The sequence below is a fragment of the Hakea prostrata genome, chromosome 5 (genome assembly GCF_041222555.1).
Source record: "Hakea prostrata isolate BN-2017 chromosome 5, UWA_Hpros_2, whole genome shotgun sequence".
In the NCBI taxonomy this organism is placed as follows: domain Eukaryota; kingdom Viridiplantae; phylum Streptophyta; class Magnoliopsida; order Proteales; family Proteaceae; genus Hakea; species Hakea prostrata.
This window is the reverse complement of record NC_142604.1, coordinates 11627792-11680693: the sequence shown is the minus strand read 5'-3', so window position 1 is coordinate 11680693 and position 52902 is coordinate 11627792. Positions and strand designations below refer to the sequence as shown.

Below are 52902 nucleotides of genomic sequence, written 5' to 3'. Positions count from 1 at the left end.
ATGTAGCTGACACCATTTAATTAAGACTAGGCTTGTTATTTTTTTTCTTCCCCCCCCCCCCTTTAGAATTTTGCTATTATACCTATGTGGATAAGATCTATATCAGCATAAGAGTCGTAGATTTGAATTCGATAACTTATGCAAAGATATAAGATCAATCGAGGATAGAGTTAGTTACGGTGGATTTGAATTTGAATTTGAATTTAGAGACTCATCCTTTTACAGGTGTCAATTTGATACTGAAACCAACCGAATAAAACCATATTGTCCTAAATTATTTAAGAAAACAATTAATGTTTTGGTATGGTTTGGTGCCGGATTGAGGTGTCATGCCAATGGTACGTTATGAACCATATATTTTTCTGTACCCAACCCATACCGTACCATTTACTATAAACTGTTCTATAGTCATATTGTTTCTATACCATTTTCTCCCAAAAAATGTACCATATCGTATCCATAGATAAATTATACAATAGCAATACAATATTGGTATACAGATGTGGATACCAAAATAAACAATGGTTTGGATTCTAGGTGTCACACCCCACCCAGCCGGATCCAAACGCACCCAAATACCGGTGAGGGTGAAAACTCTATAGGATTTAGGTTCATAGTCAATCCATAACAATAATACAATATAGCATAATACAATAACGAAAAAGGGAAATAAAGTATCAAATGTTTAAATAATACATGTTATTACAGTCATCCCGAAGTCAATATTCAAAGTCAGTAAAATTAAACATCATAGTTTAAAATAAATAATTGTTCACAGTGAAAGTCTAAATGTTATCGAAGAGAAGTTAGGAATCTGAGTAGTGTCCATACCTAATAAAATGATAAATAATAAAAGTGATGGCCACTAAGGCGACTACTTTCTCCATCGATATCTCCATGATCTCCAAAGGACTACACTCCATAGGCAATCCGCACAGGGACATGACTCGCCATATAACTTGGTGTCCTCTGTTGTGGGTCCCTCATAGGACTCAATCGACGATAGAATCTATAGGATATAGTAAAGTCTAAGATAAAATACACATATAAAAGGAGTCAACATGCAATGAGGTTAACACAATCACACATTGCACAACAGTCACACACATTTATATGTATACAATATGATTAAAATGAAATAATGATTGACGACTGTAACAAATGTTGTCTATATGGTAGAAACACATTAAGCTGCAACACAAGCCTTCTATGGGTAGTCTAGTCACTCTCCATCATGGCACTTGAACATGTTTTTTGGGTTCTCCACGACAATTGGGTCAAGTCACATCATATTGTGGTTGAGGTTTATGTCACCACTCTCTCTTACCAACCATTAGTCTGAGAACTAGTGTGTGTCAAGGATAAGCTTAGCCCAATGCAAAGTCATTTATGTCTCGTACTACATGTGATCCGGATACCTTCCCTCATGCCTAATTCCATTTTGATCCATATATCTTTCACATATGGGAATGTTGTTCCTCACGTCACTCAAACTATCTTTTGGACTAACATTCCTTAACCCTATGGTCATCCACATATGCTGGGCGAGGATGCTTCTCATGTCTCCTCATATCACTCAAGCTGCCTTTTGGACTCTCCATGGGCCAAATCCTAACATATGCAACTTGACCACTATATGATAACAGTGGGCTTGCATGATGCTCACATGGCCCAGCCACTGTCATCACAGGTCATTGACTTCAATACCCTACCAAAAGGTTAGTAACACACAAATGGGTTCTTAGCCAAACACATCTAAACACGTAGCCTCTATGCACCTAATAAATATATATTACAAATGCATAGACACCACAGGTAATGGGTGGTCCCAAAACCTTGTGTTGGTATAAGTATATATACATGTAGCAACTACCACCCATTTCCAACACATCACCATTACCACATCATTTGTATGTAGAGAAACAATAACATGGACATAGAATCCATGGAATAACAACATAAACACGAATATTAATTTACCTTCCATCCATGCAAAGTCTCATGCAGTTCATAATAGCATATTTGACAATTGCATTAATAAAAAATACATTCAAATTTAGCACATAATGTGTGATAATGTTTCCTTCACCTATAAATGACAATAATTTATCTCCAAGGTGCACAAGTTCCACAATTCGAGAGTGCGAATGACCTAAATAACCCTATAAATATGAAGATTAAAATGGGTATCAATCGAGCTTTAAATGAGCCAAAACACGCACTCGAACTAGGGGGTGATTGGATAGGCCTACTCGGGCCGGGTCGACATACCGGGCCGGTCGACTGGCCATTGGTTGACCGCCCACCTTAAGGTTGTGACCAAGTTTGTTCGATTTCGAACTCTTCTCAAAATCCAATCATCTGGGGGGGGGGGGTTTGGGACTTCAATGGGATACTAGTATTATCCCCAAAAACACCTTCCAATCATCCTAATTAGTCCCTAATCAAAAAGCCCCAATTTGACCTTCAGAGAGTCACCCACGAGCATCTCATAGAGGTTCAATCGGTCTCAAAATAGGACCATCAAACACTCAAGGAAGTTGGAGAGTACAAAGAGAAACTTAAGCAAACATTTAATACTAATCAACTGCTTCAACCACCACCATCAATGCATCCTTTTTACCTCAACATGCGATTCTCCTTGTGATTCGTGCTTCGACATCACTAGATGTGCAAGGATTCTTCAAAACTCCAAGTTTTCCCTCTCTCCCATGTTCATAGCCTCCCTCTAGCATAAAAAAAAAGCATTTATGAGGTGAGAGAGCTCTAAAGTAAGGTTTTAAACCCGAAATCTTGAATTTGAGCATTGGTGGTCGATCAAACCGTGCAACCGGTTCCAATCCAACGACCCTCTATCTCCTTCATGCAAATGCCAATTTCGACGGGCTTCGGAGAGTAGAAAGTTTTAATTATTGCCCAATCAATGATATAGTTTATCTTGACGTTTGAATCGTCTAGCATTGGTTTTTGTGCACGCCAAAATATTCTCTCTCTTTTTCAATGCCTTCCAGACTGATTTCTCTCTCCTCTTGAAATCCCATTAGGGTGGCCAAGTCTTCTTCTTGTTCATCCAACTCTATTAGGATGGCTTTTGGAGGGACAACACTAAAGGGCCAATACTTGTGCTAGTAGTTCAAAGGTTTATTTTTGAGTTGAGTTCAAAGGGTTAATGCTTGCATAGGTTGAACACTCAAACTCAAAAGTCCAAACATTGCGTAGTAGAGCTTAAGGGTGCCACTACTACATCATCTCTTTTCAATTTACCAAAAAAAATTAAAATGAATCACATTTTATTTCTCAATTAAAATTAAAATAATTTAAAAAAGCATTTTTTTTCTTCTTTTTGATGTATGAGGTTCATCCGTGTCAGTTTTGCATGCACTTCGTCTGCAAGGATTGAACCCATGATCTCTCCATTGAAAACCCCTGAATTTACATAGACATAAAAAAACACTATTGTATACTTGTAGTCGTTATTCCGCTTGCCTTGCTCAATTTAAAACATTTGGAATTGGAATTTTGAGTTTTTATCATTTCGCCCGCCCGCGCCCTTAAGCTTTCTCGTTCGGTATTCAAGTTTCTTTGTTAGGGTTTTGCTCTCATTACTAGTTAGTCCTTTATTGATTTGATTTTCGAGTTTAAATGGGGAAAAGAAACGATCCTTCCTTTTTCATCCAATATTGCTTTCTGAACTGAGCGGTAGGGTTAGGGTTTCTCTATGGTTGGATGCCATCGACGCTAGGGTTGTTTCACCCTGGAAGAATGTTACTCATGGCCGAAACACGGAATCGTAGCATGGCGTAACTCGAGGTGCAATTTTAACCCAATCAGTGCATTTAAATATTTGTGTTTGGAAAATTTTACTAGTTCTTAATTTACTGGAAAACATTTGGTCATGTTACTTGCAATTAACGGTATGCATTACTAGTTTTTGATAATTTTCTTTGTAGTCCCGAAGCCCATTCATATCATAAATTCATGGAGTTCCGGTTGCTTTGTGGTTACCTCTTCTATTTTCATTCTGAAAAATTGGTAAAAATGCATTGTGGTGTGTGGGTCGTCTGTTGTAATGTTTCCAGAACTATAGATTATTTTCTGACAAGTGAAATCAATTGGAGTTTTTTGGTTTCTGGTTGGATTATCCCACAAAATTTGAAGTTTTTTTGGGGATGTTAACCCCAAAAGATAATGTCATTACTTTTTTAACGCCTTTGGTCTTGTATTTTTTATTTTGAGTATCTTTGATTTTGTTTTGAGCCTTAGAACAAGGCAAGTTGAAGTGATTGGTAAGATTTGGTGGAGATGTGGCATGCAGCAAGGTACTTTCTGTTTTCCTTAACTGTTATAATGTAGAGGTCGACCCCTCAGAAAAACAAAAGTGGTCGATGGAGTCCACTCTTGAAAGGGTTAATGGTGAAAATACTTCAGTTTCTGTTTTCCAGTTGAACTTCCAACAACGGGGCATATGAGGTAGTTAAATAACTCCAGATTTTAAGTTTATAGTGATCATAGTGAAGAGAGCGAAGAAGTCAGAATAAAAACAATAGCCATATTAACTACATGCTTGATCTGCCCACCAAAATTTATGTACGTTCCAAAAGTTCCTTCAAGGGTCACTGAAATAGAAGAATTTCCTCTCAACAATTACTAAACTGCCTTAAACTCCTAAAATGCATAGCAACAAGTAGAAGATTCAGAGGCAGGACATGCTATTTGCCTTTGTCAACTTTATTCCAACTCCTCACTTCTTGATGTAATTCCTGCTGGATGAGTATAAACAGTTACCAATACTGTTCTATGTGGCTATTAGTCTACATCTTCTAAGATGCTCTTCTTGACATTAACTTGCTAGATTTCTCTCATCATGTCCAGCATGCTCCAAATCTATTTCAAGTTTCTCTCTTACTAATGTAGGAGGAGTTCAACTAACAAACACTCTACAGTAGGATCAATGATAGGCCAACAGCTAGTTCCATTAAGAATGATCCCTATTTGATGAACAAACTAGCAGCTATTATTCCAATGAATTAACACCAGTCAACAGGAGGATTCTCCAGTTTACAAGTTTTATAAAGTGAGGCAACTTAAACACGGATCAATTGGAAAACGTAGATGAAGATGGAAATAGAGGAATTTTGATTGGTTTCCCACCCACAGCCGCTCATTCTACCTATCTTTCATGGAGCTTGCACAAAGAAACAATTGGTTTCATCTATATAAAATCACTAGAGGTTGAGTAAGCCCCTTTATTTATTTATAATATTGCAAATACAATGAGAAGATGAATCACATGTGTGGCCTAAAGAGGCCTGCCCAAATCGTGATTAATTTCTTTCCCTTATCACTTATAAACCAGCCAAAAAAAAAAAAAAAAAAGAGGAAAAAAAACTTAAGCTTATTCAGAATTATTATAGCGAAATTAAAATTTTTTCTTAACAATATGAACTAAAATAGGAATCTTAACTTCTTTTTCTTCTCTTAGTGTTTTCTTGTAATGATAGTTTATTCATCCCAAAAAGGGGCCTCACTAAATTTGTTTAATGATTCTTATATCTAGGCTTTAATCTCTCAATCCAAGTTGTCCATGGCCCCCACATAATCTCTCGAATTCTTGTAGGAAAGAAACATTCACTTCCACAAAATCCTCCAAGTATTGTTTGTTTGCTAGATCAAAAGTGGGGTGGGAAAGAAGGGAAAGAAAAAAGTAAACTTTTTCGTGAAATCCCAAGACATGCTTTGTTTGGTTCAATGGGCTTGGAGAGTGGGCAAACAAGCTTTTTTAAATTAAAGAAACCTATCTGCCGAGGTGGCATGTCACTTTTCCCACCCCTTTCTAAAGTTACAGATATTTATTGGGACTTTGTGGGAAAGTGAGGGATATAAATGGGATCCACAATTGCTACTTTTTCACAAAATCCATTCATTTATTTTTCTATTCCCCCACTCACTACATGTGGGTCTCACATGTTTTTCCCCCGCCCATTTTTATCTAGCAAACAAACGATGCCCCAGGCATATAAAGGCTGGCCCCATGGAATTTGGTAAAAACATCTTCCATGCAGATCATTTACACCAAAAAGATCATCCATTCAATCTATTCTTGGTTCCCTTAGAATATGCTTTATCAATCCAACCAAGAACCAGACTATACTAGTACAGGCTGTCTCCCTCATCAACTGAATCCTGCAGAGCTCTGGGCTGGTTTTGAGCTCTTGTTCTTGTGCCTGCACTCAGGCTGGAACCTATGATGTACATCAGTTCTTTCCATCTAGAAAAAAGTTCGTTCATGATTTTGATAGAGTTAAAGAACTGGTGATGCGGTATCACTTAATTTGTTGGACTGGCATGCTAGGCTTTGGATGCCCAAACACAAGAATTTGTCCAACAAGGGTTGGAATAATTAATTTATTTAGTATATATTATTTCAACTTTTTTCCATCTGTTTTGGTTACCTATATAGGAGTTAGTAAAAATTAGAAGTTGAACAATTCTCAGTCTCAAAGTCCAACTAGGATATGTGTTATTTTCTCCTTCAATACGCTTGTAACTTAGCAATTGATGGAGCAAATTGAATAGGAGTTCGACTTTTATTTTTGCTAGTGTGTGATCTCTTTCCTTTTCTCTTGCAATTTACCCTTTCTTCCTACAAACATGCCATTAAACACTTCCTATAATCTTCAATTGTTTACAAGAAAAGGCATCAGTGGTAGTTGTCTTCATCATCTGATGACATAGCAGTTCAGGAACTGCGCAGAACAACTTTGATTAGTCACAGTAGCAGCAATTATGAGCAATTGAATCAGACTGGGGTTTTCAGCAGTAGGAGAAAACCCATTTCAAGCAGTTGCAAGTCGACAAATTTATCAGGTTTGATTTTCATGCAAAATATCAAGATTTGAAATCTCAGGTCTTTTATTAAGTAGGGTTTCCTTTTCTAAACCAAAAGTTGACACTCAAACCAGCTATTATGAATAGACTATTCATCGCTCTGATACCATGCAGCCTGCATGTCAAATAGAAGTGAGAGTGAAGAGAGAATGGAAGACATAAGAATGAGAGGCACTAGGAGATGATACCACAAGAAAGGTGAATCATTACTATGGCAGTCTCCCCATCCACTGTTGTAGAATAACCAATAGAATTAATTCTTAACAAGAAAGTGATACCTTGTTCATCAAGAGAGTAAATTAGATGTCTTATTACTGGGAAGCGAAAATCTAGCCTACCTAGGAAATAAGACAAGCTAAAGCTAAAAGATATATCCTGGCCACAATAAGGACACTCTCTACCACGTTAGACATCAAACACCCCATGACGTACATGTTTAAAAGTTCTTGAGGGAGTGAAATTTGTTGGGTTATTTTTAGAAAATGTGAAGTCTCTAGAATTGTATCTAGTTCTACTATTTTAGCCTTTATATAGTTCCAGATTTATATCGTTTTTGATGGTTTTGTTGGAGCATAAAGGGGAATTTCCTATGCAAGTTATTTTTTCTGTACTTGTTGAGTTTAACAATTAATGTTCTTTGGTCTGCTGTGCTTGTAAGCATTTAATAACTGCTTTAAATTACCCTATTTGAATATCTAATTCACTGACCAGGCCTGACGATTATTGGTTAGTTGAATGCATGTTTGCTAATCGATGACATGCATATGCTCAAGATGATAATGGGCTTCTCCATTTTGGTGCATTTGATGACCACTCTACTAATTGTGCTACATTTTTGAGAACTAATTTGGTCTTGTTGATTTTCACTTCTTTCTCTTCTCCTGCTTTTGTGGATCAGAGTTCTTCCGTTCTTTGACGTGACTTCGTGTTATTAGAAGATGGATCCATAAATAATATTGTATTGATAAGCTGCCCCTATGGTGCAACTGTCCTGGCTGTTTAGTTTTTACTACTAGATTTGGAGGTGCGGGGATCATTTTCCTTGTTAGTGTTTTTATAATTGCCTGTCTGCAAAAACAGGGTGAGGCTGCATCATTACCTACCCTAGACCCCACAGTAGTGGGAGCCTTGTGCTCTGTGTACGCCTCAACAAACATTTTACAGGTTAAGAGATAAGTCATTGATTGTACTGGGTGCTTATTTTTGCTGCATTCAGCAATTATTGGGTGATGAATGGCTGGCTGCCATAAGCTATTGGTTGAAGTTTTATAAAATAAGGCCTTAATGGTTTTTCCCTTGTGGCTAATGTTTAACTGTCTTTCCTAAATGCCTATTTAACTGAATGTTTTTCACTTCCTTTTTGTACAAACATTTTCATAGTCTGACCATCTAGTAGTCCAAAAGATTCAACTGTTGTACAAGATGTTTTATTGATTAGTCAACCATTTCAAGATCTTAATAGTCAGCCCTTTAGTTTGGGTACATATTCTTGATCCTTTGGCGATGGTATTTAGCTAGAGATGTGTCTTCAAATTGTAATGATATACTAAATGTAAAGGGTTTTGTGGCTAACTCTTGCATTTTAATCCAAGTACATAGCCTGTAGAATGCATGCCAACGAAAGTGTAAAATGCGGTTGAGCCATTTGTTTTGGGAATTAAGATGTGGACGTCACCAACTTACAGGAGGTGGTAGGCTAACCAAGTTATGACTAGAAGCAATACCATAGCCTTATCTATTGCTCCCCATCAGTCATTTTATGCGTAGCTGTTCTTTGTAATGGGCACACTCTGTTTCTATTGGATTTGGGTAGTGTGATTTTAGCCTAGAATCTCATGACCATGGATGCTGTATCAATCACATCTTTTTCTGCAATATTCGCTCTTGGATTGAGTGTTTATGGTCTTGATTTTGAAAGCAATTAATTTTTGTTTTATTGTGCAATTGTTTTCCAACATCCAAATTGTAGATGGATGAGCTATCAAATCAAAATCAATTTAAGCAAGACCGGTTGAGGACACGGTGGACTGCATCTCTTGATAAAATATTTGCAGACTTGGTGGTTGACCAGGTTCTACAAGGGAAAAGGTCAAACAATGTTTTCGACAAGAAAACTTGGAAGTATATACGCGATGAGTTCAACCAGCAAACAGGTCTGAACTTTGATAAGAAACAATTGAGGAAACACCTCACTGTTCTGAGGACACGGTATTATAATATGAAATCAGTTTTTGATCAAAGTGGTATTGATTTCAATGAATCTCAGCGCATGTCAACAGCTGGTTGTGAACCATGGGAAGATTTCTTTGAGGTACATATCCCCCCTTTCTTGCTTTTGTTGTGTTAATTACATTTTATCTTTCTAACAACTTCTCATTAGGTACATCCCAAGCCTGAGGCAATCAAAATCAAGGAATGCCCCATTTATGAACAGCTATGCACAATTTTCTCTGAACCCGGGGCTGATGGAATGTATGCACAATCAAGTCACTATGCTGAGTTGGACAGAGGAATGCCTGTAAAAGATCCTGGTGGCTCTACTTCATGTCCTAAAGTGACGAGTATGGCTGTTGATCAGTTAACACCATCAGTATTGGTTCAAGATGATCCATCATCACCCTCAGCTGTGGAATTGCATGCACCGAATGGACAAAAGAAGCGTCGGTGCAAGGCATCAACCATTCCATGTCATCGCAGGCAAAGTCAGGAGGCAATGAATGATGCATTAGCTGAAGCCATGCTGGAGATGGCAGCTGCTTCTAAGTTAAGGGCAGCTGCCATGTCAGAGAATAATGACCAATTTTCTATAAGCAACTGCATTAGAGTTTTGGATGAAATGCCAGGGGTTGATCACTACCTCTACTTTGCTGCTCTGGATCTTTTTGAGAAACCCAACCCGAGAGAGACTTTTTTATCTCTCAAAAGTGAGAAACGGTTGACATGGTTGCAGGGAAAGTTAAGTGCTGTTCCGGCTATTTCCATGGTTTAAGTTGTTTGGACCATTTCTATGCCAATATCTGTGTCGTGGCCTGTACAGTTACGTTTGGCTTTAGTGAACCGTCTTTTTGAAGTTCTTTTTGAATGACAAGTCGATATGGGTGAGCCAGTGTATATTCAATCGGCTTCAGTGTTGTGTTGATAAGGCTTGGAGTTGGAGATGAAACTCTCGGGTTCAACAAGTACCTCTTCTTCTACTCTCGTCTTCTTGCTTCTTTGTTTTCCCGTTTTCGTATCTTCTTTTTTTCCCCTTCTTTAATATGAGTTTTGATTGGTTACCAGAAAAGAAAAAAAATAAAGTTTTGGTTGTATATAGTTTTATTTATATATTTTTATCTTATACATAAGGTGATTTTCTTTGTTGGAAAATTTCGGCGCTGCCCAGGAGTTGCCCTCTAAAATTAGTATCACCCCCTCACCCAATTTATCAATTAAACTTCTATAAGATGAAAATCTATCAGTGATTTCTCTTGCCTTTTGGAAAAACCTTCTTCTCTCTCTTCTTGCTCTCGTTTGCCCTGTCTCTTCTTCTGCAATTCTCAACCTTGTCGATCTTGGCATATTTTTCACTTTTTTTTTTTTGGATACAAAATGGATCAGAAGATCCCAGAAAGAGCTAAATCTGTGCTATTCAGCTTGTCAGCCGGTAGGACCTCCATTAGATCATGTGGGGTCCGGAAAAAAGAGCGAATGGTTCATTCTCAGCTAATCCGGCGTTCCAATCTCATTTCCAAGGACGCTCGTTACATTCCCCATGAATCTTCGGTTCATCCACTTCCGTTTGCAGCTCAGTGCTGCCCATTAAATGCCCAGTGTTAAAGCAAAACCCTCCCAAGAGCCCGGAATCATCACTGCTGCTAAATGTTTAATGCTAAACCCTCGGTTATCAATGGGATCTGTTATCTATCGGGTGGTTCTTATTTTAGTTTCTACAGTTTTACTCCTATATTGGTCAAGTTTTTTTACCAACAAAAAAGATTTAAGTTTTTGTTTTCAATTTAGGCTCTGGAACTGAAGCTAGGTTTAGAATTAAGAGTCAGATGCTATGTTAAGGAAATTCTGGTGCTTTAGATTCAGTTGACCCGGGTTCAGTTTCAAGTAACGGTGAGAGGTAATGGATTCCGTTTATATGCTTTCGCATAAGGGACTGTCAAGGGAGTTGGCAAAGGTAGAGAAAAGGGGAAGGGGAGGAGTTGCATTGGAAAAATGAGTTTGGGTGACTTCAAACTTAAAAAGTGAACCCAGGGAATTTGTTATAAATTTTAAAAAGGAAATTAAGTGAAGTTTGGTAAAATAAAATACATTTATATAATATTTCTCTTCACCTCAATGGCAAAATGATCATTTCATTTTTAACGTTAACAAAAAAATAATTGGGGTAACAATCTATAATATTTTTCACTTAAGTAGACAATCAAAAAATCTTATATTTGATCCATTTATTCTTCTTCTTCTACCATCTACTATCCCATCTATGACTTCTTCTCATAATGGTAAATATTCCCAAAGTTTGAAAAATATGATTTATGGGCACTGTTTAAACTTAAGAATAAGGGTAATATTAAAAATGAATAAATAAAAGTTAAATGAGATTAAGGGCAAGGTTCAACATGTCGGCGAAATGTCGCGTGTTGCTGGCTGTCGACACTAGTGACACGGCGACATTTCGCCAACAAGTCGGTGACTTTTTGGCAAGGTTGATGAAAATTCTACCCCTAGTTTCGGGAGGTATTTAGGGTTGTTTTGATTTGAATTTTGTTGTGTAGCTTAATTTAAGGCCAATAAACACACTGAGAGCATTATTTTGGTCTAAAACATCATTTAATATAAAATTTTTGATTGCCACATGCCTAGCTGTATGCAGGCAAAACTTAAAGTTTGGAAAACTCATATAAACTAATGTAAACATACAAAGAAAAGACAAATATATAACTAGTGAAGAGAAGTACTGAAGTCTACAATTCATTATACAATTATATTAAGTATGATTCATGCTTCACATTTTGTAGAGGTCTTGCGTCACTTTGGCAAAAATCGAATGAAATTCTATTAAATATGTGAATTTGGCGATATATTGTCGCAAAATTGACTTTTCACTATTGTTTCATTAGGGGAGTCGTGTCGCCCCCCAAGCGACATGGTGATATATTGTCGACACATTGAACCTTGATTAAGAGTACTGATAATAGGGTTTCAATTGATAAATTGGGTAACTTAGAGGTGGCATTAATTTAAGGGAATATCTCAAAGGGGTTGAATTTAAAACTCCATTTTCATTTTATTTTGGGATGAACCAGCATGATAAGTTAATTGTGAATAATAATCAGTTAAACTGTGATTACAGAAGAATTGAAAGAATTGTTGAATGGTTCTACCCAAAAAAAAATCAATTGAACCATATTCATATTAGGAATATTATAAGGGAGAGTTTCATATGTCTCTAGTGTACTTATATTCTATTTACCCTCACTCCCTAAATATATATATATATATATATATATATATATATATATATATATATATATATATATATATATATATATATATATATATATATATATATATATATATATATATATATATATATACATACTACTATAATAAAAGCATGTACTCTACCTTTTCAAATCTTTTTCCCTTTTGTCCTTAGAATTTTCATATATACCAATAATGTTGTTTATTTGTTTGTCTTTAGTTATTTTTGCGGATATTTGGACATTGTAATCATGAATTATTATGAATTTATCCTTAATTTTAATCCTGATTTCTCTCTTGACCTCTTTGAATCTTTCTCAAACTCGTCGCTCTATCCCTCTCGCTTCTCGAACTCTCGCGAATCTCTCTCTAAATCACCACTATCTCTCACGGCTCTCTCAATCTCGGCTCTCGCTCTCTATTCCCTCTCCCTCTCGACTCGCTCTCGAATCCCTCTTGATCTCTCCGACTTCTCTCAATTTTAGTCTCTCGCTCTCCTTCAATATTTCCAAGAAATTTTAATTTTCTCAATCGTTTCTCCTCACGGTTGTTCTAATGTTCACTGTTACTTAGGTTTATTCTCACTTTTCGGCTTATTTCGGTGATAATTGATATATTTCGGTGATCTCTTTTCGTGCATTGTTTGATGACAGGGTTGTTATCGATCTCGAAGATCGAATGATCAATTTCTTAGGGATTCCAGGGTATCTTCAAGAGGTATGGGAACCAATCTCTTCTATTTATTTATCTTTGTTGTTTCTCCTCTTTTTGTCGTATAATAATGCTTGCGGTGGTTGTATCCGGATTTTTATTTGCATTTTTGGCGGTGACGGTTGAGATTCATCCATGTCATCAAACTAAAATTTAATGGTCCAGATTAAAACTGAAAAGTATTATATATAAATATAAATATTTTTTATTTTTATTTTTGTATTTTAAGGGTTTTAGAGTTTTTAAATTTACAAACTCAATCCCGTAACGCCGAATCCAAACCCGGTTAAAGATTGATTCTCGCGGTCGGAAAATCCGCCGCACTCATACCCCGCAACATTCATGGATTTTTGAGTGTTGAGCGAACTATGGGAAGCCACGGGAGAAGTTCAAATTTTATTGTTCATCGTGGATTAAAGAGTATGCTTCTTTCGTGTTGGATAAAGTTGATCCTAAGGGTTTGATCTCTTGACTCTACAAGGATTCTTGCAAGGAAGCGAGGGAAAGTTGGTGAAGGATTTGTTGAAGATGGGGAGGGATTTGAGTAGGGATGTGATTGTGGACGATAATCCATATACCTACATTTTCCAATCCGAGAATGCACTCCTGTGCATCGCTTCACCAATGATCTTCAAGCTCAAGAGCTTCAACGGGTGATCGGGTTTTTGGAATTCTCGGGATTCTTGATGGCATGATTTCTTGACGACATGAGAGTGCCATCAAGAATTCTCTCTTATGCTACGGTCAATCGGAAAAACTAGGAGAGAAATAATCTCTTATGTTACTTCTGAACTTCTCTCATCTGAGATCATCGGTCTTACCTTTAATTGTATTTTCCTTCCGAGATTCTTCCTTTAGAGATAGTTTTCTTTAACAATCTCTTATGATTATTATTTTTTTTCTTTTTAAATTTATAGTTGCTTCAATTTTTTCTTTCAATTTTTTCTCCATATATCACTACGTGCATTTGCACGTCGTTTTTACTAGTATATATATATATATATATATATATATATATATATATATATATATATATATATATATATATATATATATATATATATATATATATATATATATATATATATATTTTGGGTGAAATGTGCTTTATATTAAGTGGGAAAGAAAATAAAAAAATTACAAGCGTTGGTAGAGTTTCCCACTAGCATCTTGGTGAATAAGTCGAACCAGATCCGGGAGAAGATCGCTAGGGCACAAGTGAGTTTCCCCAAGGGAGTTCGCATAACTTGCTAAAAAGTCAGCACAAAAGTTGGATTCTTTTACATGATGCATGAATACACATGGATGAAATTCCAGTTTGATATCAAGAATATCTTCTACAATATCTCTTGCTGTCCATGGGCTTTGCATGCTCCCAATGAGGATTTGAATTGCAAGCTGTCCCTCTATATTTTAAAATAAATAAATTAACTTTTATTTTTGTCCCTTTAACTTATTAAAGTAATTATTTTCTTTTTTTAATCATATTTTTTCTTCCTTATCTCCTTGAATCCATTATATGTGATAAATGTCTTTAGTCCTTTTTCCTTCATTTATATAAATATATTTTATTTTTATTTTTCCTTTGATGGATTCTTAGAGGGAAAAAGTGAAAAATGCATCTAATTTGTTTGACAGGGCGACATGAAAAGGAAATCGCCCTTTCGGACTTTGACCTTCATAAGGACCCGGCTGAGACCATATAGATAGATCACCATAAGTCTCAGGAGGGGTCATCCCCGTGGTAGGAAAGACGACCCTGTTCGTTACCTACAAGTACCCGGCCTCACTCTCTACCCATGACCCGATCATGATCAAAGATGATTGAAGACGGGGTAAGAAAAAAAAATACATTTAATGGTTTTTTTTTTGGAAATGAGGTTCATCCGGCCTATCTTGCGCGCACTATGACTACATCCTCAAGGCGCTTTTTATATAATTAATATTAATATAGGTAGAGCTTTGCCCTTGGCCTTGAGGGGATTTAAACTCTGACCTCTTATGTGAAAGCGTTGGACTTGGCCAACTGAACCACCCCTTGGGGTTATTACATTTAATAGTTTCTATAATGTTAGGGTTTTTGTGTTTTTTCTACCGATAGATCAACCCTAGATTATGCTTACGTTTATTATCTTTAATAGATGCAAATTATAGTATTATTCAATTACAAGGGATCCAGGTGCCCAAGAAAATTTTTGACTGTGCAGCTGTGCTAGTGCTGGATTCTGTTCTATACTTAGGGAGTGGGTTTGAAGTGGAAGAGGCCGCGCTGGAAACACCACCCAAGCCCCAAAATTTCAATTTCAATCGGCGTTTTTCAACCTAAAATCTCGATTTCAAGTTCAGTTCTTCCCTACTGCCGGCCATCGTCAAACAGTTCTACTGTCATACTCTGTTTCTCTAGCCTTCGCTGCAATCACCGAAGCAACCTGGTCGACACTTATCTACTTCGCTGCTTGAAGGTCGAAAACCCAGAATCATTCTAGAACCAAGACAGCAAGCGAGATGTTGTATATAATTGGTTTGGGTCTGGGGGATGAGAAGGATATCACTCTTAGAGGCCTTGAAGCTGTGAAGAAATGTGATAAAGTGTACTTGGAAGCCTACACTTCTCTCCTCTCTTTCGGTCTCTCTTCTGATGGGTTTTCGAATTTGGTAACTTGCTGTTCTTGATTCTACCCCAAAAAAGAAGAAGAAAAAAAAAGGCTGCTTTTGTTACATATCGTTATGATTAAATGCTTACTACTTGTATTAGTTAGATTTCTTTTTCTCTGCTTCTTCCTTGATAACGTGAGATTTTGGTTGGGCAGGAAAAGTTATATGGGAAGCCCGTCATACCTGCAGATAGAGAAAGGGTCGAAGAGCGAGCTGATGAGATATTGGCGGAGGCTGGTGGCTCTAATGTGGCATTCCTCGTTGTTGGGGATCCATTTGGGTAACTGAAATTGTACTCTATGATTTCGCATTTCTGTTTCTTGTTTTGATTTTGCATCCGTTATTGCTTGTCTTAGTTATTACTATTAGGATGTGTGTTGGTTGATGCAGGTCGTTCTTTGATCCAGTCATTACCATAGTGACTGTCAAAATTTGGATGTTTTTCCACGTTAATTTTAGTAGAAACTATGGACTCACTGTAGGATTAGTATGTGTTAGTTGATTCCTATTGCCTAGAGTGATTAATGATGGGTTAGTAAATTCCTGTTGCCCAGTTTTATCAAATTTTATTGCTTCTGGCTCATAGTTGGATTACTTGTGATATCTTAACTTCTTACTAGAGATCCAATAGGCTTTTGGTTTCGATCTGTGCTGGAAGCTTCCAGGAACAGTTGAATGTTCATGCTTTGTACATCAATATAATAGACAAAACAGAGGGAATTTCTTGCTACTTATTTTTTTGCTTTTAATTTTTGGAATCTTGGTATAATGGTTTGCTTTTCTGAAGATGGTTGCTAATGTGGAAAACAGAGCCACGACACATTCTGATCTGGTTGTCCGAGCCAAAAACTTGGGTGTGGAAGTTAAGGTCATACACAATGCATCAGTAATGAATGCTATTGGAGTCTGTGGGTTGCAACTGTACCGATTTGGAGAAACTGTCTCTATACCGTTTTTCACTGAGACATGGAGGCCTGACAGTTTCTATGAGAAGATTCAGAGGAACCGTGCACTTGGATTACATACACTTTGCTTGTTAGGTACATTCTTATATTACTTTTCAGACTCTAGTTATTACTGTCTTGAGTTTTGTCATTTGAGTTGCTGGTCTGTAGAGCTCTTGTTTCTTGAGGGTATAAGAAAACAACACATTATTTGCTTCCAGATTTTATCATCCAGTGTGAGTTTGTAGAAAGGTTTTTGTTTATAGTTTGAAATCTTAGTCTGTATTCGCCTGTACATCTATACTAGGCTCTTCTTGTCTGTAACAATATAAGGTTGGGTGTTATAACCATTCCTTCTAGTGCAAAGGAGAAAAAAAAATCTATTTTCCTAAAAGCTTACCAGTAAGATCCAGTGGGAGATCAGTTTGCAACCAGGATCCCCCCACAGAAAAGACAAAACAGGTTAGGAGAAATTTAAATAGTGCAGGAAGAACTTCTCTGGGTAATGCTGAAATTCTGGTAGAATGCTGTTCATAATTGGGTAGGTTACCCTGTCAAGTTTTGCCTGTATCTGGCGGACAGAACCACATATATTGGGTCATCCCACTGGGAGTAGGATAGCCCAATTTCTGCAAAGAATTGCGGGACAGTTTAGAGTTCATATTGCTATTAATTAAAAAAAAGGAGAAGAAGAAAAAAGATTAGAATTCTTGTCAAAATAGAATGAAATAGTAACAGAGAACAAATGCATAATTATATAGCAAACCAGAATCATAAAACTGAGATTTTTGGGGATCATACTTGTAGCAGGGTTTGCTGAAATTGATGGCAGGAAACTTAATGATTTCGAATAGAAAAAATCAATAACTAATGAGTAGGACAATGTTTTGAACTCAGATTTGAGTATTCAGATCAGGAAATACAGCTTTTGAAGAAGTCATATTCAAGTAGAAAAACTGAAAGTCAATCAAAAGGAAGATTTGAAAACTGAAGTTCGGGCTAGAATTTGAAAACATAAATCAAAATAAGAATAGGTTTGAAACCTAACCAACTGAACAATATTTATGCAAGCAAATAGAGCTAAAGGTTGGCAGAAGATGTTATGCATTAGGAAGTATGTTCGGAAAGTTCACTACTGAATTTGCAGTAGTTAAATCCTCTTGAATCCACAACCTCAAGAGGCAGAACACCTGATTGCCACATGTGTGAGCTCAAATCTGCAGGCCAATATTAATTCATATGTTTAAATTAAAACTCTAAAAAGGACCTGAACTAACCCTAAAACTGCTCCTGCCAATGGCTTGCTTCAGGGAGTTGGTTGCATAGCATTCTTAAAAATAATAAGAGAAGTGACCCAGAATAGAGTTTATTTATTAAAAAAAGAGGCTGGATTTATAGTAACCTAATCCAGTCCCACTGTTATAATATAATGACTAAAATAGAACTCTAAACAAACCACACATTTTCATGCACTTATTAATCCTGTATTTATTTTTTACCCCAATCTGTAGTTTAAGCCCAGTAAAGCAACCTATTACAGTGAAAACCCATTGGGCCAATACCAGTTCAAGGCTTATGTCCACTAAAATTTGCCTATTTCTGTGTATTATCGGCTTAAAAAAGACTCTTGGTAAAACATCAGACGAAAGACCATACAATTTCTCAGCTAGGTTCCTTGGACTATCTGGTTTGCTATTGAACCATGTTATTAAGTACAATACTAATTAAACCACTACAATTCCCTTTTGGTTCTTAGTGGAAAGCAAACATTTTCCCTTCAAAATTACTGCCCTTTCTTTGTGAGAAACCCTGTATTCCCTCCCCATCGCCCTTCTATGGTTCCTTATATCTAGATATATGTTGACATATCTCAAAATTGCAGATATACGTGTGAAAGAACCATCGCTGGAATCTCTATGCAGGTTAGAACTCAAAAATAAATTGGTGCCTTTGTTTTGCCTGATAAAAGTTTGGTTCTTCTTGCTTCTGTTCCTTTCTAACTGCTGCCAAATTTGTTATTCCTTTCTATGTTTGTTTCCATCATTTATTTCCAGAGGGAAAAAGCAATACGAACAGCCAAGATACATGACGGTTAATGTTGCGATTGAACAACTGCTGGAGGTTGAAAATATGCGAGGAGAATCTGGTATGACATTGCGTTAATCATCGGGTTTAGCATGTTAGTGTTTTCCATCTCCACTCATTGTTTAGAATATAGGTTCTACTCCACCTGTGGAACCATCCCACTCCTTGATCTATCTAGGGATAAACAGTTTTGCTCACATTTTTGGTATGATACTGGCTTTATTGGAGATCAGTGCTGATAAAATTTTCAAAAAAGTGCCTGGTTTGCGTAATTCTAGGCCACAAGTTCATTTGAAAATTCATAGCTGGCGATTGATTTTGCCATTCTAGCTTAGGCCTTTTCCTTTATGCTCTTCCTGTTTTAAGTGATTTTTGTGCCTTGGATGTGTCTCTTGACTTCATCCAGAGGGTGGATGCAGATGAATGGAATTATTCCAATACTTGCTGTTTTCTGGTCCAATGCACTTCATGAAGCTGGCATCTTCAATTATTCTGTTCTTTCTTGTAGAGTTTTTCTATTGTTTGGGACCTGGAAATGAGACCAATGACTTTAATGTTTATTTCTTCTGTCTTTGCATGATCCTCAGCATACAATGAAGACACAATTTGTATTGGGTTTGCTCGGCTTGGCAGTGAAGATCAGATGGTAGCTGTAGGTCCGATGAAAGAAATACTATTGGTTGATTTTGGAGCACCTTTGCATTGTCTTGTCATAGTAGGTAAAACCCATCCTGTGGAAGAGGAAATGCTGGAATTTTATGCTCTTAAAAGGGAAGACCAACTCAAAGACAAAGGCAATGCTTGATCTTTAGCTTAAATGGGGCTAGTAGTAAAAGCATCCCTCCAGTGACAGGTTACTCTTTTGCACTGACAGTCTTTCATTTTTTTGTTCATTTATGCCACCCCTTTGTAGACAGTTTTGGTTGCATATTACAACTTTTGGATGATTTGGTGGGGTTAGTTTCGAAGGTGTGTGTGTCAATAATAATTTCAAGGGCTAAGCAGGCTGGGTTTTTTGCAATGTCAGGATACATGCTTATGGAACCAACTAAATATGAAGTTTGTGATTGTGTTCTAACAAGGTGAAGAATACATCCCTACTTTTATTTCAGTTTAAGATGTTTGAAACATGTTTTTTTTGGGGTTTGAGTGAGAAAAGCATGGTTTGAAATATTGGTACTGACTACTGAGGTTGATGCCAATACTTGTTTTTTGGTAAATGATGCCAATACTTGGATGTTAGTGTTTTGGCCTAAGGAGCTGTGATAATCAGAAAATCATCCAAAAACAATAAATATTTTTAAATAAGAAATGGGGCCAAAGCCTTCAAATGCCTGCAACTGTGTATCACTCTTGACTGATTCTGAGGCCGATATTTAAAACCATGGTGGGTGGGGTACAGATTATTTTTTCCAAAAGCATATTTAGGCCTTTTGGATATATCGACAGAGAATGGCATAATAACCTCTTTAACCCACAGGAACATTTATGCAGACACTAATTGCATCTTTGTACCTAAATGCCCTTTCAGAAGGCAGTAACTGAAAACTGAAGATTGAAAGCAATTGGATTCAATATTAGCCACTGCGAAGAGGAGTTTGCAAGGAAGACAGATGAAGGACAACTTGATGAATAGAAAGTCAGATTGTCTCAGCATTTGGCTGGCAGGCAGTATGGAGTTACTGTCAAATTGTTTTGATGGTCACTATGATACCTTCATGATACCTTCATCCCTGTGCTAGGTACTTCTCCTGCTTCTCATTTCTTATGATTGTTTCTCATAGGTGTGTTAATGCCTGTTTAGGTTTTGGATTTTATTTCCCTTCTTCCCTACATTCTTGATAGAATGGTTTTTTTATCTCGCCATCTGTAACAAACTAAATAATGATTCTTATTGTGCTACTATAGTTATATATTAATTTTTATGCTTTGTTTTCAGCCTTTAAATCATTCTTTTTCGTCGCTATTCCTATTTACTGCAACCAAATTCAAATCTGAGGTTCCAAATATTGTGACTGGAAACTGTTCTTGATGAAATATAGTAAACCTCCTCCTTGATGTTGGAAGAGTTTTGTAAGTGACCTGAAACTTGTGTCCTTTCCACCGATTTTGATCCAATTTGCAAGGATTTTCCATTCTTTCCATGGTCAGATTTGCATCTTTATTGGATTCAGCATTGAGTAATCTAGTGCTGATTGTTGATTTGGCTAAATACTCACTGCCTGCTGTATAAACACCCCAAATTTGATAAACCCACTTGCATTTAGGAGTTCATTACATCTTACAAAAAGGAGACAAATTGCATTCAGGAGTTAAAATTATTCTTAGAGAAGCATAAAATCAACCAGATGCCACTCTAAATATTGTTTTTTTGGTACACAATCATAAATTGTGTGACTCCCAGCTATAAGATTCCCAAGTTTTTGTTCAATTGGTAACGATTGTCCATGCTAATTGAAGATTTTCAAAAATTTGTAATATGCTGAGAACTTGAATAAATGAATATGGTAATGGAAGAAGATTTGCATTGCTACAATATAGAATCAACAAATTTGTGCCATATTTAGTCACTACAAAATGTGCCCATCTTCGAGTCTCTCCTTCAATTCTGAATTCACCTCAGTTACTTCTATCTGGTGCTACAAAATTTCTAGTCATCGTCTTTAAACTCCCTGTACAACACAATAGCCATGTGCCCCTGTTAGATCCCCTCAATGTTGTGATCGTGTTCAAATTTGCTCAAAGACAACTTCAAACAATCTTGAAGTGTACCATCTGTTGTGAAATATCTATATGGGAAGGTCTATTATGTGCCTATTGAGGTCTAATTTGGTGTGTATATGCTAAATTGGGCTTGTTTAGTACGGTTGGGTTAAAGGGTTTGGTGCACTAGTCAAGTACGTAACTTTTAGTATCAGAGCCAGCACAACATCAAGGGTTTGCCACTTGGAGAGGGCTACCTACTCCTGAGTGTGGGTTGGATCAGCCTAGTATGTGATAGATTAAAGAGCTTGGCTAAGCTCGTTCTATCAGCAAGGGGCGAAACTTTTGGTGCACTAATGGAGTACCTAACGGTGTGTTTTTAAAATTGAATCATACCTGCGATCAAGGTAGCGAGGTTGAATTCCTGAGCCTTGACAGGTGGTGCAAGTCAAGGAGCCCGCTCCGTCGCAGTTGATGCAGCGTGAGACTTCCTTCTCAGGTCCTCCAAGCTCTACGCTCACACTACCTGCCCCCATACAAAATCTGCATCTCTCTGGTTAAAACATTTCAATGGTTAGTGTTCCTGTTAATAACAAATGGGGGAGAATCTGATGCGAAGGAAGGCTTCAGCACAAGCAGAATCCTGGCAATTATCCTAGAGAGCTGATTTTGTGATTTTGTGATTTTGTTCTGCCATTGAATGGTCCAGCTTTCGTAATGGACTAAAGAAGACATTGTATTCCTGAAGAAATTGAAAATTTGAAATGATCAGCTTTAGGCATTTGAGAGAACTTACGGGCACCAGTTCCATTACAGGGGAAGCAAGGTTGGGTGTTATCACGCTTTGACTGCAACAAGAGTGTACAATCAGATAGATAGATAGAAGGAAAAGAAGAAGATGATTCGATACGAAGCCACATTCCAAGAGACTTACAGCGTTATCGATCTGAGTTTCGTAGAAAACTGGAATCCCTATCCCAATTGCTACGCTCGCAACCCCAACTGAGATCGCCACAATCTGATTCCCATAGAATTATGCATTGAACTTAAAATTCTTCTTAACGTGAAAGAAGCAGCAGCTGGAAGGGGAGAAGAAGAGAGTATTGAGGGAGAGAATGGAGAATACCGTGTTCTGATCAAGATCCACAGCTCTTACGCATGGATACGAAATGGGTGATCGTTGATATGTGTTGGCTTTTTTGCAGGGAGAAGCAGAAAATTTGTTGGGACAATAGATGAATGGAGAGTGAAGGCGTGGAACCGAAGGAGCAAATGACATTTTTCTTTCTCCTCTTCTTCTTCTTCTTCTTCCACCCCTCTTGTTTCTTGTTTCCTATCTTTTTCCAAATGGGCTGAGGTCGATACTCGGACACAGAGAGAGAGAGAGAGAGAGAGAGAGAGAGAGAGAGAGAGAGTTGAAGAAGATAGACAACAAATTTGCAAGGGATAAATAAAGCCACAGATTTATGGATATGGTGGGTCCCATTCTGAAGTGGACTGCCAAAAACGATTGTAAGAAGTTTCTTAGGTAAATAATCTAATGCTACCATGGGAGGGTTGCTCAATTGGCATTGGTCAGTATCTTTTAGTGGAGTCTGGATTGTCTTTCTTTTATTGTATAGTGGAGAAACATTAGGAGATCACATACCTCTTCCTTGACAGAAAGAATTTAGATTTCATCTTAGTGAAGAGATCATAGATTCAACTCTCCTGTAGTATATGTAATATTCGCAATTTCCACCCACTAATATTAAGCTACCAGCTTCCAATAAAAAAAAGAATTTAATGGTCAAGTCAATAAAAAAAGAATTTAAGCTATGAGACTCTCAAAGAACTATTGATTTGTTAAAGCCAAATACAAGATACAATGGAAAAGTAACAAAAATGTTGTATGCAATAAAGGAAGAAGTGAGAAGCTATGAAGGAATTAGATTCCAACATTCGTACCGGGAGTCCAACTACGCTGCTGGACTGGATCATGAAGAGTCCGACTTCTTTAGAGGAACCTTTGCGATTCTTTCTAAATCCACTCCAAGAATTGGAGGAGATCCTACTGGACGGATAAGATTTGCATGCTTGAGTAGTTTTCTTTTTCAGGGTTACTAAACCCCGTTTATTTGTTGCCCAAAAAAAAGAAAAAGGAAATGACTAGTTCAAACCAAGGAAAGAAATCTTAATCTGGTTCGTTGGTTTGCTACCTGACGAACCAACCGAACCGGCAAAATCTCACTGAGAATTGCAAAACCCCAAATGCAAAATTTAAAATAATATATAATCATTGCAATTTGCAGAGCATTAGTGTCAAGTGTCAACTGTCAAATTTTTAAAAAAAATAAAAATAATACCAAATAGTAAATGAGTCAAATCATGTATTGTTTTTTTTAATTTATAATTTCATGGTCTTACATAAACCACATGTGTGGTTCAAATGCATCTACTATTCATCTTCCTCCATCTTTGCATGAAACTCTGAAAGTCGTTGATGCTCCTCCAAAGCCCATGGATGGTGGTGTTGCAAGTCGGCTTGCATGGTGGTGTTATCGCCGAAAATTGCCGGTCCGGAGGTAAAATGACAAGATATCATCGAGAAATCGACAATATCCTATCAAATTGAGTTTTAGTGTTGAGTTCGTTTTGCCTCAGCACCTAAATCACCAAATTTTGACGATATGTCACCGAAATTCAGCGATTTTGCTTACCTTAGTGTCAAACTAAACCCCTTATTTATTTCATTTTATTTTTCATTAGAGGATATTTGTTGAGCTTCTCAGAGTGGAACAACAGTGGAATCTAATCGCACTGGTTAGATAGCTTGGATAAGTGCAGCGCTCATGGCTTCCCCTAGTGTGGACTTGTGAACTTCATCAGCAGGGAGGAAATATGGCAATGGAGGCTTATGAATGGAGTTTGGATCAGCCTTCCCTATGTGGCAATTTTCACCGCAAAATAAGAGTTGGACCCACCTCTGAAAATTAACAAAATAAATTAAAGGTGATACCAAGTAGCCTTGTTTTATGGTGAAGAACCATTAAGGGAGCACATAGCTCTCCCTTGAGAGGGTGGTGATCTAAACTCATAGTGATCACATATGATGAATCCTAATCCCCCAACCATGTTGTCAAGAGGTAAACTAGCATCACAGTTCCCCTTTAGGTTCTCTCCTCTGGCTGTTTAATCAATTAAAAAGTTACAGTACGCTTACCACCTCGTGTTGATGTTTTCTTCTTCTTTTGTTTACCTTCACAAGATTGTTTAGTTGGCAAATGATCAACAACATTTAATGAAAATGTCATGGATTTGACTTTTCTTGGTAGTATATACAATAATCCCTCAATGAAGTTTTGTTTTGGCATCCTTGACTGAAATCCCTCAATGAAGCGATTCTCGTTGACCGTGATTCGGTAGCAATATTTTTATGTGAATAAGGAAAATAATCTTTGGACGGATCGGGCTTTAAGATTTTGGATCTTGGGTATCCAGCAGTAAAGTCCAATGGGCATCGACCTCTGCCCATACTTGGCCCATATAATCCAACGCCCAATGCTAGTCTTTTTCAGTATATCTGGTCCTATGTATATATATGTACCCATGGATGATGGACCCCACTTCTTAAAGCCTCAACCATAAAAATCGTGGGCCCCACATCAACAGAACTGATGTGAGATGAGTGGCCCAGGATATATTCCCTATTCACGCGTTATGTGAGACTCATACTGGCTAAAATTACGGAATTTTATCATGTCATGGATCATTCATTTCTCTCCGGATGAAGGACACAGATCCATCACTCACATTCAAAGGTTGAAATGAGATTTAAAAGATATAAATTTTTTTTAATTTAATTTAATATGAACCTTTGGATGTGATTGATGGGCATGTGTCCTTCATCCAGAGAAAAATGAAAGGAAATGGACCTGAAAAAGTTCCGTAAAGTGACCTATCTCTCCCGCCGGTTGGTGATTGGTCGGAGTAGTCATGACTCATGACTCATTAACTCGCTATAATTTGACATTTTAACCCATTTAACTTTTCAACTAACCCTTAAGTCCCACGTCTTGTGTGATGAGTTTTAATGTAAATTTAAAAAACACAGATGATTCAAGAATCTAAAGCATATGCTTTCTTCAAAAACAAAATGATTTCTTTCATTATTAACTGTTACAGAGATAAATCAAGAATCCAAAGCATATGATTACCCTTCTATGTGGTGTAATTATACTTACATGTGGTTTGATTCTCGCTGTAAACCAATTTTAAACAAATGATTTGAGTGAGAAATAGTTTCTGTAACTTCGTCTATTTCGATCCAGACATAAATGGGAAGTTGATTGTTTTGCAAGTTTTAAGATGTTGAGGTCCCCCCACCCCCCCGCTCTCCACCCCACCCCACCCCACCCCAACCCACCCCACCCCACCCATGGCTTACTTTCACCCTTTTGGAGTTTGCTTTTACTGCCAAAAGATTGTGGGCAACTAACACAACATGGCATGCCAGGAGTTGAATGATATACTTGTCTGTTCATCAAGGAACCTTCCTTTAGATTTCCATGTCCATTGGGAATTGTTTGGATAAGTTCATGAACTCCTTTTTCTTTTCAAGAAAAGAGTTCTAGGCATCTTCAGAGAAAAGAGTTTATGACATTTGATTAGAAAGATCAATTTTAAGTCCGGAATATAAAAAATAAAGCCTTCCTAATTAGAGAATGAGTGATTATATTTTCCTTTTTATACTTAATGAGTGATAATATTTAGTTGCCTAAAGGCATATCAAAAGGAATACTAATCACACTTAGTAGCTGATTCCAACAAAAAAAAAAACACACTTAGTAGCTAATAATCGTATGTCGGAGATTAACTAGCAATAGAGATGGTCGAGAGGTTGAATTGGAGTTCGGAAGCTTGATGGGTAATTCGTTTTTGATTCAACCTGTAAGTCTGTAGAGTCGAGTTGAGTCTGGTTCCTTACCTTTGAGGGATAAATTTAGGAAGAGTCCGCTTTTTCAATCTTCAGAGATGAACCCTGCAAAAAAATCATTTTTTTCTCCCACCCCCCCTCCTTTTTTTTTAATTTTTTTTTGAAACTTAAATTTAAAAAGTCCAAAATAGTCTTGTAGTTTCTTTGCTTTCTCAGTCAATTACTTGGCATCGTATATGTTAAATAATTTCTTTCGATAAATCTTTCCCTAAATGTGTAAAAATTGTCCAAAATAGTCTTGTTTTTTGGTTGGCTTAGGTTGGCTTGGGGTTTGTCGATGCGGGAACGATTCAAGGAGTTGTTGCCTCCCGACCCTTGTGGTGCACAGGGGTATTGTTCGCCTCTTCAGTCAATTACTTGGCATATCTGTGCATTGCTGTGCACAATAACAGATGATGTTTTTTCGATAAATCCTCTTCCTATGGTGATAAGCAAACAAGTTGCTGATGATGTCTAGGTGCAACTTTGTCCTCTAGACCCATGGGGGGCTTTTTTCCCAGATCCTCCAGCTGGATTGAGGGATTCTCAGGTGGAAAGGAGTCTGTTTGTTGTTTTCTGTTGCATTTGGGTTGTTAAACCCTTCTTTAAAAAATTTTTTTTATAAATTTTTTTAATTTTGTTAGAAAAAAGATCTCAGTTGGTGATTCAGTATAATTTATCCAAACCCATGAATTAAGATAAAAGGAATCTTCTCTGAAAATTGACATTCTTTCTCATGTTTTTATAGTGAAATTATTAGTAGTAAGTTGACTTCAATGATTTTCTATTTTCTTTTTAATAATACATAAATGGTCTTTGTTCCATCATGCCCCCACAAGAAAGTTCAATTTAATGAACAAAAGTTAATAACTAACAGCACTTACATTTAGTTCAAAAAGTTATAATTAATGTCAACACCAAATGGGTCTGGCGATTTATTTTTTCTTTTACTTTTAATTGGTTTTTTTTATTATTTTAAATTTTAAATTTTTTGAATTGAGCTTTACTGAAACCAATTTATGTGTATCTTAACTATATTCTAAGTGGGAAGCTCTTACATAGAATTTAAATATAATACAAAATTTTATCCTTGTTCTTAAGGAAAATAAAACTTCTGAGCTTGTACTATGATGCGTTGATCTTTTACCAAGTGATCAATTTCTTGAGCTTCTAGTAGATCTATAGTAATGTAAATTCATATGAAATGCTCAATTAGAATCTACCATATGAGATTTCTTCTTAAATGATTCCATTCAAATGCTTTAGTTATTGATGTATATAAAGATTTGATGAACCCAAAAAAAACTCTAGTTGATGAACCTTAGTCATAAATGTTTAGGTTAAATTTGGGTGCTGGACACAAATAATAAGATATCTTTTTTTATTCAAAATATATGAAAATATAAATGTACTTGTGACATAAGAGATAATAATTTTAAAAATGTTATAGGTTTTTTTTTTTGGTAAACGGATCTTTAATTAGAAGACGGGCAAGAAAAGCCTAAGACATCCTGATTACAAAGTTCAAGAAGCCAAGGAGTGGAATTAGACCATACAGTCCGACTTGCCATGGACTAAGCCTTCCTAGCTAGGGAATCGGCTACACAATTAGCCCACCTAGAAACATAATGAACCGACCAAGATGGTTTAAGAATGAGCAAACGCCGGATATCCTCCACCACATGCATGGCACCCAATTCAATTGGAAGAAAGGGGTCTTCAAAGCAGTGGATAAGGTTGCTAGAATCGCTCTCAAAGATCACATTTTCAACCCTTCTTCCTCAGCCCACAAGAACGCTTCACGAAGGGCAAGGGCTTCACCAGTGAAAATGGAGACAACCGAGCTCGGAATAGACGCTGCAAATAGGGATGATCTCGCTGGAATCTCTATGGATGAACCCCAACCTTGCAGTATTATCCGCTTCAGACAAGGAGAAGTTAGAATTGATTTTCATTTCGGAGGTAAAGGAAAAGAGGCTAAAAACCTCATTGCTTGACTTGGAATCTGGAAATCGAAGCTTGCCCCAGTCGTTGATGATGTTGCTTAAGGATTTCTGATTTTGCATTTCCACCATACTGGACAACCCTGTACCAAACCAGATCGTGCGGGACAAGTCGCAGTCGAAAAGAATATGATCAATTGATTCCGCTTCTTTCCCACACATGCCACAAGTAGGATCACTCCTAATTTGCGTGATTTGAAGATTCTCCCCTGTAGCCAAGGCTTGATTCAAAGCTTTCCACATGGAAGTTCAAATTTTGGGATAACACTGAGCCTTCCAGATCTTTTTCCATGAATTAGCAAATACTTCCTCCCATTTGTGGTAGCGAGAAGATGATGGAACGAGCATGGCTAGGGAATCTCTGCGGTTACATTATAAGTAGTAAGCACTTTTTATAGAGAAAACACTATTAACAGCCCCTATGCATCTCCTGATTTGTAAATAATTGTTGTGATAAACTCCGATTCCATGTTCTTGAAATGGGCTCAACAAGATCGGAGACCCATTGAAGTGAGCATCCGTATGGTTTCTTCGAAGAAATTCTGAAGCAGGGAAGATCTAGGATCCAATTCGAGTTCCAGATCGGAGTGTTAACTCCATTACCAATCAAAGAGATAAGCCCCATCTCGAGCATTTCCCTGCCTTTAATTATACTTTGCCATGCTCAAGAGGAACATGATCCTTTCCTTCCTTCCATGAAGTTGCAATAAGGAAAATAGACAACTTTAATGAATTTAACGCAGTTAAAATCAGGAGAGGACCAAAGACGCCAAGCCACCTTGGCAAGCAAAACCCTATTGTGTAGAATGGGATCACGGAATCCAAGTCCCCAATTTATCCTTCGATCTACATAGCCTGGACCATGACATCCAATGAACTCTATGTTCATCATCCTTCTGCCCCCAATAGAAATTTGAGATTGATTTCCATATATCATCATGTAGATCCGCTAATAAGAGAAAATGAGACCTTGAAAATATTATAAGTTTAACTCTTTAACAAGTTTGATGATGATTAATAAAAAACCAAAACAATATTTTAAATGATTTACTATTTACTACCTTTTGAAAATTAATTTTCAAAATCAATTTGAGCGAGCGACAGCCCTGCCAACTAACATTTTAAATGCGACAGAAGAATGAGAGGTGGGCCCAAAAGTGGAGGGTTCAATGTGAAGGGAAATATGTTTTTTTTTAGGTGGAAAGAAATAGGTGTATTCATCTCCTCGTTATTTCGCGGGAGGTGGTGGGTCCCTTTCCGGAAAGATACATTATTACCTACTAACTCTTGAATCTCAATTGGTTCTCAATTGGTACCTACATCCAAATTTCATATCATCTCCTCCGTCAGGTGCATTTTGTGCTTCCCGATGGCTTTACAATCATATACTATGTTGGGAGCTTACAAGTAAAAAATAATAAAATATTAAAAAAAATTTTCACCACCTAATCCAGTGGGTCCCACCGTAATATGTGGTTGTAAAGCTGTTGAGGAGCATAGATTACACTCCCGACGGGTAGATGATCCAGACTCCTACGTCCATAGTAACTCAACCTCCTCTCTTCATTATCCAGAAAAAGAAAGAAGAATTAAACATCACCCTTCTCCCTTTAAAGGATCAAAAAGCCCATTTAGATTTTATTTACATGCACCTCCATTATATGTTTAGGGAATAGTTTCATTTTATAATTTACGACCAAGTTTTACTTTAATCCCAAGGTACGTGTAGGGTAGTTCAAATGAACCTCAAATAAATAAAAAGAAAAAAAATGTTGAATGAACTTCTTGAGCCCCCAAGAAAATGACTCTAAATGTAATTGCTTTAGTTAATGCGCATGATGGTCAAAGAAGTTATCGGTTCGTTGAATCCAAAATTTTGGTCGGTATTTCAATCTCGACTATTGAATTTCAATGGTCGAGATCGAAATCTCGATCTGTCGGACAGAAGTGTTTAGCTTGACGGTTTTGCAGATTTAATGCACGTGACTGAAGCAAAGTCCGAGTCTAAATGCCCTGCACAGCTTGTACTATCCTTCCACATTCCAGGGCCTGGCCCACAGCCGCTCTTCCTCTGAGTCAGCAAAGCTGAGCAGGAAACGAAAAGTTTGCCGAATCGGTCCGGTTCGTTATCCGTATCACAGCCATTCTCCACAAGATGCTTAGCTTAACCTGCAATCACCTTTTCCTGTCCTTTGTTAATCCTCTATCATTTTACACGTAATAAAGATTCCGAAACTCTAATTAATTACTGCAACTTAGAAAAATAAAAACCCTAATTTCAATTATTCAAAAACACTTTTTGATCCTTTTTAAAGTTCAAACACGACAAGGTAGTTCCATAATTCCGTCCTCCCAGTCGGGCACAGTTAGTACACTCGTCTAGACATAATATGAACCGTCTGATACACTTTCGACGGTGATTAATTCGTTTAACGCCAAATTATTCTTCTCCCCACGTGCTTATCTCTATCCCCTCCCCACACTTCCCCCAAAAACATCTCAAGCAGAAACCAAAATAAAATTCAAAACGATAATTCTCTTTCTCTTCTCTCTTTCAATTTCTCTTTTTCTTCTTCTTCATCGTCTTCTTCTCTTGCCTTCGAAATCGAACCGGCTTTTACCGTAGCGTTTCGGCAGCGCAGCTTTAACCAAACAGGTGCGACGGAAGGCTATAAGAGCCTTGGTTTCGATTTCGTTTTCAACCTGTAGATCTTCTCACTTCATTTGGTTCTCTTCTCCTCTCTTCAATCAATCGCATTTTGCAGTTCGTTCCGTCTTTTCTCCTTTTGCAGGATAAGTTACACTAAAGGTATGGATCCTTTAAGCCTTTAATCTATTCTCTTTTGTGAGTTTTCTCTTTGAACTGTTTGTAGTAGTGGTGTGATTGCCTCTCCTGGATTTGGAATTTTTCGTTACTAGCGAGCTCTAGTCCCGATTTTCGTATGATTTGAAGTATGGCGCCAGCAATCTTCGGTTTTCTTAATGATCTTTTTGGTGATAATTCTGTTTTTTATGTTCCTGATAATGTGTCTTTTTCATAGAGTGATTCTCATTAGCAGTTTTCAGTGATTTTTCTTGGCGATTTTGCTTCCCAATGTTTACCCTAATTTCCACCCTTGCGACGCTCTAGGATGAATTACTAATCGGAGATAATGATCATTCCCTCTTTAACTGGACTTTCCTGCTATTAATTTGATTTTTCTTGGTTCGTCTTCATTTTTCTAGTTTATGAGTGATTATCCCAATTCTCTGGTGATTTTATTGTCTCCGTCCCTTTCTAACGATTTCTGGTTCTTTAATTTCTTCTATGACTACAGTTGAACTCATCCGGATTACTTACTTGTATCTAATAAGGATCCACAATGATGGGATCCTTTCTAACCAGAGGACTGGTGTAAGTTGCTTCTGAGTTCTGAGTGCCCGTTTTCTGTTACTTGGGGTTTTTCTTTGGCTAATATGGATAACTTACTTGACGAGTTATTGGGTGGCAGGATGGTTTTTGGCTATGCATATCCTGCTTATGAATGTTTTAAAACCGTGGAGAAGAACAAGCCAGAAATTGAGCAGCTTCGGTTTTGGTGCCAATACTGGTCTGCTCTTTGATTGTTACTCTTTTCATCGGCCTCTTGATTAACAACATTCTCTGATTTTAAATTTTTTCCTTTGAATTTGTAGGATTTTAGTTGCAATGCTGACAGTCTTTGAGAGGGTTGGAGATGCTTTCGTATCATGGTAAAGGGAAATTAAAATTCAAAATACTGTTAGTACTTTGCTATCATACAGATCTTTGTCCTTACAATGTCTGGCTTTCTTGCAGGCTTCCAATGTACAGTGAGGCCAAATTGGCATTCTTCATATATTTGTGGTATCCTAAAACAAAAGTATGGGATTCTCTTTGGTGAACTGAAAAATCATATTGGTTGTCTATCACAACTATTTTTTGTTTGTATTTTCATTGTCTCAGTCTCATATTTTCACTCAATTGTTGCAGGGAACATCATATGTATATGATTCCTTCTTTAGACCATACCTTGCAAAACATGAGACTGAAATTGATCGTAACTTGTTGGAGTTGAAGACTAGGGCTGGGGACATTGCAATTTTGTATTGGCAAAGGGCTGCAAGCTATGGCCAGACAAGGGTTTATGAGATTTTGCAGTATGTTGCTTCTCAGTCTACAGCAAGGCCTCGCCCTACACAGGTATCCAATGACAATAAGGATAAATATACATAAGATGTGATTTCAGTTGAAGCTAGTTTATATTGCGTAGTTTCGCATTCTCCTGCAAAATCATGCTATTCCAATTTTTGCATCATGACCTATCCAGTGCAGCTTGCTATAAACTCCTTCCCTCTGACTGTTTAGCAAAACTGAATTTAATTTATGGTGAGAAGAGGGTGTTTATGGAGAGAAGAGGGAAACAAATTAAAGGAATCAAAGCCAGCAGCAGAGCAACTTTTCTATCACATCTTGACAAACTAAGCAGAAGCATCTTTTTGTAATTTTAAATACCCACCAATCTTATCTAGCTTTACTAACTTAGCTCTTTTGGCTGCAAATAGAATAGGCAGCAGTACAACTCTTATTTGTGAGAAGAATCATGTCTCACATTACTATCCTTAAGTAATATATCTTTTTGATGAAAAAAAAAAAAAAGAAAGAAGATATCTGTTGCTTTAAGACTTTTATATTAGGACTTTGTTACTAACAAAAATACCCTGCCAATTTCTCCGACACGAAAATTGACTTAATGTTCATGGAACACATGTTCTAATTTAAAAGCTACTTAAGTAAAAGGTAAAAGAAAAATAAAATCATCGTATCTTCATAGCTAGGATGTTAGAAATACCGCAATGCACAGGTAAGAAGTATTGCTCCTGCACCAACTAATTGTGGTTGTTGTATTAGGATAAAGGTTGAAAAGGCTGTATTCTATATACGGACTTTGATTTTATTTTATGATGTCAATGGCCTGATAGATGCTATTTGCAATTGCAGCAATAACCGTGTAGGAAATGAATATAGATGGGATAAGAATAAACAGTAGCACCTATAGTTTGAATGGAAAGGCAAATACAGCCAATACTGCAATCTTGGAAGGTATTTTTGAATTTCAACCTTTTTAACCCTTCGTCTGTTGGAATTAACAGCAGCGACAGGGTGCTGGTGTTCGCCAAACTCAGCCTACCGCCCCAACTCGCCAGAACTCTGTAAATAAACAGCAGCAGCAGTCTCAACAGCCACTATCACGTGCTTCTAGTGCTGCTTCAATTTCATCTTCAATTCAGGAGCAGCAGCATGAACAGGTAGAAGAAGCTGAACTTCCACAACAACCTTCTGCACCACCAGCAGATACGCTGCCACAAACAGTAGCTGCTTCTGAGCCTGTTGCTGAAACTAGCAGCCAAGCAACCAATAAAGAAGCAGTAGCAATGGAGATAGAGCCAGTCCAATCCTTAGGGGATGGGAATGCAAAACCACAGCCGCAGGAGATGATCATGGACGAAGCCATCCGAGTGACACGTGGAAGATTAAGGAAAACACGATCTGCAGCAAATCGTTAAGATGGATCCCCTGTTATTCTCTACCTTCTGTCTTAAGCATATGGTTGTAGCATATGAATGGCGAAGACAAGGTAGAGTAGGTGGAGAATGATATGTGATTAGGTGGTAGGTTACTTTGACATTGTTAATGTACATTTTTTAGCTTTCATCTTCAATTCGTTGGTTTTATCATGGTGAAATCCTGGACATGGTCGGGACGGACAAGAGGAGATTGAACTTGGTAACAAGCAAGGAGCTAATGACCCTGGATCATATCCTGGTGACACCAGAATCATATCCTAACTCCAGTGACAAGCAAGGAACTAATGACCCAGGATAGGATCCAAACTCCAGTTATGATGAAAGTAGAGGCATAGGGGTAATTGTTGAGGCCTTCTCTTCCATATACAGCTCCTACTCTTCAGACAGGTTCATGGATTGCCAGTGCATCACCACCACCAATGCTGCGACTGCTGCAATCTTTCTGCAGCTGTGTGGATTGTCTTTGAACCTCATCTGAACCATCCTGAACCATTCTCTTTCATATATAGCTTCTACTCTTCAGACAAGTTCATGCTTTCATGGATTTCCAGTGCATCACCACCTCCAATGCTACTGCCGCGATCTTTCTGCAGCTGTCTGGATTGTCTTTGAACCTCATCTGAGCCATCCTGAAGTTCCCTACAGTATGGTGGTTGTTGTCAGGATAGAGACCAAATCTCTGCCATGTGAGATATTAAAATATCAGTTGGACAACTTCCAAGTTATGATCCTTGTAGATACCCAGATATGGATCTAACTAGGACTCCTGTAGAGATGATGCTTTGCATCCCCGGCATTTTCCAGTGCACTAGACAGAAATAGAAATCTTTATATCATCTTGGCAATGTCCTGCCAAAGATCGTCTTTCATTGTGGAACTTCCTGGTGGTGACTGGTGAGGCTCGTGATGCTGCCAACGCGGGAAGTGAATTAAGGTGAAATTTGTGAAAGGGGTTAACTTCAGCTAGGGTTCTTCTTACGAAATTGGAGATACCTATTCCAGTTTCTTAAATTATTATTTCTCTTATGATAAACCCAGTTTCTTAAACTCAACCAATAAAAACTTGGATTTTGATCTTATAGAACTTATGGAGAATTCATGAAGTCAGGCAGAACTTCTAGTGTATTGGGAGGTAGCCTTTTGTTAGAGGCTTACAGTCCTAAGAAGTTTGTGGTTCAATTCTCCATCAACTCGGTCAAAAAGAAGTCAGGCCGAGCGTTGAATCTTCATTGTTAGCTAACTTGCTTCACTTAATTGTGTTCGATAGGCTTAAAGTGGGAACCTCATTGTATTATATTGTGTTAGATATGCTTAAAGAGGGAACCTCAGTGTTTCCTTTGAAATTCATATAAGTTCTATAAGATGCAAACTTTTATATTAGAGTGAATCCTGCTGTACCCTCACCTTTACAAAGACTCCATTTTCTCTCTCTCTCTCTCTCCCCCTTCTGTTTTGAGCATCAAACTCACCTTTTCTCTCCTCTATTCCATCTTCTAATGTACTTGAAGCCATGAGAACAATGACGATATTTTTATTCATTGCCATAACCATGGCTTCAGCTATCTCACTTACAATTGTAACCACCATCGATCAGTGGGAAAGAAGAGGTACAGCAGCAGCAGCAACAGCAGGAGGCAGTGCCATCAGTTAAGAGTTAAGCACCGGAAGAAACCCATTTCATCAGTGAAAAGGGTAAGTCATTTCCTTGCTGAACAGAAGAGCGCAAGATCTGCTGATCATTTGCCACAAGGTTAATGATGTTTGCTATGAAGAAGGAAACCAGGGAACAACTTGCTGCAACAACAAATGTGTTACTTGAAGAGTGATTTAAAGAACTGTGGAGCTTGCAAGAAGAAGTGCAGCTATAAACACAAATTGTAATGGTGAGTGTGTGGATCTATCATTCGACACTGTGGAGCTTGCTTCAAGAAGTGCATGACTGTTTGAGGGTATTTTATTCCTGGGATGTCCAATTGTGCTTCGTTCCTTTTCTTGGGTCTCTTAATTTACTTTTACAGAACCGTCATTCTTTTCATTTAGGATGAAAAGACACCTGCTTCTTGTGGTATTATTCGATCCATTTAACATATGATTAGTGATTACTTTGATTAATTGCTGCTTTTAATGTAATTGGTAATGTTATTAAAGACATCTAACTAATACATACATATTAATAATGAATAACTCTTTATGGGTTATCAGATTGTTTAAGATCTAATGGGCTGGGCCTTATGGGAGAGTCCACTAGTAATAAATCTTGAAGTTACTTATAAAAACTAGTTTGAAGCAGCGGTCTAGGTATTTCAAACTAGATGCTCATTAAATAGATATTGAGGATGTAACATTTTAAACAGCCTTCTGCTTAAACCCTGGATCCTAATCTATATATCATTATGTGAGTTGGGTTTTCAGATAAGAGTTCTATTTTCTTTATAATTAACTTTCTCTAATTATAATCTGTCTTGACAATTAAATGAAGAACAATGTGTTACTACTATTTCTTATAAATTATAATTTGATATACCCAATGAATCGTATGGAGGTATCATTGGAGAGGTATATTCCCATAGAGAGGTGACTTTACTACCTAAAAATGAACTCCTTTGTGTATAATTTTAACTCTACTCATTCTCTCTCCCTGTTGTCTTTTATTTTAATAGTGAATACAACCTAAGGCACTTGAAGTAACCTTTCTGGATGTATCTTTAAAAGATTAGGGTTACAAAAAAAAAGTAACTTTAGATGCACTTGTAACCTGTGTTGCATAATTCGGACGTTTAAATACCTTGAAGTATGTACCACAAATATGTTTCAACTCAGACAAGTTTATGATTATAACAATCTTCAGAGTGCTCGTGCAAAATCTTCAGCAACACATTTATATAATAGTAGTATGATATAATATACATTACCTCCCATGGGAAATAGATAAATAATCCAAATATGATTATTCCAATAATGTAGTTGAAGATTTATTAGGAAAAGAAACCCCACACATTTAGAGTGAGAGTGCTTACCTACTATGTTTTTCTTTGTAACAGAATATTTGCCTACTTGGGTAGGTGAAAAGGATAGTCAAAGGCAAGATTCACATGCTTAAAAGAGTGAAATGTGTGAATATCATCTATGCTCCCAAATTAATGAAAATATTGAGATTTCTTCAATTTGTTTGAAAATCAAAAGAGGGGATGCAGTGGTCGCAATCTTATGCCCCCCTCTATGCAATGTTTGGACTTTCGAGTTTGACCTATGCAAAAATTAACCCTATAAATTATTGACTACAATAGAGAAAAAGACTTCTAATTTCCTCTTTCCTAAACTCCTATAGTTATGTGAAAAAAATCATTGTACAGTACATTTGCAGGGCAAAAGTTGAACTTTTTTTTGGGTCAAAAGTTCAATAATAGAATAAAAAATAATAACCATGGAAGAGAAGGAAGAAGAAGGCGGCCCATGCGAAGTTAAAGATAGATGCTCATCATAGGCCTTTGCACAACATCAACCTCAAGCCATGGTGGTGTTGAGTCCTCTAGTTTGAATGCAGCTAGAAAATTGTGATGCCTCTATGAATCCAGACGACACTCTAGGGGAGTTGGGTTCGTTACTTCTCAAGGTGAGGCCCTTGCACTTTGTTGTGCAATGGAGGAGGCGAAACTCAATGGGAAATAAGTATGTTTTTTGGGGGTAAGATGTGAAATTAATATAATGGTTTAAGTATACTTGGATGTAAAATCAAAATTTGAAGCTTTGCTTTATTGCTTGGAATTAAACCTGTAAACGGATTGGATTTGGCTTGGATATGCCCCAGTATTTGAATTCGAATCCGATTAGCAAAACTACTATCCGAATCCGAATCTGATAGAAATTTAGAGAAGGCATCCGAATTTGAATATGGAACTTTAATGGATATCCGATAATAATCCGAATAAACTATCCGATTACCGGTTTTCGAATCCGATTTTCATCCATTTTTATAGAAAAAAATGTTGAATACTTTACTTTTTCCGAATATTATCCAATCTAATAAGCAATTATCTGAATCCGAAACCGGTTGCTTAATGGACGGATCCGGCAAGAAAATTTTCGGATACGAACACCCTTAAACGAATATGAATGCAAATTCGGAGGTGGATTTCGACTATCCATTTACAGGTCTACTTGGAATGGGGGGGGGGTGTGCACATTGCAAGTTACTTGCCTTTGATTGAGTGTGACTATACAGTGGTGGTATTTTTGGTACAACAGCTACACCTTCCTTGGTTTGCTCTTCAACGTTGGCGAGGTCTTGATGCTTTCCTTGGCTTGATTCAGTAGAAGATCACCCATTATTATAGAAAATATGAATGTCGTAGCAAATTTTTTTGGTAAGTTTGGCAACAATGATGTAGATTTTTGGTGTAAATGCTCATTGGTTATCTATGATCAAGCAAGCCTTAGATTGAGGTGCTTCTAGGCGTCCTCGCTTTCGTTTCTAGTTACATTGTGTGTTCACATGTCTTCCATACTAAAAAGCTAGTGAGGTGAGACGTAATGGAGACAACTATTGTTGGGGGCTTGAGTGATTGAGATTTCCTAAGCACTTGTGATTTTATGTAAATTGTACATTTTTTTTTGCTGTTAATACAAATTACCACTAAAAAAAATAAAAAAAAATTAATGAAATAATCAGTTTCTCCAAAATAGAAACCATGTCTAAAAAATAATTAGTAAAAATTTGTGTAAATTAAATTCACTGGCAGCGACCAAGAAAAGAAGATATCTCTTTAAGTGGAGTTCACCAAGAAAAGAAAGGTGGAGTTTTGTGGGGAAAGAAAAGAATTAGGAAATCTTACCTTACCAGAACTGTTTCCCAATTTCTTAACCACCTTACGCTTGACGCAACTGATTCCCCAGTGTCTGGTTCTTTCTCTCTCTCTCTCTCTCTGTCTCTGGGTTTCTGCTCACTCCTCAGTTCTCATGCGTAACTCTTCGTTTCTCTCTCCCAACAATCACACTCCGAACCCTACACAGCGCAGAAGCAGAGGGACGGAGATGAAAGCTTCTCAACAACGAATGGAAGATCCTTTTCTTTTGACCTATCAAGCTTCGGATCTGCAAATCGCTGCCGAGTTCCTTACCAATTGGCTTCCCTTTCTCAGCAGAGGTCTTTGTAAAGGTTGCGCTGAAATTCTTTCCGATCGTATTCGTTCTCTCGATCCGGGTAAGTGCCTTTACAGGGAATTTCGTTTGTTTGTTTGTTTTTTTTTTTTTTCCTTCCCTCGGTTATATCCTTCGTCTTTTGTGCTGTTTAAGAGTATTTTCCGATCCCTGAAACTAGGATTTTGCTTGATTTTGTGGGTATCTGATTTGGAGATATTGGTGTTGTTCCGTGCAATTGCAGAACCTCCAGGTGAAGCGGACTGCTCGAATTCGGCCGAGAGTTTTGCCGATTCGAGCCCAACTCGTACAGATTCCTGGGAGGCGTCCCATGATAATCATGATAATTGCGATACTTATTCAATCGGAAGTTGGAAAGATGAAGGGAACTTGTCGTCAGAGCATGTTGTGGGTAGATCTGCTAGCGAGCCGCCTCGCGAGCCCGACTCTGTGGGTTCTTCTACCGTGCGTATGTCTTGGGCAGACATGGCACAAGAAGATGAACTCGAAGAGGAAGCCGAGGAAGTGATTAGGCGTTTTGAAGGGGATGAACGTGCTCCTCCAGCCGAAGAGGTTGGGGTAGAACCGAAGGTGCCACAAAAACAGACATTGCCTAGAGAGCAGAGAGAGTACATCCGATTCATGAACGTCAAGCGTAAAAAGGACTTCATTTGTTTGGAAAGAGTCAAAGGAAAGATTGTCAACATTCTTGATGGGCTTGAGCTCCATACAGGTGTTTTTAGTACTGCGGAACAGAAGAGAATAGTTGATTTCATCTATGATCTTCAAGAAAAAGGAAGGAAAGGAGAGTTAAGAGGTACCCATTTTTCCATTCTTCCTATTCAATGGATATCTCAGAAAATAAAAATTTCCCTTGTGTTGTTGATATGCCACTGCATACACATTACTCTTGCTTTGTATTTCAGTGGATGCATCTGCTATGAGTTAAAAGTGTAAATTCCTGTTGTCCTTAATTATGGCTTTTGCCAGCACAACGTGCAAAGAGTTTATTGTTTGTCGTTGGCATGAACTGCTTGTGTTAGTTGCAAGTAGTTGATTATTGTAACCTATAGACATGAATACCTCTAATGATGCAAAAAAGGAATTGAAATTAGTAAAACGCAAAATCAAACAATACTTGGTTTGGCAAGATTGCCTGCATCCCCTAAAGAAGAAGTTTAGTTTGCCCTCTCTCCTTCCCAGATTCCACTGGATTGATTTAGGTATAGATTTACAAAGAGGTGTCATATGGTTAAATTTACAAAGAGACATTAATGAGGTAAATTTTACTAAGAATTGTCATTGCACCCCTTTCCAAGCTTCAAGGTTTTGGGTTTTATGGTCATTTAATGGTCCTATGGGTTCAGCCCATAAACCCTAGCCACGTAATACAAGACATTGCAAGCCAGTTTGCTTGATGTAGACTACTTGAATTGAAGTAGATCCAAGAGAGGGGGAGAGACAATATATACAGAATTCATAATAGTTCAGACTAATCTTTCCTAATTTTGGAATAATTAGGAGCATCGCCTTGACAACTATTGGTTTCTGTATTATTCACCTTTGTTTTAGGAAATAATTAGGAGATAGATTTTTTTTCTAATTCTGCTTTAGTCTTCAATTACGGAATTTGATTTTGCTTTTATGTATAGGCTTTTAATGCAGTTATTTGGGCAGATTTGAGAATGAATTGAAAGTTAAGTTTGAAGCTCTGGTGTGACTGTGGTTTTTGCAGTCTCCTTTGGTTCCCCAACCAAAGTGGATTGGGTACATGGATCCTCTTATGCAATGAAATTGTTCCTCTCGGAAACTAAAATGCCAATATAATATATTTTTTTCTGTTGTATCTTGAAATTTGTGGGTGTTGTATCTTGAGATTCTTGGGCACTGTAAATTATCAGATGCCATTTTTGCTAAGCTTGCTTTTGTGCTGTAGTTTAAGGCCTAAGGAGTGATGGGAGATGTAGAATATTATTAGATGGTTAGGTTCAAAAATTTGTCCTGTAAATAATGGAATGTGCAAGTACCTATTTTTGATAAATGCTGATTTCCTGGATGCCAGAGCTCTGATAACTTGGTTAAGGATCCTTTGATGTAATGGCATAAGACCTACTCACCGTCTTTCTCTTGCAGAGCGTACATATTCTGCACCAGCAAAGTGGATGAGGGGCAAGGGACGTGTGACCATCCAGTTTGGTTGCTGTTACAATTATGCAACAGTAAGTTACTCTTTTCTATGTATATGCCTTTCAAATGAGGGACTCCCTTCAAGTCTTCAAACCATCATGCCTTACTCTTCCTTATGGGGTCAAAAAGAAAAGCTCTCAGCTTTATTGGGATGTCATAGGTAGGCATTACTGATACATATAGGAGTCAGCCGCTGAACTGTTATACTACCAAAGTTGGCACTGTTTATCAGAGTTAGCAGTAGCACATTACAGAAGTAGAATTTAATGTACAAACAAAATGGAATAACTGCTGACTTTTTTCGTTTTCCTTGTTGCTAGGACAAAAATGGGAACCCGCCTGGCATTCTTCGTGAGGAGGATGTTGATCCGATACCTCAATTGTTTAAGGTCATTATAAAAAGACTGGTTGGGTGGCACATTCTTCCCCCATCTTGTGTTCCTGATAGTTGTATTGTCAACATTTATGAAGAAGGGGATTGCATCCCACCTCACATTGATAGCCATGATTTTGTGCGACCATTCTGCACGATATCATTTCTTAGTGAGTGTGATATATTGTTTGGATCAAACCTAAAGATTTTGGGTGCTGGTGAATTTTCTGGGTCATTTGCATTTCCTCTGCCTGTTGGGTAAGTTTTATCCATTAACTTTCTATTTACCCCCACCCTTGGACCTGTATAAGTTTCTTCCATCATTTCTGTTTTGACTTTCTATCCTTACTTTTGGGCACGTGGATTCTATTAGCTTTGATGCATTAAATTTTAATTCTGTTACAGACAATATATTTTTTGTGTATAAACAGTGTAAGTTTCAGAGAAGGGTGCACCATGCTTGTATTAAGAATTCATTCCATCACACCTGTTACTTTTAAGTCATATAGACTCCTGATTTGGTCAGGCTGAACATTGGATATATTTGATTGCCATTCAAACTATTAGCCTATCTCAACTGCAAGTACCACAATGTTTTAGCTTTCCATGTGGAGCTCATTTTCTAAATTTCTTATTTTAAACCTCTATTAGAACACCCTTGGATATTAGATTAGTCTGGAGTTTTGGTTGTCAGTATAATGATGGGAATAAGAATCTGGGCCCCACCCACGCTGCCACGTGACAATTATTATTGGTAAGTTGGAAGGGGATCCAGATATGGTGTGTTGGAGTCCCGCTCCTCCGGGCTTATGGATAACATGAAATTTAGGAGCCAACTGACCCCCTCCTTTTTTCTGCAATTAAAGAAAGGAGTTCTTTATTTATATTTTTATTTGGGGGGAGCTAAAATCTGTTAACGTGCCAAGTAATTTATTGAGTGGTGTGTTGCTTTTTATTTTTGTAGGTCATTTTGAAAAAATAGCTTCTGTTACTGAAGTTTCAGCCACCAAACTTGTCTGCCTGTTTCCTATTAACTAATCAACAAGGTTAATTTGTTAAGTTTCTGCCTTTTGATTATAGATTCTGTTAAACTTCTTCATATTTCAGGTCTGTACTTGTTCTGAACGGGAATGGAGCAGATGTTGCTAAGCATTGTGTTCCTGCTGTTCCTACTAGAAGGTAGATCAATATATTGAAGCTTAGCAATATATAATATTTACTCTATTTTACTTGAATAAATGCATATCTTATTTGTCTAACTTACCCCTTGCTTTATAACCTTTTCTCAGGATATCTATTACATTCAGGAAAATGGATGAATCAAAGATTCCATATGGGTTTGTCCGTGAACCAGATTTGCAGGGGCTTCAGCCTCTGCCTTACGACCTAGAAGACTCTAAAACGTCAAATACTCCGAGGGTGAGGCCGCAAATAAACAGACGAACTGTTAAAAGAGAGGTTATTTTGGAGAAGGATAGAGGTTTACTTGGGCCAGAGCCACGCCATCTTTTTCGCAATCGTTCAGTGCCTCATGGTAAGCGGAAGGGTTAGGGTGGCTAGGGCACTTAGTGTAATTGGAAGGTTCCTGGGAAAAAATTCATTTGTTCTTATCAATTTTTTGAAGCTGAATTAATCATTTTTTTCCCAGTTTGCATTGTTCAACCTTATTTTGCTTACGTGATCTGTTGTTGGTGTTTGAGGGGTTGTCATGAATGTTTTACGTTTGAAATGAAATGGGAGAGAGATGTTTGTCCATATCGCGTAGCTTGTAGCTTATCTGCTTGTTGTCTTGTTGGTTTCTTCTGTATGAATTGAGTATGTATAGTCAGTCCCAAGTCACTGTGGTTTTAGAACCAAAAGAAGACAATGTCTATGATCTGCTGTTTCTGAAATTTTTAGAGCAGGTGTTTTTGAACTTGTATTGGAGGCTTGTATGCATATTGAAATAAGGATCGCTAGCAGTGAGATTTCTATGGGCATGCTGGTCTAGTTTACAGTATGAGATTGTTTGGTGATCAAGAGAACATAGAAATAAAGTGGGTTTTTGTGTTTTTTGCAAGTATTTGGTACCAATTTGCGATTAACAGGAGGTCAGGCTAATGGAAACGATGTTTTGTTGTCATTAATATGGCAGTAGAACTCAATGAGCAGGTTCTAACTCATACACAGTGAACAATAAGCAGGAAAGCTGAATCCAGCAACGCTTTGGCAATCTTTCAGAGTATTGAATCCATCACCAGCGTATGAGACAGTAGGAGTGCAAGCTCTTGCCCGAGAAAAGTTTAAGAGGGAGATGGGTTACCTAGAGAAAGTAGACCAATTTGTCCGTTGATTCGATTGAAGCTTCTGTAGAATATACTAGGCTTGCTGACGAGCCCTGTGCTTGCGGTAGTTCATGAGGCTAACACTTGCATGGGTCGAACTCAAAAAAACCTAACTTTGTGTGGCATTTTTTTGGGAGGGGGGAGAAGAGAGGGAAGGGTTGCAAGGTTTCCCCAAATTGGGCCGTCTGATGCCTAAATTTTGGTTGATATTAAATCTTGACCATTGTTGGTTTACCAAAAAAAAAAAATCTTGACCATTGTTGTTTTTAAAAGATTTTGACAATCAAAATGAACAATTTCGACTGAAATTTTGATATGAACGGCTCAGATACATTGCTGCGCTGCCCTACAGAACCAGGCCCGCTCCATCCAGCTAACCTTCTTATTCTCTTTTTGTCTTGGTTGGTTGGTTGGTTGGGCGGGTTGACAAATGGAAACGAACTTGGGACCGTCCAGAATAAAGTGTGGGCCCTGATAAAATGTTTAGTTTCCCATGAGATACGGTAGACACGTGGCTATTTTTAGTCTCTCTTTTGACCTTTCTTTCTCTGTAGGCGAGAAATTGTAAGTCTCACATAGTCTGCCGTCCTAATGCATCAAATCCGTAACTCGCCAATCAAACCATTACCGACAAAAACCACACATGCGTTTGTTAAATGTTAATTGTTAATTAATCTCTTAATGCGCAGAACTAACCAATCATAACACGACAACAAACCACACAAGCATTAGTTACTTATATTAGCTCTCTTAAAACAATGGTTACCGGTAAAACGGCATCATTTCACATGGGACTCATATGATGACGAGAAAAAAAAAAGAATAATATCTAAAATGGTCATTTTATTTTTATAAGATGTACGGACGTTGACCGTCTTCAACCAAATAGGTAACCAGATTGGTTTGACCTATGTTTCTAAATGTTGGAATTACCATTTTGTAAATTGTTTAGTATAAATTACATTTTGTTATTAGAACAAATAATGGTAGAAAAAGATTTGGTCGGCACCAAAACATAATAGGGACTTAGTAAATATAGAAAGTCGGTATCGGTCATACCTAAGAATTAAGCAGATAAGATCAAATGATGAATGATTGATTAATGTGTTTTTGCTTAGGAAACCAAACATTAACAAATTTTTTTTTTGACATTTCAAACTATGAATTCTTAAAAATGATAAGTGAAGAAAGAAATCCAAATGATGCATGACAATGTGATACTGTGAGTGACCAACTTGGGGTGAAAATGTTAAAGTTTCATTTCACGCGGTTAATGCTTTCATGTGTTTTGAGACTGAGTCGGAGTCTTCTACCTGACACTGTGCTCCCCTTCTACTCAATCATTGTAAATTTAGGAAAGAAACCCATCAATGAGTATTGACAAGATGTAGTAGAGGTGGATCATCTTCTAAATGTGATGGAAGGATATGAGAAAGCACAGCTATCTTCGTGGATAGAGAATTTTAGATCAATGCAAAATACCTCAGAGAAATAATCTTGAAATATTTCAGGATTATTATTAATGCCATGAATAAAAATATCGATACACATATAAGATTGTGAAATCGTGGCTAGTATTTGTCATACTATGACACGGTCGTTGTCATTGTTTTGGTTGTTTTTGTTTATCTACTCTATACAACTCTCTTTCATTAAAAAAAAAAAAAAAAAAAAGGAAAAAGGAAAAAAAGAAGAGTGCAAAAGGAAGTAGGGATTCGTAGTTTTTTGTAAATGTCAATATCTTATTCGAGAAGGATATCATCTAACAATAGATTAGTCTCATTTACAACATATATACATGTTCTTTTTAATCAACTATATAGATGTTAAGTCTTGTTAGTTGCATTCTCCTATCCAAATTTCCTTCTTACTTCACATACAGAAAGTCATCGATAAGAAGTATCATCCAAAAATCTTTACAAGAAAAAGATTCACATACATTTTCAATCTTTTTCTTGTGATTATGCTAGACATCTTATATATCGAAGAAAACAAAATAAAACATGAACTTTTGCAATGTTTGATTAATAAAGAAAAATTGATATGTTTTTTCATAAATATATATATATATATATATATATATATATATATATATATATATATATATTTTTTTTTTGTGTTAAATTCATTAGGAAGAATACCCACATTTTTTTTTCCCTTGGGAAGAACAGTAACCACTTTGAAAACTGAAACCCTAAAAATAAATTAATCAATTTGAAAAGAGCAAAAAAAAAAAAAAAAAAAAAAAAAAAAAAAAAACCATGATGACTGGATGATGAGAAAAGAAAATTCAGACAATAATCTTAACGGAACCACACCGCCCCACGTGTCCCAATAGCTTTTCGTTCCTTTCCATTCTTTTTCTCCTTCTCGCCTTGTCTTTCCGACTTCTTTTATCACCTTCACACACATCCACTCACTTTAAAAACCCACAGTGGTTAGGTGGAAATCGTCTGATACAGAGAAAGAGAAGAACCAGAGGGGGAGGAACCCATCTTCTGCAATTTCTTTTTCGAAGAATTTTTTGTTTTTCTTTGTGGGTTTCAAGCTTCACGGGATTCTTACTGTGAAAGTGTATGCATTTAGCAAGAAAAGCTAAAAGCATTTAATTTATTCAGAGGAAACAGACCCAGATCAGAGAAAAGAGATAAAAAGAGAAGGAGAAAGAGAAGAAACCCACCAATGGCAAGTGGCACGGTGTTGACGAAAAGTGGAGGAGGAGGTGGTCAGGTGATTGACGGTTCGGATATAATGGAATTAGTTGGGAACGAGAAGGTTTTCAGCAATTTCGTGGATAATAAATTTGAACAACTTGATCAAGATAGGGACGGCAAGCTCTCTGTGAAGGAGCTCCAGCCCGCTGTGGCAGAAATTGGTGTCGCTCTTGGTCTTCCTGTTCAGGGATCATCTCCTGATTCTGATCATATCTACTCTGAGGTAACTGAATCTTACCAGCTCTTCTTCTCTGATCTCGTTCTCCTCTGTTCTTCCTCTGCAATTTTTGTTCCCTGTTTCATTGGTTCAGGTTTGCTTGCAGAGTAGCCTGCAAGGTTTAAATTTATTCTCTCGAAGAACAATTTTATATTATTATTTTTTTCTTTTGGGGGGGGGGGGGGGTGTTTTGCCATTTTGGGCTTTTTTCTCGCGTTATTTTACACGTTTGTAAACTGTTCATCTGGTTTTGTGTTTCATGGAGTTATGTCACAAAATCTCTAGCCTTTTGCTTTTGTTTCTATGAAGTGTCAACCGCCATGATTTGAGCTGCTGCTGCTAATTTGAAGTTCAATCTATCTTAAAGAAAGATTTCGATGTTAGAGTGCTGTTATTAATTGGATGAACCATGTTGGTCCAAGAAAACTGAGATTCTTTTGGTGCTAACTAATGGCTTATACATCACAAGTTAACCTACCTGAAAATTTTAACAAGGAATCACAATTCCCTGTTCTTGTGGAGGTAATTAATATATGCAAAAGAATCTCTATCGTTCCCCACCTCCCCTTCCCCTGTTTTTTAGTGCTATTTCAAACCTTTCTGGAGGTAATATATGTAAAGGATCTCTCATGTGTTCATTTGGCAGCAAAATTGGTTTAAGGTAGTAAACTGCAGAGATGGGATTTCAGTTATTGTAGGGAGTATATCTAGGAACTTGTCCTTCTTTAAAGTTAGCTGTTTGAGCTGCTTTTTTTTTCTTTTTCTTTTCCTTCTTCAATTTCCTGAGTGCGAGAATCAGTAGCCCATTTTCAAGTGATTACACTTTAAATTTTCAAGTATGAAATTATCATAGGGCTCTTTGTGATCAGTAATGTAATGTTATTTTAATCAATGACAACAAAACATCACCAGTTCAGCACTGAGGACTTGATGGAATTGATACTAACCAAAGCTTCCAAGGGAACAAAATGGAGAAGGCAAATGAAAATTACTTGGCAAGCTCATCAGGAGTTCGATTTTCATCTGTCTAAATATATTATGAGCTAAGGAATCACACACCGTCAGTGTGTACTTTCCTTCAGTCTCTCTCTCCATTCTCTTATAATTAGATACATAGGCGCCATTCCCTCTTCTTCTAAAACATATTGTTCCATTGCTTGCTATTAAAAGCAGGCAGCATGTAGATCTATCTCCAAATCCACCTGTTAGTGTTGGGAGTTCAAATTATAATTTTTTTCTTTAAAAAAACTGTATTAAACAGTAATTGTGCTTCTTTTTTTTGTCATTTTCTGGTGTAAACCAATGATTGGGAATTTCTGTAAAAATCTTTGAACTGTACAAGTTGGAGTGCTGGTAGAAGGCTGCCCTGGACAGAGGCATTATAAAGGTGATTACTTTATAAAATAAATGGGCTCTCTAGATCACTATGACCATGTCCGCAATTTCTAGCTGAACTGGAGAACCAAAGGCCCAGGGTTCCCTCTGTTTGAATCTTCTGATCAGTTTCAATTCATGTATTAATAATACTGTGGTATGTATATATAGCAGGCTAATCCATGACTGAACATTGTCTTTTGTTGCTGTCTTCTGAAGGTGTTGAACGAATTCACTCATGGTAAACAGGAGACTGTGAACAAGTTCGAGTTTAAAGAAGTGCTCTCAGACATTCTAATAGGAATGGCTGCAGGATTAAAGCGAGATCCAATTGTGATCCTGCGGATCGATGGAGAAGACCTTGAAGAATTTATCAACAGTCCTAGATTTGAACCAGAGATGGCATCTATATTCTCACAGATTGAAATAGCCTATGAGTCTTTCCATGATTACGTCTTAAAGGCATTGGAACAGCTATCTGTTGATCTTGGGATGCCACCTTCTACAGATCCTTGGGTACTAAATATAAATGCTATTTATCTTTGGTTTCTTTCAGTAGGAATCAATTGAATTGATCATTAGTTCCATAAATTTCCAAAGAGTCAATTAAGTGTTTAAGAAGGTTTTTTGCCTAGGTTGGTCATCCCCATTATAGATGGCAATGCTATTTATCTTTGGTTTCTTTCAGTGGGAATCAATTGAATTGATTATAGTTCCATAAATGTCCAAAGTGTCAATTAAGTGTTTAAGAAGGTTTGTTGCCTAGGTTGGTCATCCCCATTATAGATGGCATTCAAGTAAAACAATTGGGCTGAAAGCCTGTATATGTCCAAATGGGGGATTAAGAAGGCTGGGCTGGTAGGTCATTTCCATTGGAGATGGCATCTACCTCTAATTATCTAGTAGAAGAGAATGATTGATGATTAGACTATACAATTTGGGTTTTTATAAATGGAGAATGCTGATAACATTTTTGCTTCATCAGGTCATAAGCAACATTGTGGAACCTGCATTGCAGTCCTGCGCAATAAATGGAGAATCAGTTTCTCAAGAGAGTTTCATAGAAGGATTCAAGAAGGTGGCTGAAAGCCTGGCTCAGCGTTTGAAAGAGCATCCAGTCATTGTGGCTCACAGCGAAAATACATTTGATGGGAGCAGCATCAAGAGGTTATTATCCAACAAATTCGAATTAGACAAGGTGAGCAACATAATGCCAGCAATTTTCTCTTGTTATGCTGCACTTTATTGCCTTCCCAAAGTAAAGAAAGGCCAATCTGCTCATGCAACCAAAGAACCTTGTGGAGGTATGGACTTGCCCAACCCCAGATATCAGTAGTTCGCTAGTTTGGTGCAGGTTCACCTAAGCCAAGATCAAACTAGGGAACCAGCAGATTTGTGTACAGGCTCTATTAAGCCAGAACAGAGGAATCAGGATTGGCCTCAGATTCAATCCCATTTTGAGAATCTTGATCCATAAGCCAGAGGACAAGACTAGTCATTAATTGTTGATATAACAACTGAAGGTCGAGGAAGATAACATATCTCATGTGAAGATTGATTCTCCTTAAAGACCAACCACAACAAACGGTTAAAGGAGAAAGGTGAAGGAATTTTATACTTGTAGTTAATGATATGTTTTATTAGCTGAATCAGTCTGAGTTCACCAAGACAATAACGTGGGATTCATTCTGATTAAGCCAGGTGCCTTACCCACCTCCCCTAACAGCATTCTTGACTCTCGAAACCCCATCACCAGAAAGATAGAAAAAAGGAAAAGCATATAAATTTCTCTTTCTTTCCCTCAAACACTACAAAACCCAAGAGGAGGCAACTCAACCTCCCAAGGCACAAGGGCTGTAATTCCTACCTCCTACATGGATCATCAAGTCTTGTCTAACCATTTGCTTCCCATTTTTCAGACCTTGGATGCAGCACTGATGGCTTTACCAAAAGCTCAACAATGTGAGGTGTCGAAGGAGTATCTACGTGTTGCTCTCGATACACTGGCACCATCAGCTGGTTTGCCTCCTGTTGGTGCTGTTCCTCAGGTATCCATTCTTTTTAGTATCTAGTAATATAATCACAGCTCGCATAATACTAGATCATGCTCCCCCCCCCCCCCCCCCCAAAAAAAAAAAAACCCCCTTGGAGCCTTAATGCATATAACTCACTGACCCACATGATCATTGAGGAGAAACAGACCCACTGATCAGTCACCAAATTATGCGGCAGACTTTGCACAGTTACACATACATACATTGACATGGTAATGCATAGTGCTTCTTGTTGGGTCTGGTGGCTGTGAATGCCTTGGATTTGTGCCTAGAGCCCAATAAGTATCGTACTTAGGCCGTTAGCTAAATTTGAAAACATTATCTTACTGAATCACACCATGAAGCTCAATGATGAAGTTGATTGATATTGTTTCCTCAATTGCTTATGGAAATTCTGCAGATGGACATGGTTACAAATGGGGTGTTCAATATGTTGAATGTGGATGATGGAAAGGCAGTTACAGAAGAAGAATTCAAAAAACTCTTGACAGAGATCCTTGGGAGTATTATGTTGCAATTAGAGGGTACTCCTATCATGGTTTTTTCGAATTCGGTCGTGCATGAGCCTCTTTCTACACCTTCGGTGCTGTTAAACTCATCGTCATCATAAATGTTAAATGCTTTAGGGGATGAATGATGAAGATCTAGCTGTTTAAGAGAATGTCAAATAGTTAATACTTAGGAACAAGTATGTCTAGTACCCAAAAAGAAAAAAAGAAAAAAATTTCCAATAATGTAATTCAGTTGGTTTGTTTAGATGGTAATGGATGTCTGTTGAGAGTGAGAGATTGAGCTTCGTAATAAGTAATTAATATTTGTAGCATCACATTTTCTCCCTAGATGTAACATAATATTATGTGTATTCTGTGACATTTATCTCCATCATATTTGATTAGTCCATGAAGATACTTCAATTTTCTTTTATCATAAACGTTGAGCATATCCAACTTAATTACAATACAACTGTGTTATTTTTTTATTTTTTATATGGTGGCCGAGTACAACATGATTTCCAGGGACTTCAAGAGACCAAATTAATGAGAAGGAAATAATTCGAGTTAGCAAATCTTGTAGATGCCAGACTAAGAGTTTGGAGATAATTTACATGCTACTGCACAGGAACTAATGGGACATTTGTTCCTATTTGTTCCGTCTCCTCAGGTGTACTATTCATACTGTATTGGTAGTTTATTGCTACATGCTAGAACTGGTTCAGAAAAAAAAAAGAAAGAAAGAAAAAAAAAAGGTTGAAAAATTTAAACCCCATTACCTGTTCTTTATGAAATTACTCGTACCCATCTGGATTCTTTTTTTCTTTTTCTTTTTTGGTTACAACTCGATTCAATTTCTGATGGTGTTAAAATGTAGTCAAGGTTGGTCATGCAATTATCATTTTGCCTTTTCTCGGAACTAAGAAGCCAAAAGAGGATATTGTATTCATCTAGAAAAATCGTTTGGAATAGCAATTTTGCCCTTACATCTACGATGAGAAACAAAAAAACTAGGACCTTGTACAGGTCTTTTGGATGGTGGGGAGCTTCCTGCGAGGGATTCTTTTGGGGCTTTCTATTTTTGCGGAATGAAAGGAGAAGCAATCTTTCTTTTCTCCATCTCATTCCCAGGTGGATTTCTAGGGTTTAATGGAATAGAGGCTACCCAGCGGTCTGTTATCCTCTTACCCCGGTCACTAGATAGTTCAACTGAAGTTGGAGGGTTGACACATTTCCAGAATCTTCCCCTCCAGCAGCATGGTGAGAAGAATCATCCTCTGATGTTCTGCCACTACCCATTGCAGAAGAAGAGGTTATCAACAGGTTTTTATGAAGACAAAAGGCAAAAACCCTGAAGACTAAGACCCCGAACTTGAAAAGGAATAGAGAAGAACAAGGAGGAAAATGTTGAAGAACTTACTTTCTTATGTTGAAAAAGAGATGAAGCTTGAAGACTGGAAGTGGAAAATGGTAAAACTTGCGAGAATGCTTCAACAGTAGGAGGATGCACAAGAAAAACTTCAAGATATAGACAAGTTCGCAAATGAAGAAGTGTAGACTTGAAGGGATTTAAATAGATAAGAGGAAATAGTGTGTATGGTCAAGATTTATCTGGATCAACGGTCATGTTCGAGTGACATTTCAGGGTTTGATCCAACGAACGAGATCAATATTCATCAACAACTGGCAATTACTGACACTTCGAGCATGAAGGTAATAATGAATATGGCTGACAGAGGCTATGTGGCATGACTGCACAGGGTTGCGAGGAACTTGGGCGGCTCGAGAGATGTACCATTGCATAGACTAGCGTAATAAATGCAACGTTTGGAGATGGAGAGGAGGTTTAGCCTTCTGTTCACTAGGTTTAAATGATCGAGATCGGTTAGAAACAAACCAATCCCTTGGCCTCGCAAATCCTGATTGCTTGGCCTGGGGGGCTCATGATGAGGATGAAATAACATCAAACTGGGTCCAACCTTGGTGGGGTCATGAGCTCCAGTAGGAGGCGGGCTCAACCATGGTATGGAC

At 37.5% G+C, this 52902-nt stretch overlaps 6 protein-coding genes across 11 annotated transcripts; 5 read left to right on the top strand and 1 right to left on the bottom strand.

Annotated features, from left to right (window-relative positions):
• Window positions 1-3478: 3478 nt before the first annotated feature.
• LOC149015132 (L10-interacting MYB domain-containing protein-like) lies at window positions 3479-10162 on the top strand. 2 transcript variants are annotated; one of them, XM_089156280.1, is made up of 3 exons: window positions 3479-3810; window positions 8858-9199; window positions 9281-10162. In XM_089156280.1, exons 2-3 carry the CDS (start codon window positions 8858-8860, stop codon window positions 9875-9877), a joined length of 939 nt encoding a protein of 312 aa, XP_089012406.1. In that variant the 5' UTR covers window positions 3479-3810; the 3' UTR covers window positions 9878-10162. The 2 variants fall into 2 exon arrangements, with proteins under 2 accessions (XP_089012406.1, XP_089012405.1); XM_089156279.1 differs by having other exon boundaries at window positions 3480-3810; window positions 9269-10162.
• Window positions 10163-15134: 4972 nt separating this feature from the next.
• On the top strand, window positions 15135-20990 carry LOC149015131 (Tetrapyrrole (Corrin/Porphyrin) Methylase). 4 transcript variants are annotated; one of them, XR_016173495.1, is made up of 8 exons: window positions 15136-15726; window positions 15882-16006; window positions 16537-16766; window positions 18553-18592; window positions 18725-18816; window positions 19343-19608; window positions 19783-19837; window positions 20290-20990. XR_016173495.1 is itself a non-coding variant. In XM_089155841.1 (7 exons), exons 1-6 carry the CDS (start codon window positions 15577-15579, stop codon window positions 19558-19560), a joined length of 855 nt encoding a protein of 284 aa, XP_089011967.1. In that variant the 5' UTR covers window positions 15135-15576; the 3' UTR covers window positions 19561-19608; window positions 20287-20990. The 4 variants fall into 4 exon arrangements, 2 of the variants coding, with proteins under 2 accessions (XP_089011967.1, XP_089011966.1); XR_016173494.1 differs by having other exon boundaries at window positions 20287-20989; XM_089155841.1 differs by lacking the exon at window positions 19783-19837 and having other exon boundaries at window positions 15135-15726; window positions 20287-20990.
• A 141-nt stretch (window positions 20991-21131) lies between these two features.
• LQY1 (DnaJ/Hsp40 cysteine-rich domain superfamily protein) lies at window positions 21132-22859 on the bottom strand. Its single transcript, XM_089155842.1, has 5 exons — window positions 22585-22859; window positions 22393-22476; window positions 22255-22306; window positions 21855-22011; window positions 21132-21427 (listed from the first exon to the last, which is right to left on the bottom strand). Exons 1-5 carry the CDS (start codon window positions 22735-22737, stop codon window positions 21406-21408), a joined length of 468 nt encoding a protein of 155 aa, XP_089011968.1. The 5' UTR covers window positions 22738-22859; the 3' UTR covers window positions 21132-21405.
• Window positions 22860-30930: 8071 nt separating this feature from the next.
• Window positions 30931-35949, top strand: LOC149015129 (putative HVA22-like protein g). Its single transcript, XM_089155125.1, has 7 exons — window positions 30931-31224; window positions 31733-31809; window positions 31907-32005; window positions 32091-32147; window positions 32233-32296; window positions 32407-32616; window positions 33567-35949. The coding sequence occupies exons 2-7, from the start codon at window positions 31778-31780 to the stop codon at window positions 33978-33980; spliced, it is 876 nt and encodes a 291-aa protein (XP_089011251.1). The 5' UTR covers window positions 30931-31224; window positions 31733-31777; the 3' UTR covers window positions 33981-35949.
• A 2849-nt stretch (window positions 35950-38798) lies between these two features.
• On the top strand, window positions 38799-43668 carry LOC149015128 (RNA demethylase ALKBH9B-like). 2 transcript variants are annotated; one of them, XM_089155123.1, is made up of 6 exons: window positions 38799-39201; window positions 39382-39954; window positions 41271-41356; window positions 41645-41955; window positions 42805-42876; window positions 42987-43668. In XM_089155123.1, exons 1-6 carry the CDS (start codon window positions 38958-38960, stop codon window positions 43246-43248), a joined length of 1548 nt encoding a protein of 515 aa, XP_089011249.1. In that variant the 5' UTR covers window positions 38799-38957; the 3' UTR covers window positions 43249-43668. The 2 variants fall into 2 exon arrangements, with proteins under 2 accessions (XP_089011249.1, XP_089011250.1); XM_089155124.1 differs by lacking the exon at window positions 42987-43668 and having other exon boundaries at window positions 42805-42880.
• A 2751-nt stretch (window positions 43669-46419) lies between these two features.
• Window positions 46420-51290, top strand: LOC149015127 (uncharacterized). The gene is made up of 5 exons (XM_089156321.1): window positions 46420-46958; window positions 48546-48842; window positions 49312-49524; window positions 50246-50374; window positions 50781-51290. The coding sequence occupies exons 1-5, from the start codon at window positions 46704-46706 to the stop codon at window positions 50988-50990; spliced, it is 1104 nt and encodes a 367-aa protein (XP_089012447.1). The 5' UTR covers window positions 46420-46703; the 3' UTR covers window positions 50991-51290.
• Window positions 51291-52902: the final 1612 nt, after the last annotated feature.

Bases quoted from the DNA above. Each gene is read 5' to 3' on its own strand.
- LOC149015132 (XM_089156279.1), top strand. From the start codon at position 8,858: ATGGATGAGCTATCAAATCAAAATCAATTTAAGCAAGACCGGTTGAGG. The intron at 9,200-9,268 runs GTACATATCCCC...ACTTCTCATTAG, and splicing joins CATGGGAAGATTTCTTTGAG to GTACATCCCAAGCCTGAGGC.
- LOC149015128 (XM_089155123.1), top strand. From the start codon at position 38,958: ATGCGTAACTCTTCGTTTCTCTCTCCCAACAATCACACTCCGAACCCT. The intron at 41,357-41,644 runs GTAAGTTACTCT...CCTTGTTGCTAG, and splicing joins GCTGTTACAATTATGCAACA to GACAAAAATGGGAACCCGCC. The intron at 42,877-42,986 runs GTAGATCAATAT...ACCTTTTCTCAG, and splicing joins CCTGCTGTTCCTACTAGAAG to GATATCTATTACATTCAGGA.
- LOC149015127 (XM_089156321.1), top strand. From the start codon at position 46,704: ATGGCAAGTGGCACGGTGTTGACGAAAAGTGGAGGAGGAGGTGGTCAG. The intron at 48,843-49,311 runs GTACTAAATATA...TTGCTTCATCAG, and splicing joins CACCTTCTACAGATCCTTGG to GTCATAAGCAACATTGTGGA. The intron at 50,375-50,780 runs GTATCCATTCTT...GAAATTCTGCAG, and splicing joins CTGTTGGTGCTGTTCCTCAG to ATGGACATGGTTACAAATGG.
- LOC149015129 (XM_089155125.1), top strand. From the start codon at position 31,778: ATGATGGGATCCTTTCTAACCAGAGGACTGGT. The intron at 32,006-32,090 runs GTCTGCTCTTTG...TTGAATTTGTAG, and splicing joins CGGTTTTGGTGCCAATACTG to GATTTTAGTTGCAATGCTGA. The intron at 32,297-32,406 runs GTATGGGATTCT...CAATTGTTGCAG, and splicing joins TGTGGTATCCTAAAACAAAA to GGAACATCATATGTATATGA.
- LOC149015131 (XM_089155841.1), top strand. From the start codon at position 15,577: ATGTTGTATATAATTGGTTTGGGTCTGGGGGATGAGAAGGATATCACT. The intron at 16,767-18,552 runs GTACATTCTTAT...TCAAAATTGCAG, and splicing joins ACATACACTTTGCTTGTTAG to ATATACGTGTGAAAGAACCA. The intron at 18,593-18,724 runs GTTAGAACTCAA...ATTTATTTCCAG, and splicing joins TCGCTGGAATCTCTATGCAG to AGGGAAAAAGCAATACGAAC.
- LQY1 (XM_089155842.1), bottom strand. From the start codon at position 22,737: ATGTCATTTGCTCCTTCGGTTCCACGCCTTCACTCTCCATTCATCTAT. The intron at 22,307-22,392 runs GTAAGTCTCTTG...CTCTTGTTGCAG, and splicing joins AAACTCAGATCGATAACGCT to TCAAAGCGTGATAACACCCA. The intron at 22,012-22,254 runs GTAAGTTCTCTC...TGTTTTAACCAG, and splicing joins CTGTAATGGAACTGGTGCCC to AGAGATGCAGATTTTGTATG.